Source organism: Callospermophilus lateralis, chromosome X, assembly GCF_048772815.1.
Source record: "Callospermophilus lateralis isolate mCalLat2 chromosome X, mCalLat2.hap1, whole genome shotgun sequence".
In the NCBI taxonomy this organism is placed as follows: Eukaryota; Metazoa; Chordata; class Mammalia; order Rodentia; family Sciuridae; genus Callospermophilus; species Callospermophilus lateralis.
This window is the reverse complement of record NC_135325.1, coordinates 90,672,958-90,745,046: the sequence shown is the minus strand read 5'-3', so window position 1 is coordinate 90,745,046 and position 72,089 is coordinate 90,672,958. Positions and strand designations below refer to the sequence as shown.

Sequence of the window (72,089 nt, the reverse complement as noted above, 5' to 3'; positions counted from 1 at the left end):
TAAATATAATAAAGATCCTCCTTCAAAAGCTGTTAAAGCAGGCATCAAGATCCCTGAGCAATTTATTTTTGGTTTACTTCTGAATAATATACAAATTGCACTATAAAAGTTAAAAAGTTGGTGCCCAGTAAAACATTTTGAAGTGTTTCAGTGCCAGCGACCATATTGCATAGCAGGGAAAAAGCCCATGTGTAACATGAAACAACTGTGATAGCTATCCCATTTTGATTAATATTGTATGTAGCTTATAAATCTACACAGACCCAAACTAATATACTTTGAATCTAAATTCCAGTGGTAAGCTGGAGCTAGTTTACACTATCTTGTGACATTCAATTGTGTGTATTTTTTGCCAACTCCACTTTCATTAAGTTGGTAACTTGAAACTGGCCATGGTGGGAGAAATTAAACTATGGGAATCAGTAAATGCCACAAATCTGGGCTCTCTTGTACCCCGCTCTCCACAATGAAGCCAGTCATTAAACATTTACCAGTGTACTGTATCACTGGTTAACATAATAAGTTCATCCTCTGAGATCAATAGGGAAATTCAACAAAAGAATTTTCAATTCTGGTCATTATATAAAAAAGATATATGTTTCATTCCTAAGTTTTTAGTACAGAACTAAAACTACAGTACAGGCAAGGAGTTTTTCTATATTCACTTTGCATGAATGACAGTTTGACAGGTCAGAGTCTATGTGATTTGAAATTTTTAAGCACGAACTTTTCAAAGTTCAAGGGCAATGGGATTCTACACCTGATTTTAGAATTATAGAGTATAATTTAGGTGTAGGGTATAATTTAGGTATTCCCTGGCCAATAACTATTTTAGCATAGTTATTGGGCTAGGGTTGTGACTCAGTGACAGAATGGGTCCTCCTTGGAAGACTAGAACATAAATCCATAGTAAAAAGAAACTTTATAAAAACCAAAATAAGGAAGGAACTCCCAAAGTAGAAGCAGATCCAATGAAGGAGGAAAAAAAGAACTTGAAATATATTGGAAAACAACATAAACACTAGTTCAAAGGAAGGACAGAGAAATACATTTTCACAAAACCACTGAATATTTGGCCTATATAACAACTAGTGTGTTGTTAACCCACAGGCAGTAGATTTTGAAGAACCAATGTTAACTTGCACCTTAATGAAGCTGAACACAAGTGGCATTTCTATTTATTTCACTATTCCCCCTCCTCTTCAAATTCTTTCTTCTAACAATTAACACACACACACACACACACACACACACACACACACACACATATATATATATATATATATATATATATATATATATATTGTATGGGTATAAACTATGAGTCAACATCTTTTTTTTTTCCTGTAAAGAGCCACATTATAAATAAATAAAAATAGATAGATAAATAAATAAATAAATACTTTAGGCTTAGTAGATCATAAGGTCTCTGTCATAATTACTCAACTCTGTAATTGCAGTATGAAAGCAGTCATAGACAATACATTAATGAATAAGTTGTGATTGCATGCCAATAAAACCTTACAAAAACAGACAGCCTACTTGATTTGGCATGCACAGGCTCTGACTTGCTGACCCATTGTCTAGACTGCAAAATGTGGGAGTATTGACACTGCTTGAGAAATGCTACTATAGAGAGCAATGTTTGGTGAACCAGGGATGGGGATGGGACTGTGTATCAGAATTACTAGTCATTGTATCTCACTTTTGCAGAATCTCTAATTCTAGACTGTTCAAAAGTAGAATTTAGGTATTCCCTGGCCAATAACTATTTTAGCATTATTAAAAGTACTACATATGGCCCATCTCCTGAACACATTACCAGAAATATCCCCTTCTCAAATCCTTCCCACATGATATTATAAAAGCATCACTGAAGAGCAGTTTTAATTGAGAAAATATGAAAGGCCACATGATGAAATCAATTTATTTCTAAGAAAACTATTAGCTGTTAAATTTTAAACAGGAGAGGATGTAGTAGTAGCTCAGTGGTAGAGTGTTTGCCTAGCATGTGTGAGGCCCTGGGTTCAATCCTCAGCACCACATAAAAATAAATAAATAGAATAAAGGTATTGTGTTCATCTACAATTAAAAAAATTTAAAAAGGAAGTAAAACTTGCCCTATAGATAATATTGTTCGGTATATACATTAAGTCTCCCTATCATTTCATTTACGGGAACTGGGGGCACAGTGAAAAGAAGTTAAAAAGAGGAAACATATGTGAATATGCCACAGTGAATTTCACCATCATGTACACCCACAAGACACTAATTTAAAAAAAAAAACATAAATAGCAGAAAGATGGGTAGAGTAGAGGGAAGGGAACAGGAAGAGGTAGGAAGTGGGGGAAGGGGAAGTACTGGGGACTGATTTTGAACAAATTATATTCCATGCTTTCATAATTGTATCAAAATGAATCCTAATGTTATGTATAACTAAAAAGAACCAATACAAATGCAAAAGAGGGAATTAAAAATTGCAGTATTCTTAGAGTTCCAGTGATAAAGTTCCCCAAATGACAGGTGTAGCCACTAAGTGAAAGGCAATGTTTACCAGTGCACAGAGTGAAATCAACTACTTTTCATGACTAAATTTTCATTCATGACTTACATACAGTTACTATGTGTCTGCTAATATTCACTTACTTTTCATGAAGGAGGGCCTAGCACTTCTCTTTATACAGCCCTATATCTGAAGCAGTGATTCCTAAGGGGATGGCAACTGAGAGATGATTAAAATTATCTAGGGAGCTCACACTACCAAAAGTCTGACATTCCACCCAAGAGGTCATCTCTTGTTCTCCCAGAAACTGCCTCAGTAAGCTATTATTACAGATGGAATGTGGTTTATCAGTGCACAGAGGAAGAAAAAAAATGTTTGAAACTGCTGATGGTAAATAGCTGGATAAACAAATGCATGCATGAATGTGAGGCTATGCCAGTGACAAAAGACAGGATGCACACTCATACCCACTGCAGGCAGGAAAAACTTTAGTAACTTCATTAAATAATTCTGATGGATATATTAAATGGCTAGTTAATTTACTCTCATTTTTTTAATTATTGCCACAAAATTTTAGTAAACAGGACTGACAACTTTTATAGCACTCTGGGAAGGCAATTGGGTCATTATAGAAGCATCGATACTTTGGATCCAGTCACATATGCTCTGTTAAGGTAAGCTATTTACCATTCTTCCTTCCAACTCATTTTGATTTGTAAAGCTAAGTTCCCTATTGACAGGGCATCTAGAAGGGGAAATGAGATACATATGTAAAAAAAATTAATACAATGTAGAAGGTGACAAATTTCCCAAAATAAATGTAGAGTATCAGGGACATTCAAAGATGTAGACATCAGGTTGAAGTATAGCATCAGGTAAAACTCCATCCATTTCCAGACATCTTACCTCTTTTCCCAGTCAGAAAAGCAGTTACTGGTACTTTGTGATAAATTAGACACTGAGTTGCAGTAGTTCTGTCATTTAAAAAGGTATCATTTATCCCTTTCAATGTGCACTTTTGATAGTTTCTTTTTAAATGTTTTTATTAGTGTATCATAGTTATGCATTTTATTGAGGTTCATTTTGACATAATTATATATGCATACAATATAATCTGCCCCATTTCAGTCCGCAGCACATCCTCCTTCTCCCTCCCTGATCCCCTTCCTCTTTTGCACTGTCTTCCTTATATATATTTATTGATAGTTTCTTAAATGTAACTTGGCTACATCTTGGACCCTAAGATCCTTCTGTTGGACTGTCATCCCCATCAGACAGTGTAAGTCAGTTTGGGGAAAAGATGATATTCTGTCTTGCTCCACTGAACCATGGCTTCTCTCAGTTGTTTCCATTTATTTAGATCTGATACTGAATCTCTGTAGTGAGGATGATTTAGGACTTTCAAAAAAGTTAAGAAGAATTTGTGTTCCTCAGCAGGCATTTGGGCAGCAGGTGAGCATGTGAGATAGATACACACACACTTCAAGCATGGGTATAACTACACACACACACACACACACACACACACACACACACACCTGACTTGGCAGCTGTGAAGTTGGAGGTGGGGAACTCAGTACCTGCTAAGCTAATTTCTACTTCAAGTGCCTGCGTGTCTGAGGCTGTTTGAAGCCTCCAGCGTGGTTAGAGTTAATTCCCATTAGGTTGGACTCCGCCCCTCTCTCCCAAAGGTAAAGCAAGGTTTTCAGGCATCACTGCAAAGAGCAGCTGGGATTCCCATCCCTGTCTGACAAGCTGTGAAGAGAAGTTGTTGCTCAGATCTGAACCCGGAGAGAGGGAACAAGTCAGTCAGTCTTCATGGTCAGAAGGTAAATATGCAACTTGGGCCAAATGCAATTGAAACAGCTGGATAAGAAACTGCTTTGCTCTCCCCTTGCTCAGCCCTCCTTCCCTCCTTCCTTCTTCAGGCTTCCTGTCCTTTCATCTCAAAGCTCAGAGAAGCTGTTTTCCTCCCAAGGGCAGCCTGGTGTATTTTTACTTCCTCATAGTCTATTGTTTGCACAGAGGCTAAAAGGAACCAGAGCTGGAATCTTATTTCATATTGACAAGCTTTGAGGACCTAAGGGTTAAACGCTAGCTGGTTTCCCCAGGGGAGTTGGTAACCTGAGGAGAGGAAGCTCATGTCTCTGGGAGTGGAGGAAGGGATTTTGTTCTGACTTGTCTATGAGAGTCAAAATGGATCCAGTTCCCCCCGATGTGGTAGGTTGTGGTAGGTTGATCTCTTAGATGTGTTTAATTGGGGTTATGGGACTGAAATGGGGTGATGAGGCTAAACTGAAATGCAAATGTACAGGCCAGTAGGGCTGGAAATAGAAGATAGTATTCATTTAGTAAATATTTAGGAGTTCCTACTATGCGTTGAGCATGATGATTTCCAGATGAACCTGAAGCAGTTTAACTATAAATCCATCCTGCAAATAGTATCAGCCAAATGGTGAGAAACTAAAAGCAGAAAGAACCTAGGAATGAGAAAAAAACACTGATAAAGTGAGTGGTCATGGAGTGAGAGTCTAAGAGGAGTGATGTTCCCCTCTTGGGTGACTTCAAGTCTTCTCTATTACTTATGAGAGAATGGGGTCTTGTCTGGTAATAAGGGAGAGAATTGATATGTTGGGTACACCAAAGACATTATTTCACTTGAACTTATGCCTCATCATCTCCATTTTATAGATGAAACTGAAACTCAGATTTTAATTCATCCACCTCAAGTTCACATCACCTGTAAGGGGCAGAACTCAGGACCTGATCTTAGATCTAATTACAAAAAATCTAGACTCTTTTCCATTAAAACAGTATTCCTCAATTAAAAGTTGCCATAAGAATCAAATGAATATTTCACAAAATGCAAACTCCTATAAGTTCAAATTCAGTGAATCTGGGAGGCATGGGTCATAGGGTGATTCTGATGGAGGGAGTTAGAGCCCCCACTTCGAGAAGCACTCTTTTGTTTTTCATTTATTATTTTTATTTGTTCTTTTTAGGTATACATGAAAGTAGAGTGTATTTTGACACATTATACATACATGGAGTATAACTTATCCTAATTAGGATCCCATTCTTGTGGTTGTACATGATATGGATTTTCACTGGTCATATGTTCATACATGAACATAGGACTGCCACCTTCCAACTCCTCTGAAGTCGTTAGAGAAGCATTCAGTGCACCATCTTCCCACATTGGCCAGATCTACTCAATGGAGATAGCTCTTGATGGTATTTTATTTCCAGCTGAGGCCATAGGGGTAAATGAACTATTGAGGAATAATAGCAGGATGAGAGCTATTAGCCTAAGGGCATTGGTCATGCTTTACTAGTTAGTGCATTGTTTTTTTTTAAATATATTTTTTAGTTGTAGATGGACAGAATATATTTATTTATTTATTTATTTATTTATTTGGTGCTGAGGATTTAACCCAGTGCCTCACATGTGCTATGCAAGTGCACCACCACTAAGTTACAATCCCAGCCCTAGTGCATTGTTGATAGGGCTTCACCATGTCTTGCCAGAGCAGCTGGCAGAGGGACTTTCTAACCAGCTGAGTTTCTGATGTTGAACTGTTAGCCAACCAACTGATCATGAAGGTAGGGACACAGGTAGACTGTCCACCCAGAGTAAAAACTGAGCTGAAGATCTCTAGATGGCAAAGCAAAGGCAAATGGGAGTTTAATGAGCAGCATTTTTGAAGAAAGGGAGAAGATCATGCGAAAATTTGGGAAATCATTCCTGCTCCCACTTTCCATCCTCAAACTCTAGAGAAAGAGAGTAGCCTTGAACCTGATGCAGAGGCTCATTTTATTAGCACTTTTTATGTCCTTCTGGATTTTTGATTGCTTATTTGTTCCCCTCTCTTCATGTACTCTCTGCCTTCCTGCCTTTTAGTGCCTTGCTTACTTAAGAGCATCTCCACCTTGGGATGATGAGAGCAAATAAATAATTATCTAACCCAATACAGCTAGTTTTTCTAGTTTCTATCTCAGACAAAAAGAGGAAGGAAGTGGAAAGAAGGCCTGAAAGGAGGTTCAGCAAGCTTTAAAGCAATGGTCAAAAGTGAGGTCTTCCCTCATATGTGGAAGCTAGAGGAGAAAAATAGGGCAGGGGGAAAAGGGATGACATGAAAGCAGAAGGGATATCATTAGGGTGGAAGGAGATAGTATGGGATGGGAGGATGGGAGGTGCAGAGGTATTGGGGAGTGAAATTAATCAAAGTATATATATACACACACATTTATATACTGAGGATTGAACCCAAGAGTACTGAACCACTGAGCCACATCCCCAGCTTTTTTTATTTTTTAATTTTGAGACAAGTTGCTAAGTTACATAGGGTCTCACTAAGTTGCTAAGGCTGGCTTTGAACTTGCAATCCTCCTGCCCCAGCTTCCAAGTTGCTGGGATTACAGGAGTGTACCACTGCACCCTGGCTCAAATCATGTTTTTATGTATATGCAAATAAACAACTATTAAATCCACCATTCTGTATAGTTGAGATGCACCAATTAAAAAAGAAATGAGGTCTTCTTAGAATCATCCATTTACAAATGGAAAATAAAGCCCTTGAATGACTACATTATGGAATGATTTCAGGCACAGGAGAACTTGGAACAACTCCCATGGTGAAGATATCCAGAGGAGGAAAATCTTCTAAGATACACAGGTGGCAGGAAATGTGGAGAGACATGTTTGGGATATGGTAGTAGATTTAAAAAAATGTGTCTGAAATAGAAAGATCTAGAATGGTTGGGCTGCTTATATGCCCAGCTTGATATGAAGAGTGACATTGGTCAAAGGCATTTCTATGGAGTAGGACTCTTTACATACTAGATACATATGCTTGCCTATCTTGCTCATTTTCTAGAGAAATCTCAATGTCAAGATGTATTTGTAACAGGCAATGCACATGGGGAATGGGAACATGAGAAAGGCCTGCTCGAATTCCTTTACCAACATGAGTGTCAATAAAGTAGCTCCTCACAGACCTGTTCTAAGAGAACAGTTTTGCAGCCATGTTTTCCTCAGCAGCTGTAAGTCAGAGACTCCCTTCCTGACTACTTCCTGTTCTGATTATTTAACTCACAGGCTCTTTTGACTGGACCTTGGCACTCTTAGTAAAGGAGTGCTTTCTTTAACTCAGAATTTACACAATAAGCTCCAGTGGAAACAAGTTTTTTTGTTTGTTTGTTTTTGGTGGGGTCTGGGGAAGAGATGAGGTAGAGGAAGGACTTGGTTTATTTTTCTCCCCTAAGAAAAATATAAGAGCAATGTTGCCAGTTTCGTTGATACTAAATGCCTACATATGAGTTAGCACAAAAGTGACAAAAACGAAAACAAAGACTTGGCCATGGGACACCACAGGAAGAGAAAGAGTGATCATTTTGGGTGAGAAAAGGCTAAAGGTAATCTACCAACAATCAGAGTCTAGGGCCCTAATATGGAGGACAGTGGCCAGTTGTTCTCCATTCTATCTGAGAATCCAACAAAGGCTTTAAGTTGCAACACAAAAGGTTTATAAAGAGATATAACAAGTGATTTATCCACAGTGAGAATTGTTAAGTTACTGTGAAAATTTGTAAATGACCCTTTCTGTAGCTTTCTTTAAAAGTAGTAGAAATGACCATTTGACATTCATGGCTTATGGCTTAGGTGGGTTTCCTACATTCTGTGGGTTGAGGTGACCATTACCTAATAGGCAGTGTTAGAATAGCTAGCATATCTTTAAAGATTAACCAACATTAGACTTTGGGAAGGACAGTGAATGTAGGAGAGACTCCATGCTTCCACTCTACTCATTACAACATTCTGACCACACTAAGTACATCTCATACAACAAACTCTTAGAAATAGGCATATGACTAATTTAGCAAATGGATAAACTAAGGGAGAAAGACAATGTAATACCTAAAGAGAGAGAATCAAATGCAATTCTATCAATGCCCAGTTGGTTACTGGACCACTCAGCAAGAGAATTATGATGAGTTCTTGGCTCCTGAAATACAGTGTGACTGTGAAACTAGATATTTCCGGAAAGGGAAGCAAAGTTATTGCATACAAGAAGCATACACAAGGAATTAGGATAGAATTAAGTGTAGCATTGTTTGTGATTTTTATTGATGTGAATCCAAAGTGACATAACCAGTTTCTGGGAATGAACTTGGACCACTTTGAAGAACTGTCATGAAGAGGATTACTTCATTACAGGTGATGGAACTAAAAGCATTTGATAAAATGCACTTCCCTGTCTAGCACATGTACACTGGAGCACTGTGAATCCAGACCCCATATGTCCTGATGCTTTCCTACGCAACCATGGGAGAAGCCAGGCTGAAGCTTATGTGCTCAGGAAATAATGAGTGATTGAATCTCTGAAATCTATTCCTTGACCTCATAAGGTCAAGTCTATGATTCAGAAAGGTAAACATTCAGATTTTAGAGGTTTTATCTCTCCAATGTGGAATTCCATGGTCATTTTTAACTTCTGGGGAGAAAAACTTAGCAAATTTTTAGGGTCAATGATTCTCATGGATGGTTCTGGCTTACAACATCTCTAGTCCTAAATGGGATGACCATCTCATTCCAGGTTATTTGAAACTTTTCTGATTTTATCACTGAATGTCCCACATCCCAGAACATTCTTCAGTCCCAGGCACACTGGCATGGTCATTCACCCTAATCCTAAATGAAATAAGGACAATGAGGTTTGGGTTTTTTCCCCCTAAAATTGAAAGTACTTAATTTAAATTCTGAAGGGCAATGAGTTTTTTTTTTTTTTTTTTTTTTCAGCTAAACACATTTCAAATGAATTTTGAAATTCATCTTTCCTACATCTTGGCTTCTGAATGCCACTTGTAAAATGAAATCTTTGTGACAGTGGTAGATAGTATAATAGTTTACTTAACAGCCTTATTTGTCACGGATGGGGTCAACCTTATATCAGAATCCTTCTGCTTTTTTCTATCATAGTCTGGGTACCACTCACTGATATATAATCACTTCCTCTGTCTTAGGTTCTCTGTCCCTCGTACTGGTTGTCACATGAGAACTTTTGATTTCAAGGTTAATGTGCATGGGGGACATATGGGGTTACTTCAGACTCCAAGTGCTAAGCTTTAAAAGCTGATACTTTTCTTCTCATGGTATGTCTGGGTAAACTGGCCTTCCTCCTACCTTCCCTATCTTCTTCTCAAATTCTTCCCCATTCTTAAATATTTTTTGAAGTTTTAGATGGGAAGTCATGGAGGCTTTTAATTATAATGCTAGTGGGGTGATAATATAATACTACTGGGGTAATGCTATGGGGGAAGGCTGCAGATGAAGGAGAGGTGGAAAAGTCACCTTGCTTTCTGACCCTCAGTTTACTTTTTTGTTAATTGAGGGATAATACCCACTTTCTTACTATCCTAAGAAGATGGTTCAGCAGAGCACATGTGTTCAAAAGGGATTGTGATGACGCTGCCAGTAACTATTTATCAGCTTTTTTCTCTCCTGTTCTGGCTTGGGTTTATTCATCAGGAAATGAATCCATAACAGAGGGCTTCCTGTGCTTTTCATAATCATACAAACTCCAACATAACTAGCAGGAGCATTACGTCATTGTGGCCAAGGATACCTGCTTTTCTAACAGCAATTACTCAAAACAAGTTCCATTTCTCCCCCTGTTGCCTTCAATCCCTCATCACATCTTTCTCTCATTCCCTCCACTCTCAGGCACAAAGCCTTATTCCCAGGGGCCCAGCTCAGGGCACTTTCTTCCCAAACCCTAACATTCCAAAGTAAGCACCTGCAATTTACGATCTCTGCTCTCTTCCTGCACAAAAGACACAGCACAAAATACATATGTATCAAGAAGGGAATTGTGGTGGGGAGAAAAAAAGAACATTATACTAAGAATTAAATAACTAGGCTCTGGTTTGGCCAGTGTAACTTGCTAGCCTTTTACCCTTGGGTAAATCACTTCCTCTCCATTTCCCCATCTGTAAAGTGATGGGAATGGGGGTTAGCATTGTGTGGTAGCAAAGTGCTGGCTTAGGAATCTGCAGATCAGGTTTCTGTTTCCGGTGTTGCTGCTTGCTAACTGTAACTGGGGAAAATCACTTCTCCCTTTACTGGTCCAAATTCGCCCCATATGTAAAACAAGAAGGTTGGATTAGGTGATTCATTTAGGTCCCTGCCAGTCTGGAAATTGGATGATTCTATGAAAGGGTTTCATTAAACAAACATGAATTGTAATACTTACCCTGTGCCAGGCAGTGTTTGATGATGCTTGTGAGAGGGCTCATGGCTGAGACCTTGAGACTCTGAATATGACTGCTACTTGTTCCTGTTCAGCATCCCAAATTGGCAATGTGGCAACCCCATACTAGTTCCTGTTCATCTCCTTTTTGGGGCCTTATCACCATCTTCCCTCTCCAGCCTCACTACCTGTAACTTTTAGCAATGGTGATGAATTATGGAGATGTTTCTGAAACATACTCCACCATCTGCCTGCTGGAGACATTCACAGTGCTGTCATCAAGCTGCAGTGTGGTCTCCAGCTGCCCTAATACAGAACCTAGCCAGAAAGCAATGGCAGATTAATGGATTGGGAGGAAGTGGTGGATTTTTGATTGAGGGGTCTGTAAAAACCATTTAGGAGCTGGGCTAAGGAGACTAGATCTGGAAAATCTCTCAGCATCTTGAAGCTGAGATGACTTGTTCCGAAAGGGACCTTGAAAGGTCCTTACAACTATGTACGTCTGCTACAAGGCAGGGAATGCATAATTATGATCTGTTTGAGAGACATGAGAAACTTTCTTCACTATAGCTAGCAAATAATGAGGAGGCTTTTATTTGTAGCCAGTCTAGAGTTAAACACCACTGGTTGGAATGTTGCCTTCCATTTTGGTTGTCTGAAAAATGACTAATTGGTACTCTCTCAGTGACTGGAATAGAGTTCAAGACTGGGCTTCTATCATTTTATTCTATCCATTTCAACTTGGCTGATGTATCCCACTGAAAAGCCTACAGTAACACACTGTTAGACATCCTATCTAAGTCAAATTGATACATCTCATATATCCCTTATGGATGGATAGGTGAGCTCTCCTGTCCATCCATAGGGACAGGTCTGTGATTCATCTTCCTTCTTCACTTTCTGAAAACAACTTTGTTCCTCACCTCTCAAGATATTGCCTGTTTCCAGGCCTGCAGATCTGCAAAGCTGTTTAGCTGGAATTCCCAGGGACTCTTGAGGCAGTTTTGTCTTCCTACAGATTCTCTTCCTACCACTAGGTCTAAGCGGTATGCCACAAGTTATAAGATGATGGATCTGGCTACATTGGGTTGGCAGAGCAGTGACTAATTCAGTTCTATGATTATTTCACTGCAGGATAGTGACTACAGAACTCTGAACCAAGCAGAAGGAAAGGAAGATGGAAAGCAGGATCCCAAAAGGACCCAAATTGTCTTTGAGAGGCTAATCTCATGCAGAAGCAAGGGTCAAATGGCACATAAATGAACCCCAGGACTGGTCGTTTAGATGAAAAAATCAGCCCATGCTAACTTTTCCATTTGGTGCTGTGACCCAACTGATCTTCCCATCCCTGCAGAGAAACCTGAGACCATGAGGAGCAGCTTGACCTTGGTTGGGACCCTCTGGGCTTTCCTGTCCCTTGTTACTGCTCTGGCCAGTTCTACTAGTTACTTCCTGCCTTACTGGCTCTTTGGATCCCAGTTGGGGAAGCCAGTGTCATTCAGCACATTCCGGAGATGCAACTACCCTGTTCGGGGAGAGGGGCACAGTCTGATTATGGTTGAAGAATGTGGGCGCTATGCCAGCTTCAGTGCCATACCAAGTCTGGCCTGGCAGATGTGCACAGTGGTAACAGGTGCTGGCTGTGCTCTACTGCTCCTGGTGGCACTGGCTGCTGTCTTGGGCTGCTGCATGGAGGAACTCATCTCCAGAATGATGGGACGTTGCATGGGAGCAGCACAGTTTGTAGGAGGTAAGACTGTGTCCATGGGGTCGAGTAAGTAGGAGAGCCTTAGGATGGGGAATGTGGGGATTATGGCCTTATGTGAAAATCCACCCACATCTCTTCCACTTTGTCTAACTCTAAATTATGAATGGTGACTTTTTTGAAATATGTAGTCTAGGAATTCCTAAAGTGCAACATACATCAGGGTTTTATTCACAGAAAAATTGGCTAGTAGGCAGAGTTGATATTTGTTGCATGGCCTTTATTTTTGCACCTGCAGGGTATCCATTTAAGAATATTATCCAGAAGTTGATCTCAAAGTAAAAGAGAGTACAATAGTGGTCCCTAGAGGCCAAGGGGGGATGGGGAAGTGAAATATATGGAGGTAAGATAAGTTAAAATATAGTTAGTTAGGAGGAATAAGTTCTAGTGTTCTATATCATCATAGGGTGACTATAGTCTACAATTTATTGTGTGTCTTATATAGAACTTGAAGAGAAGAGTTTTAAGGCCCTCAACATAAAGAAATGTTTAAGGAGATGGAAATGCTAATTTCTCTGATTTGATCATTATATATTATTGTATACATGTATCAAATTATTACACTGTACCCCATAAATATATGTAATTATTATGTGTCAAACAAAAACAAAAATAATAACAATGGACTGGGGTTGTAGCTCAGTCTTATAGCACTCTCCTAACAGGTGTAAGACACTGTGTTCAATTCTCAGCACCACAAAACAAAACCTAAATAAAATAAAGATATTGTGTCCATCTATAACTAAACTACTTACCAAACAAACAAAAACAAAAACAAAAAAGCAAAGCAAAAATCCCATTTCATTATGGACTTTACTGATTGGCATAGTTAAATTCAATGAAATAGAATTATTCTCAATGCAAAAAAAATTATAAAGAGAATATTATTCACTTCTGTCTTCCATTGACAGCAACACATGCTCTAGTGTTCTTGTTCTAATATGAACTTGATCCCGAAGAACCCTGCTTTCTGGTAGTTATCTTGGAGGACAGTGATCTGATAAATACATACACATAGGTACTAATTACTAACAGTCCTCATTAAAGAAATACATCTCTAATTAGTTAAATGCTAAGTGCCAGACACAATGTATGTGACTCCTTTATCCTTGTTGGATGGCCATTCACTAATTCTACTCAGGTTTCTCATGGCCTTGATCCACCCTACAATGTCCTTTCACTTATTCAGTTTCCCCTTAATTTTAGTGCAAATAACCTGAGACACTGGGAGTCTGGATGGGCTAGGAAAGAGCAAAATGCCATAATGGCAGACTGCAGGAAGACAATGGGAGGCAGTTAATTTAGACCATTTGAGAAGAAATCCCAAATTAGATAGATAAATATATGTGTGCATATTTGTGCTATTTTTAAACCTAGATGGGGCACTAGGAAAAATCCACTGATAAATTCATTGTTATTTCAGGGTTTTAGAATCATTATCTAATTCATTAACACTATCACCTGTATAAGCACAACAGTATGGATGACTAGAGTCATGAAAGTTGGATTTCACCTCTATTTCTTTTACCACAGTGCTGTATGGCTCTTATGGGCAAATGATGTGACTTTTCCTGTGCTTCATTCCCCTCAAATTTATCCCCTTGAAAATTCAGTTCATATCTGAATTTTGTTCCCTTTCTCCAATGATGTCATTCAGTTAATTGGCCTTCAAGTGAGATGGTAGTGATGAGCTTAGGAATGGATAATGGATTCTCACCTGAGGATAGACTTGCATCCTCTCTCCCACAAGAGGACATCTGGTTGGTTAGGCCTGGAGACTTTTTTTTTTTTTTTTGGTACCAGTGATTGAACTCAGGGACCCTTAACTACTGAGCCACATTTCCAGCCCTATTTTATGTTTTATTTTGGGTCAGGGCTTCACTAAGTTGCTGAGGTTGGCCTCAAACTAACAATCCACTTGCCTCATCCTCCCGAAGTCATTGTAATTATAGGTGTGCACCATAGAGCCTAGGTTGGAGATATTCTTGGTTATTGAAATTTGGGAAGGTAGCTCTTGACATAAGTGGGTAAAGGCAAAGGAACTGCTCACCATCCTATAATTCACAAGAGGAAGACACCTCTATACCTCAACAACTAAAAAGCATCCAGTCCCAAATGCTGATAGTGCCAAGACTGAGAAACCCTGGACTAAGATACCATGGTTTCCTGGCATGCATATGTAAAGCCCCAGATTCTTCTTGTTGCACCACTTGAGGGAATGCTTTCTGGTTCTTTCTTTGAACATACTCTCATTGAAAAAGTCTAAAATCTGAGTTACCGTTTTAGCTACCCTCATCTCTGAATTTTCTTACATTTTAGTCACTGATGGGTTTTCTAGCCACACTGAAAAGTTTAATTAGAATAATTCCTTTCTTTTCCTTAAAAACCATGGTACCAAACTCAGATGCTAACACTGATATAAGCCAATGATTTTATTTCCCTTGGGGAACTCCCTGGGTACCACATGGAGTGCCACTTTGGGAACTGAATTGGTATCACCTTTCACCTATATTCTTGGGTGTGTTATTGTTAATTGAGCACTTCTATGGAAACATTATTTTAGCAATTGACACTTGACTGATAGGAGAGATAGAATCCTTCCCATCAAAATTATAGCCCCAGGGCCCAGCTCAGTGCCTGGCACAGAGCAGGTGTTCAGTTAACTATAGAAAGGATGAATATGCGGCTAAAGAAATATTTACTGTATGTTGGGGTACACAGGACATGTGAGATCTGGGTTAGTTCATATACTTTTTATTTTTCCAGGCTTCCGTGTAGAGCTATTAACCCCCTGAGCTTTCTTGTCTTCTGACAAGAGAGTGACAACTTAGTCCTGCTTGCCTTTCTGAGAGTTTCCAGTTCTCAAAAGAGAAGGAGGAGGGTCTAAGGGCAGGAATCAGAAGAGCAGTAACAACAGCCTTCATCAGACTCCAAGCATTAATAGCTTACTTTCTCTTGGGGACTTGACTGAAACTTTCATGGAAGAACCCTCATAGTTCTCCATATGATGCATTTTAATTGATCTTACCTCCTAGGTCTAGAAACTCAAAGGGAATTATTGAAGCAGGGACTTGGACATTCCTAGAGGATAAGTGGGACAGAAGTTTGACTGAGGGGCAGGTGTCATACAGAAGAAGTCAAAATATGAATTCCATTTTCATGTCAAATGATTCTGCCATTCTATATTTCCCAAAACCCTCATGTGTAGGAACTTGGTCATGGTGTTCACATTTTGATGAGTTTCTTTTACATTCAAGATTAAAGTATCACTTGACAGTAGTCCTACAAAGGGTCAAGAACAAGGCTAGACTACCAGGTTTATCTCAGGCAAGGGAATAATATTGGGGCAGATTGCTAGACTTCTATAGCTACCCTATCTGAAACACTGGCCAATGTTAACAGCCATCCTGCCTCTTTTTTAAAGACTGGTGGCTGTCAAGGTTGTAACAAATGTGAAGGAATGGTGAAGACTGCTTAGATGTACCATATTTTCGAAGGATCTGCTTGGCACATGACCATTACCTAAAAATTAGATCTTGGATCTAATTTTCAGAGATGGGTTTTGCCAGTGGCAGGAAGTCAAACCTGGGCAGCATTTGGAACTCCATGGATAAAAGACACAAGAGAAAGAGCTCTGGGGGTTAAGTTAATGCTTGTTGTTCAGATGAGGGGAATTGATTTTGTTGCTCTGGGCCTGGCTGCTTCTCGGCAGCTAGTGCATTAACCGAAATACATCAGGGGAGGAGCCAATTTGTTGCAGGTCTGGATTATCTCTGCCAGACCCCAAACCACTGAAGAACTGGAGTATCCATTAAGAACTACCTCCTCCCCCTGCCTGACTCTTGTTCCCGGGTCTGGCAGCTGCCCACAGAGATGAGTGGTGGGAAGTGGGAGAGACAGGAAGAAATAAAGAGCTGCTAGCTTGAGTCATACTCAGCAAGGTGACCTGATGGGGCCCTTGGGTTCCATTTGCTCCACCTGCAGCTGATCCAGCTGAACAAGCTTAGGGTCCAGAGTGCCTTCCACTGGGACCTTTGTGCCCTGCTCTGACCGGTGAAGGAAACATCTGGCCAGGAGATTATTTCAACACTGGGGATGCTGAGCTTTCCAACCAGCTGGCTCCCCTGGTCCCTGAGAACATGGTCATTATTCACATTCCCCTGTGTATGCATATGCACGATGCTTGTGAATTATCCTCTATCTTCAGTGAGAGTTAAACCAAGAAGGAATAGGTGAGAAGTAAATATAAGGAACTTCTTGGCAGGAAAAAAGTGTAAGATCTTGGATTGGGTTACTCGAGGGAGGCCAAGAATCTTTCTAGAGCAGAGAATGTATCAAAATCATCAAGAGTGCTTAAAAGAATGTGAACTCCCTAATTTCCATTCTTATATTCACAGCAACAGGTGGAAGGCTGCATGTTTGGAAAAATGTCCCCAGTGACTCTGGTATATGTCCTGTGTTTCCCTTTCCCAACCCAAAGGCAGATCACTACCCTGGATATTTTTTGTTTGTTAAGGGGACAGTATGTTACATACCCAGACAGAGAGGGATGATTTCTGTATGTAAGATCCTAATGCTACATGCTACAGGCTGAAAGAAAGTTGCCACTGGAAACAAATCACTGAAAACTTGATTTTCAAAAATTTGCCATCTTTCTAAAAACTATAATGCTTCAACACATGTATAAATTGTGTAATTATGAAATAAGGCTAATTAGCATGTATATAACCTCAAACATTTATCATTTCTTTGTGAAGGAAACATTCAAAATCCACTTTTCTAGCTGTTTTGAAATATACAATGGTTATAGTTATTATACTCATTGTTAACTATATTCACCCTACTGTGCAACAGAATGCCACTAATCTAATAATAACTTTGCACCCATTTATTATTTGTTAATTTTAAAATTTATCTTCATCAGAATGGTGGCACTTGCCTGTAATTCTAGTGGCTCAGGAGGCTGGGGGCAGGAGGATCATAGGTTCCAAGCCAGCCTCAGAAACTTAACAAGGGCCTAAGCAACTCAGCAAGACCCTGTCTCTAAATAAAATATAAAAATGGGCTGGGGATGTTCCTCAGTGGTTAAGCACCCATGGGTTCAATCCCTAATACAAAAAAAAAAAAAAATCCTCTTTGGAAACCATGTGTTTCCTAGAAAGTTTTCCAAAAATTTACCAGGTATTATGTCATTTATCCTTACTATACTGAGCAAGTGGCTTTCTGTTTTAGAAATGACATTTGAGGAAGACTTACATAGCAAATTGGAACAAAGCAGAAAATATTGTCCTGAGCTTCTGACTCTCAGTTTTAAGCTTTATGCACACTGGTGCTCTTGATTTTTCTTCTTTACTTTCAGGAATAACTTCTATCTCAGTGATTTTTGGAGTGGTTCTTGAACCACTTGTATAAGAATTACCTGTAGAGCCAGTGCAGATTCCTTAGTGTTTTGGCATAGGCTAGAGGCCTGCCAATCTACATTTTACACATCCTGATTTGATTTTGAAAATATATTATGAAACAATTCAGATGTATATATTTGCTTAGCTTAAAAAAATAGAATATTGCCAATAAAGTTGAAGCCTTTTCATACTCTAATCACATTTCCTGGTCCCCATAGCAAAGGTAACTTACTGTCTCATATTTCTTATTTATCATTCCCCAACATGATTTTAGTACACACTAAAATTTAAGAAACTTTGTTCAATTTTGTTTATGGTGTTGCTTCTTTCTGGAATTCTCTTTTCTTACATCTCTGCCTATAAATACTTACCAATCTCTCAAAGGCCAGGTTCCTTGCAGTCACTCTGTGATGCCTCCATTGATTTACTTTTGACATCTCTAGTAGGTATGAACTCTCTGAAAGGGAATATGGAATCAAATGAATAGGAGAGGTTAGTTGGGGAGTTTCCTGGGAAGGAAAAGCTGAGATACAGTTAGAGGGCAGGTTGTAAATTTTCCAGAGTTATATTTATTTATATTGAAGTTGTTATAAGTGCTATAAACTGAGCAAATTAATAAGAAATTAATCCACACTAGGCTTCTGTTCAGAGTAGTAAATTCAAACTACCTAATGAAAATGTTTGGAAAGGAGAATTGGCAGCCATGCAGAATAGGGAATGTGGAGGTAGAAGGAGAGTGTAACAAAATGGCTGTTCACTCAACAGTTGTACTTGTGAATGGGGAGCAGGACAAAGGGGGCTGGTAATACCCAGCAAGGAAGCTAGTACTGTCCAGAGATATGGATCTGATTGGGAATGTGCACTTGGGACAGGGTTATACAACTATTAGGATATGAGGAAATAATCATTCTGGGAGCATAGGGAAGGTTGAGGGCAGCTGGGATATCTGGAGAGAGGCCTCTCAGTTCTGTCTGAGATTTTGTACCCGAGGGTATATATTAGTATTAAAGTTGTTGCAAGGGTGAAGCTAAGTAAGTGTCCAACTCAAGTCTCTGTTTGGTCAGGGCAGAGAGTTCAAACTATAGCCACCATATTTGAGAAGGACATCTGGTACATTTTGTGAGAGGTGATTCTTACAGAGGAGAGCAGGTTAGAAATGGAAACAAGATGGCAGCCCATTAGATATCTGCGCCTGTACAGTAGGAAAAGAAGTTTGTAGCACACTCTATGGAGCTTTTTTTAACCTTTCTGAGAAGCAGATAAGAATAAAAAATGCCTAGCTGAGAAAATGCACTTGGGACAGACTTCTTGAAGTGTTACGGTTGGAGGGGCAATAAAATTGGGCACGAGTAATGACATGTAAGAGAAGAGTGAGCCAAAACTGCAGCTCATATATGGCAGAACTGGATTTAAACTGGTGTTCTCTGCCACCAAAATTCCTGTTCTTAACATTTTTACTGCTGCTTTTCTCAAGTGTTGTTACCAGGACTAGATGCATCAGTATCATACAGTACTTTTTAAAAAAAAATATTTATTTTTCTGTTGTAATTGGACACGATACCTTTATTTTCTTTATATGTGGTGCTGAGGATCAAACCCAGGGCCCTGCACGTTCTAGGCAAGCACTCTACCGCTGAGCCACAACCCCAGCCTCCCCACAGAGTACTTTTAAAATGCATATTACTGGGCCATAGTTACTAAATTAAAAACCTGCATTTGAAGTCCAAGTTTGTCCCTACTGTTCTAGAAGGTGGCAGAACCTGGTACTGGCAAATGACTTCCCTGTTGACAGTAGCAGCACATTTTCATAACCCCAAATTGATGAGTAGAACTGTTGGGGACAAACATAATAGAGGATGAATTATCCTGTGAGTTCATTTTTATTTTTAATGTGTCCCCCAAGGCATCATTTTCCAGCTATGATCAAATGTAATGGATTCAGCTGTCAGTTATAAGTCAAATATCCCCATGAAGTATGTTTACAATCCAATGTGCTCACTTGTCTAAAAGGCAGGATGAGGGGATGGGGGTGGTGTGAGGGCAGATTGGGCAGAGTGGGGAGCTATACACACTGGGGCAGGATGCCTGACAGAGAGTTCTGGTCTTTGGCCAGGTAGCTCTGCAAAATTGCAGGAAAATCACTTCAATGAGACATCTTTTGAACTGAGCCCTGCTCAGCTTTTGGCTTTTTAAAATCTGTTATGAAGACAGAGAAGTGAAGAACAAATTAGCACAGGGAATATAGGCAGAAACTGGGAAAGGAGCCTCAGGGAGAGGCAGCTGTTGAATAATAATAAATCTTTGTTGAGTATTTTATATATAACAGTCACTTTATGTGCACTACTCTCATTGATTGTTGGTACAGCTGTGTAAGATACAGTACTAATATTGTTCCATTAAAAATGAGGTAACTAAGGTACAGAGAGATCAAGTAACTTATCTGAAATCACACAGCCCTTAGGTGGCAGAGCAGGAATTTAAACTTAGGTCTAGGCTGACTCCAGAACCTATTCTCTTAAACCATCATGTTTTGCTGTCTTTTGGGATCTAATACCTGCACAATGCCTCATGTTAAGAGATAATCTTGCCCAAAGGTAGTCATTACTGGACAACCATCTATAAAAAATGGAGCCTTTAAAGGCTGATAATCTCTTTGATCAGTGACAAAAAGTGTTGCCAGTAACTGACTATATGATCTTGGGTAAATCACATTCCCTCTCAGGGCCTCAGCATCTACCTCTGTAAATCTGTAATAGGGAGGGAGTAGAGTAGGTCATTACAAAGTTTCTTTCCTCTCTAAGCTTTTATGACTATATCAGATATCTAGGATGATCTTTTAAACACTATGGAAGTCTCTTCAGATGGCTTGCCCCTTGGGGAATGTAGGTTACGGAAGCTGAATATTCTTTTTTTTTTTTTTTAATAGTTTTTAGTTGTCGACAGACCTTTATTTTATTTATTTATATGTGGTGTTGAGAATCGAGCCCAGTGTCTCACACATGCCAGGCAAGTGCGCTACCACTGAGCCACATCTTGAGCCCCAGGAAGCTGAATATTCTGAAACAAATATATTCATTGAGCACATAATATGTACCAGGTGCCAAGGATATAGAATCGAAGATAAATATGGCTCTTGCCTTCAAGGGATACACACTCTAATGAGGAAAACAGATTACAAGCCACTATGAAGAATATACATTACAGGGTATTTTAGTCAGTAGACTAAGCATAGGGTGTTATGGGAACCATGATGAGGAGAATATATCAGCTAGGGCATTGGGGATGATGAGGGAATGTTTCAGGGAGGGGTTAATTTCTGACCTGATCTCTGTGTGGTGATGCCTGAGGAGCAAAAGGACTAAAGAGGGAGGAAGGTTTCCCCCTGCTGTGCCAAGAAAGGCACTTGGCCAACAGTAGTTCCTGCTTGAGAAGTCAGAGTTCTTGCCAGTCCTGGGGATCTGAAAGTGGAGGTTGGAAAGTAGAGCTGATGTTCTTTTATAAAACTTGTGTTCTTTTCTCCTAGTCTCTGTGGGAAAGCTCAGTCTTTATTTACTCTTCCCACAAAGGGTAGACACTGTGCAGGAAAAGGCTTAGTTTTCTTTTGCAGTTTTGTCTTAACCCATTGTGCATACTCTGGGCTGCCTCCTCATAGCATAGAATTTTAGTTTATCTGTGGTGAAAAACGGGCGTATTGTTTTCCTGCTGCTGGACAAATTCCAAAGCCTAGAAAAATCTTTGAGCCACCAGTTTCATTTCCTGTAAAGCTATGAGACAGGCAAGAAAGCTTACTAATTTTAAGCTTTCCACTGAAGGGAATTTTAAATCTTCATTGGTCATTCTTTGCAATTCTAAAACCTTCCTCACTATCATTTAATTCTCTCCATTTCCCTATTTAAGCCCTCCTCATTTTTATTTTAAGGTCCTCCTCTTCTCCCATGGCTTCACTAAGTAGTGAGAAAAACTGCTTGCCATGTGGCACACTAACTTGGAGAGTACTTTGAGATCTTCTTCCTAAAGAACACATCCTGAGGCAAAGAGGGCTTCTGAGCTTCTTAGCATGTAGATGGAATCTACCTCAGTTTAGAAAGAAGTGCAAAGTGAAGCCAACAATCCATAGAACGGCCTGCCTTTCACTGAGCCACTGATCACCAGAGCTGTGGAACCTATAAGAATGCTATTCAGGCATCATCCACCAAGTGCCTGAACTGTGGCAATTCTGCATCCACATTAATGGCAGGTATCCCTGTTGTGTGTTTTGGTATGGCAACCAGTATATTGGTCTTACAGTTAGACCCTCTTGGTTGCAAATAGTAGAGACTCCTTGATTTGCCTCAATGAAAAGGGAGTTTATTATAACAAGGAAATAAACATTGGAAACCCATCAATAAGGGCTTTTCTTTTCTCTTTTAATGGTTAATAAGAAAAATTTCCCATGGTGTATTTAGTTCATGTCACTTTTCTATTTTAGTCTCCCCCTCTACCCATCAATTTGCTCAGCTGACCCAGAACTGATTTTCCTCCATAACTTTGGATTGAATCTGGCTTTGGCTTACATGATTCTACCTTTTGGTGTTTCTTTTGCCACTATCTGTTTATTAGGTCACCATCCCTATGTTTCTCAGTTAAAATTTTCATAAATAAGAATGTGGTCCAGCTCCTCTCTTCATGCCAGACTATAGTGTCACCCATTACTGACCACCCAATAAATTTGGTAGCATTTTTTCATCAGGTGCACATTCTTGACTCAATTTTCTGTGGCTAAAGGCAGAATAGTGTGATAGATTCCAAAATGTGAAAATGTAGGCAGTAAAAAAGAGCTATGGGTAAGGCAGTTGCCCTTAGAAGACAGTGTTGCCAAGCAGACCCAGATTTGTGTCTCTGGTTAGAAGAATAAGATTTCCACTAAGATACCACAGAGTTTCTCTGTAGTTTCTAAATGGCCTAAATCAAAGGGGAGTAAAGGCAAGAGGCATGATGGAAGGTACTAGAAGCCAAAGAATGGAGGGATGCTTGGCTTGAAGCTGACATAATTTTTTGAGGAAGAGGGAGTGTTGTGCCCCGATCAACAGACAAAATTCTTTTCAGTGTGTACGCTCTTCATAGATCTCAGTTTTATGTTAATTCTGTGTGACACAAATTATGACCCACTTATAGCTAGTAGGGTCATAAATGACACTTAAAAAAGGTTTGATTTTAGGAAATAGTAGTGATCTTTACATTGTTATTTTCTTTAAACCAGACCAACTTAGAACAGGTTGGAGAAGACTTATAAGTTATTTATCAATAGTATTGACTGCAAAATATGTATTGACCTGTCTCAATTTCCAATACTACCCTTCCTTTAGGAGATGTCTCCTGAAACGTCTACTGCACTCTAACATCTATGATATGGCAAATAAATCCTTTTGAGTTGGCAGTATCAGAGGAATTTAGAGTAAAAGGAGAAGGGGAAGCTCTGAATGAGGAGGCAGAATTTGAGCTGAGCTCATTCAGGGGGATAATGGGGTAACAGAAAACCTGTTGTATTTTTTGTACCTGTTTGTATGTTTTTCTTTCCAGGACTCCTGATAAGCTCAGGCTGTGCATTATATCCTTTAGGATGGAACAGCCCGGAGATAATGCAAACATGTGGGAATGTCTCCAATCAATTTCAGTTAGGTAAGGTGGCCTGGGCAGAATGGCAGTGATGATTCATGGGAAATCTGTTTTTCTAAAGTGCTTTACCTCTTGGAGGGACCTCTTCTTGGTAGTGGTATATAACTGACTCTCTCATGCTGTTAGCTTACAGAAGGTGGTGGTTTCACCAGACTTATCTGGCTTTGCTAACTTGCAAGAATTGACTATAAATTCCACTTATTTAATTATTTTCTACACTGTTTATGCATTTTTGCTCAGAGTTCATTGACAAGTTTTGGATAACTTTATTTAAATGGGGATTTAAAAATACTTGGAGACTAATGATCTATCATCTTCTGAATAAACCCTAGTTACTATTAATGTTTCTTTCTAGCACTATTTTCCAAATATAAATCCACAGTATCTCTTACCAATCTCCACTGGCGATATAAGAAGAGGTAATTTATTGTACATGAAGCATAAGGAACCCAGATGGTTCCTAATGGCAAAGGCTATTAAATATTAGAATAGGTGACAGATATAACACTTGATCATTTTATGGTTTGCCAAATCTAAGTATGGCTTAGATTTACAATTATGAATTAGTCATAGATTAGCCTCTCATTGGAACACTTCAAAACATTTCCCCAAACTATCATGATGGAAGAGAGTAGGAGGAGAGATGTCTAGGTTTTCTTGAGTATTGTCAGTTATAGGAAAGGATTTGGGAACAACAAGACCACCCTCTCACACAGAATTTATGCTCTAATACTTCCCTTTCTTTCTATTGCATCAGACTGTTCTAAGTTTTGTCTCACCTGTGTTTGGGAAGGATTGGTTCTCTGTACAAACATTATATGAGGACATTGTTGTACAGAAGATGTGACAAGTTTGGATGCTGGAATGTTCAGTGTTCTTGACACAAGACAGAGATGACTGGTAAATAAAATAATTCTGCCACAGGAGAAGGAATGATGAAATATTTGGGGCAGTGGTTGAAGAAATTGGAAGCAAGCCACTGGTCCTGCTAGTTGGGCTATGGGAACCTGAACATTTAGCCCACTTTTCCTACTTGGTTATTGGACTTATAATTCTACTTATTAAAAATAATATATTTATTGATATATATTTCACATACCATGAAATTTATCCTCTTAAAGTATGTAATCAGTGGTTTTTAGTATATTTCCAAGGTTGTGCAACCATCACCACTATCCAATTCCAGAACATTTTCATCAACACAAAACAAAACCCCTTACCAATTAGCAGTCAGTCCCCATTCCCCTCTGCCCCCATCCTCTGGCAAACACTATCAATATGGATTTATGTATTCTGGACATTTCATTTAAATGAAATCATACAATGTATTTTGTATATCTTTTTTTTCACTTAGTGTAAAGTTTTCAAAATTAATCCATATTGTAGCATGTGTCTCTATTTCTTTTCATGAATGAATAATATTCTATGTATAGCTGGGCACAGTGGCACATGCCTGTAATCCCAGTGACTCAGAAGCATGGAGCAGGAGGATCACAAATTCAAACCCAGCCTCAGAAATTTAGTGAGGCCTTAAGCAACTTAGTAAGACCCTGTCACAAAATAAAAAATAAAAAGGGCTGGGGACATGACTCAGTGGTGAAGCACACCCAAGTTCAATCCCTGACACAAAAAATTTAAAAATTCTGTGGTGTAACTATAACACACTTCATTTAAACATACTTGGGTTTTCCTACATTTTGGCTATTATAAATAGTATTGCTACTAATATCTTTGTGTATATTTTTATGTGGAAATACATTTTCATTTATTAAAAAGTCTATTATTTACCCTCATTGAATAGTGTTGGTATCCTTGTTGAAAACCAATTACCAATAAATATAGAGGTTCATTATCTCACTCTTGGTTCTATTCCAATGATGTCCCTCTATATTCCTATGCCAGTACCACACTGTCTTAATTACCATAGTTTTTTAAGTGCTGAAATTGGAAAGTGTGAGTGATCCTTCTTTTTCAAAATTCTTTTGCTATTTTGGGTCCTTTGGATTTCCATGTGGATTTTTTTTTTGTTAATCTTGTCAATTTCTGCATAAAATCCAGCTGATATTTTGCTAGTGTTCAATCTGTACCTTAGTTTGAAGAGTATTGCTATTTTCTGATTTAAGTTTTCCAATCCATGAACATGAGATAACTTTCCATTTATTTAGGCCATGTTTAGTTCCTTTATATGATATTTTGCAATTTTCAGAACACATTTCCATGTCTTTGGTTAAGTCTATTCCTAAACATTTTATTGGATTTTATTTTTTTTTAATTTTTAATGACAAATAATAATTTCATATATTTATGGAGTACAACGTGATGTTATAAATCAGGTGTGCATCATAAAGTGATTAAATCAGGCTAATTAACAGAATTATTTTCTTAATTTTATTTCCAGATTGCTTTTTTTAGTGAATAGAAATTCAAATTGTTTACCTTACTAAACTCTTTTATTAATTCTAATAATTTTTGGTGTATTCCTTAAGATTGTTTAAATAGAAACTCATATTACTTGAGAATAGAGAAAGTTTACCTTCTTCCTCTCCACTCTGGATGCTTTTTGTTTCTTTTCCTCTCCTGATTGTCCTGGCGAGAACACCTAGGAAAATGCTAAATAATACTAGTGAGAGTAGAAATCTTTGTCTTAACCCTGGTAGTTAGTACTAACTACCCTTAAGCATTGATACCTTCAATCAAGTTTATGACAAAATTGTTCTTTTTCTTTTTCTTCTTCTTCTTTTTTTTATTTGTTTGTTTGGTTTTGGTTTTTGTTTTTGCAGTGCTGGAAATCAAACCCAGGAATTAATGCATGCTAGGCAAGTGCTCTACCACTGGGCTATATCACAGCCTTCTCTTTCTTCTTTTACTTGATTTTTTAGTGTCATTTCTCTCTCTATTACTTTCTCCTTCACTAGTTATAATCTGTTCTGTACAATATGAGCTCCCCTCTCCTCAATGGACTGGATACCATGGTGTTCTGTGAATTCCTAAAAATTGAAAGACTCAATTAGGATTTAGTCTTTGGTGGGCTATCTTTGAATTCTTTTAACTTCCAAAGTGTCTCTCATCCCTCCAGTACCTTCATTTGCTGATTTCCAATTCCATGCCCCTATATTAGCACCTTTCTGATAAATGCTGAAAGGAGTAAAAACCCATGCCATCCTTGATTCTTTTCTGGTAAGCTGCCAAAACATACATGACAGTTTCAATTGTAACAGTTGTTCTCTTGCAAAGTGGAGGTGCCAGAAGAAGCAACAAAACAAGGGATAGAATTAAATAAATTTTTATGGTGCATTAGTAATTCCATACTTCGGAATAACCAAGCTTGGGAATTTCAAGAGTAAAAAATATGGTATTTCTCCCCAGACATTTCTTTAATGTTCTGGGTATTCTGGTAGTGCGTAAGCATCCTTGAAACACCCTAGGTATTGTGTGGTTGGATGACCGAGATAGGGGAAACTTATCCTGAGTGTGTTCCTTTTTCCTTACAAAGCGGCATGTTGAACTGAAAAATCATACGCCTTAGCATCAAGGACCTTAACTGGTATCCAAGTTATACTACCTAAGCTGTTTTATGGGAGTAAAGTTGCTTTTTTTGTGTCTCAGTTTTCTTCTCTGTAAAATGTGATCAGTAATAATATTGGTTTCAGTATCATTGTTAGAATGGAATAATAAAAGTTGTATTATTAACTACCTAAGGCAGTACAATGTTTGGCTCAAAGAAACTGGCAGCCTTTTTTAAAAAAACAAAGAAATGTACAAGGAAATAGATTATCAAATGATAGCATTTACTTTGACTCTACTGTAGACTCCATACACTATTATGTGTTCCTTATTTTGGAAAAGGGAGATGCAAAAAGCCAAAAACACATGGTGCCTTCCAGAGGAACAAAGCTCTTTACCTGACTTGTTTGAAAGAGATGAGGAACTAAGAAGGAGAATAGAGACAGGCATTATCAATCAGTCAGAGGAAGTAAAATAGATTTCTCACCTTGACACTCTGTGTTATGGTTTGAATATGCAGGTGTCCACCCCAAAACTCCTATGTTGATGTAAGAACATTCAGAGGAGAAGAGATTGAATTATAAGAACTGTAGCCTAATCAGTCCATCCTAGTTTGAATAAACTGACAGGGTGGTAGCTGTAGGTAGGTAGGGTGTAGCTGGAGGAAGTGGGTCACTCGGGGTGTGCCCTGGAGGGATGGATCTCCCTTATGGCCTCTTCCTCGGTATCCCTCTCTCTACTTCCTGGCTGCCATGAGGGGAGCAGATTCCCTCCATCATGCTCTTCCCCCATCATGTTTTGCCTCACCTTAGGCCCAGAGAAATGAAGTTGGCCATATATGGACTGAGACCTCTGAAACCATGAGTCAAAAATTAATTTTACATCCTTCAAGTTATTCTTTAATTTAATTTATTTTAGTTGTAGATGGACACAATGCCTTTATTTTATTTTTATGTGGTGCTGAGGATCTAACCCAGTGCCTTCCACATGTGAGGCAAGCACTCTACCACTGAGCTACAACCCCAGCCCCTTCAAGTTGTTCTTCTCAGGTATTTTGATCACATTGACAGAAAAGCTCACTAAACACTCTAATAAGGCTTCCTACATCCTCCAGTTTGAAGGGGTCATATTCATGTTGTCAACTACGCCTCCCTATGTTTCTATTCTAGTTATACTAAACCAATTGTGTTAGTCAGCTTTCCATTGTTGTGACTAATACCTCAGAAAAATAACTTGGAAGAAGAAGCCTTTGTTTTGGACTCATGGTTTGAGAGGTTTCAGTACATGGTCAGCTGGTTCCAATGTTTTTGGCCTGAAGTAAGACAGAAAAAAATCATGGTAGAAGGTCCTGGTGGAGGAAAGCTGCTCAGCTTATAATAGTTGGAAAGAATGGGGAAGGGCCAGGAAGAAGATAAATCCTTCCAGGGCAGCACCCCTGTGACCTACCTCCTCTAAGTAGGCCCTATTGCTTCCAGTTTTCACCACCTCTGAGTAGTCCATTCAAATTATTGCCCATCAAATGGTTTGATCTACTGATGAGGTTACAGGCCTCATGATCTAATTATTTCCTAAAAGCTTCACCTGTGGACAGTGGTGCAATGGAGATCAAGCCTTTAAGTATATGAGTATATTCCAGATCCAAACTGTAACATGCTATGTGTTTAAGTCCTAATACAAATTATTAAAGATATAATTTATATTAAGGTACTAATCTTGATGCCTGCATTGAATTAAAAATAGCTACAAAGTCTTTGACTCTTTCTCACAGAGAGACCAAATCTTCCTCCCATCCCTGTCACCAGATCTGGGCTGGCCTTTAACAATTTTAACTTAATCTAATTAAATCTAATTAGAATTCAGGTTGAGAATCTCTTATCTGAAATTCTAGGAAACAGAAGTGTTTTGAGTTTTTCTTGATTTTGGAATGTTTGCATGTATATAATGAGATATCTCCAGGTTGTAACTCAAGTCTAAAAATGAAATTCATTTATGTTCTATATGCACTTTTTATACTTACCCTGAAAGTAATTTTTTTTACAACATTTTCAATGTGCTTATATTTTGACTGACTTGCCACATAAGGTCAGGGGTAGAATTTTCCACTTGTTGTATCATGTCAGTGGTCAAAAAGTTTGGATTCTGGAACATGTTGGTTTTCAAATTTTTGGATTAGGTTTGCTCAAACTGTTTTAGACTTATTCGAATTAGCTTCTTTAGAGAAGCTAAGTAGAGTATGGCAGTTGTGATGTCAAGCTTGTTCTAGGCCTACCTTCTACAGAACTTGCAGTTTGCATCTTAGTTTCTTAGAGCTCTGAGCCATCATATAAAATGTCTGACCATTCTGTTTGATGCCTCATAGAAAGTTCTACAGACACCTGAAGACAGAGGAGGCTCAGCTGAGTCCACCTTTATAGCCATTCCTGCCAAGGCAACAGACACATGAGTGGAGCTGTCCTGACCCTCCATACCAGCAGTCAGAATACCCCTGAATGACTCCAGTTAATGTCTTAAACTCTATGAATTGCCCAGTTGAGCCCTGGCCAAATTTTGGCCCACAGAATCATTAGACATGATAAAATGATTTTTGTTTTAAGCTGCTATGTTCTGGAGTAGTTTGTTATACAGCAATGAGTAACCAGAAAAACGCCCAAATTTCTTTATATATTTAAGGCTGTTATTTTTATTTTTTCTCTTTTCATATTTTAAGGCTGTTATTTTAATCAAAAGCAGTTCTCATATGTTACAAAATAAAAGAGCACATACATCAAAGTTTAAAATGCAAATTTAGACTTTTTCGTGACCTCAACCCCATTTCCTCAAAGGACCATTACCTTTCTTTTGTATTCTCCAGAATGTTTAATAAATATAAAAATATGAGGTTCCAACAGGGATCATAGTACCCACCTAAATATCTAGCTACGTAGCTATCTATACTGTTATGCACTTTGAGTTTTTCACTTACCTATATCTCTTGAAGAGCTATATATGGATCTTCCTGCTATATTTTAAGTATGCCACATTTTTACACATATGCTTCATGAGGGCAGGGATTTTTGTCTGTTTATTGCTGTCTTCCTAGTGCCTGCTTGAACAGTACCAAGTAGTAGGCACTGAATATTTGTTGAACAACTGTATTATATAAATTTAAACTACTCTTCTCTTTATGCACATTTAGGTTGCTTCCAGTTATCGGCTTTTCCAAAACATATTTCAGTAAAACACCTTATGTATATGTCTTAGCATACTAGTATATCTGGATAAGTCCCTAGAAGTAAAATTATTGGGTTAACAGTTACATATATTTTAAATTTCCAAAGGTTACTATGAATAATTGCCTTCCAAAGAGATTATACCAAGTTATTCTCCAACCACCAGTGTGAGATTGCCCATTGTCCCTCAGACTATTTGATTTGGGGTATAAGCAACATTTTTTATTTTTTTCACTTTGGTATCTTGTTTTAATCTCCATTTCAATAATTATGAAAAAGATTAAGCATCATATCCTTTTCATTGGTCATTTCAAACAATATATTCAATTAAAGTAGTTTAAAAGGTAACTGTCTAATTTACAATTACAATTCTTAAACATTTTTTAACTTTCATCCATTTTTTCTGGGTCTACTTTAATTTTGAATCCTGGGGACACTGAACAGAATGTTTCTGAGATTTGTTTAGCATGCATTATCTTGAAGTCAGAATCCTTCCTACTAACTCATCCACAACTCTCAGACAGGATAACAATCAGAACACCCCACACTGCTTCTTGTTAAGAGGATATTTGGGTATTTGTCATCTTCCTTCATGTACATAAGCAGGAATGCAAAAGGAGGGGCCAGAAAATGAGAGACCTACTTTATTCTCTTCATTCCTTTTTTTTCTGTACCTGAGATAGAAAAGAATAAACATATTAACAATAATAATCAAGATGTTTTTGAGCATTTGCTATATTCCATGCATTATATCACTTAAGCCTTAATGACAGAAAGAGAGGAAATAAGGAACAAAGATCTTGAGAAGGTGGTTATTAACTTGTCCATGGGCACAGGGTTTGAACTTGACAGAATTAAGATTTGAACACAAGTTCAGGAGTCTCCATAGCCTAGCTCTTAACCATTACTTAGGTGCCATGATCCTTATGCATTAATAACTTCTATCATTTATTAATCACTCACTTATAGGAATCATGTTAATTACTTTAAAATTATTGCACAATATTTTTAAAAGATAAAATTAATACAATGAACATTCATGTGCCTATCATTAATTAGGTAGCTACTTAATGTCACTCAGTTGGTAACTTAAGAATTAATACCTTACTAATATGATTGCATCCCTTTGAATTTACTGCCCAAATTATATCTCCCTGCCTTTCCAACAGAGATAATTATTGTCTTGAATTTATAGATCTTTTGTGAATTATACATAATAGTTGGATTCATTATACCATATTCAAACATGCACATAACATAATTTGATCAATCTTATTCCCTAGTCCTCTTTCCCCTCTCTTGCCCCCCCACCCGATTTGCTTGCTCTACTGTAATGATCTCCCTTCTATTTTATACAGGTCTTAAATGTATATACTCAATATGGTGATTATGAACTGAACTTTATATTTATTATCATATTTTATTCTTGAAACAACTTTATGAGTTTGGTTGTATCTACTTGTTTTATCCTGCAAAGAAGAATAAAACCCTCATATACCTGTACTGAAAATACAAATTAATGGTGTCATTTTAAATGAGTTGACTCCATGCTTTTTACTGCTTGGCATATTTAGCTACACATGTCTAAATAGAATGTCTGAATAAAGTGGATCTTAGTTATTATTTGGGATTTTACTGGTTCCTTATTACTCTTCCTCTTAAATATCACAAACCCAAAGCTCCTCCTGCCACCATATTTTTCTATCACAGCGTCTTTTTGGTTTCCTTTGTAGCACTAATCACAATTTGCAGCTCTTTGGTTTGATTATTTGATTGCCCATCTCCCTAAAGCTCTATACTGGCAGAGACTTCATCTATCCTTTCTTAATATTCAAGCAATATTTATTGAATGAATAAATTTGGTCCAACCTCCTCAGTTTAAAGACAAGAAAACGGAGGTCTGGAAAATACTTGTTACAATCACACAGTCTGAGTTTCCTAACTCAGGCAGGTGCTCCTTCTCAGGTAGAAGAGACAGGGACCACAATGGTTAACAAAACGGTGGTTTTTCTCATGCTTCCTAATTACAATGTTGATAAGTGCTGTGAAGGAAAAGATGGAGTTATGTGAGAGAGAATAATAGAGGAGCATCTAACTTAAGTTGGGGGAAAATTGTAAGAAGGTGAGTTGTAAAAGAAACCTAAAGTGTAGATAGCCTTAACCAGAAGTGCAAGAAGAAGAGAGTTCCACACAACGGAGCCAATGTGCTTTCAAGGCCCTAAAGTTGGCAAGCACTTTTTGTGTTGGGGAACTGTAAGGCCAGTGTCACTGGAGAAGAGTGATGTTCTCAGAGGCAGAGGCAGCTGCTAAAATTTACATGGGTTTGTATTTTATCCTAACTACAATGGGAAGCCATTGGATTTTAAGAAGGACAGAGATAGGATATAATTTTTCTTTCAATTAAATTGATCAGAATTCTAAAATCCAAGCATCAGATTTATTTTATTTTTTTTATTTGTCCTTTTTAGGTATACATGACAGAGAGTGTATTTTGACATATCATACATATATGGAATATAAGTTACAATTCTTGTGGGTGTACATGATATAGAGTTTCACTGACTGTGTATTCATATATGAACATAGGAAAGTTATGTCCAATTCATACTCATGTATTTGGGATATAATTTATAATTTACGGAAATTCCTCTGTTAGGATTGTGAAGTAGTGGAAACTATGGGAGTAGTGGAAAGAGTGGAAATAGGAGGCAGAAGGGAGGCTAGAGCTATGGGCTAGGCATAGAGATGATGAAGGTACAGGGGACAGTGGAATTGAGTAAAGTAGACTGATTCAAAATAATGTTGATCCTCCACATCCATGGGTTCCACATCCAAAGATTTTACATTTGTGGGTTTAATGAACCATGGATTGAAAACATTTGGGGGAAAAAAATTCACCTGTCCTGAACATGTACAAACATTTTTCTTGTCATCATTCTTCAAATAATACAACCCTTTACATAGCATTTACATTGTATTAGGTATCATAAGTATCTACAGATGATTTAAAATATACAGGAGGATGTTCACAAGTTGTATGCAAATACTGACATTTTATGTAAGGGATTTGAGCATCTGTGGATTTTGGTACATGTGGGTAGGGGGTTGCTGGAACCAATCCCCTGTGGATACCAAGGGATAACTATATATTGTAAAAGTGTAATCAATTAGAGAAGGTGATAAGCTAATGAGGGTAAGAGAAGAGATATCAAGAAATAAGACTAGAGGAGAAGCAACTGTGGCTGGGAATGGGAAGAGAAAGAAGGAAACCTAGTTTAGATAGGTTTTTTCAGATATCTGTTGGAGGAATCCAAGTGGGGGTCAATCAAGCAGTCAGTCTGGAACTCACTGAGGAGTCCCAAGGAAATTTGGAGTCCTTATTACATAGAGGATACTTTAAAGTTATGGGAATAAATGATTGTGATAATTATAATGTCCATCAGGCATTTTTCAAGTATTTTGAATGTATCATCTCATTTAATCTTCACAGGAACCTAGTAAAACAGTTGCTGTTATCTTTACCTTATGATGAAGATGACTTTATAGAGAGGTCCAGAGGATTTTAGCTAGGGAAATGATTTAAGTGAGAATAGAAGAAAGATCAGTCCAAGTCACAGGAAATTCCCAACATGTGAAAATTGGGCAATGATATCAAACTCCTATATGGTACTCACTATATATACAAGAAGTCATCACATCTTAGCAACAACCTACAAGGGAAGTATCATTAGCCTCTGTCTTAGTTCCTTTTGTATTGTGATAACAAAATACCTGGCATTGGGTAATGTATAAAGTAGAGATTTACTTGGTTATAATTCTGGTGGCTGGAAAGTTTAAACAGCATAGTGTCAGTGTCTGTATCACAACATGATGGAGAAAGTAGAAAGAATTGGTTATGTTATGTGGGGTCATGCATGTAAACAGAAAGCAAGAGTTGGAGGGAATCAGACTTGCTCTTTTATAACAACTTGCTCTTTTGGGAGCTAATCCATTATTGGGAGACCTGAGACTATCCTGTGAAACAGCACCAGTCCATTCCTCAGAGTGGAGCCTCATGACCTAATGACCTTCCACAAAGCCTCACTTTATTGAAGATTCTACCACCTCAACACTGTCACACTGGGGATAAGCTTCTAGCATATGAACCCTTTGGAGAACAAACCATATTCAAATCACAGCAGTCTCATTTTACAGAAAGTAAAATCAAAGTCAAGAGAGTTTAAGTCATTTGTCTAAGCTCATTCAGCTGGTGGAATGGTAGAGCTGAGGTTCTAATCCTAAAAGTCTGACTGAGGCAGCACCATTTCACAGAAGTCTCAGCATTGTTGGAAATGTTTTGTGACTTGCTGGCCAATGTGTTGCTAGCCACATGTTGTTGTGGAACAATAGAAATGTAGATGATGGCTGAGGGATTGAATTATGAATTTTAACTTGGTTAAATAAATATATAATTTATTTAACTTAATTTTTTAAAAAAAATTAAATGTAAGAGCCCTGGTGTGACTAGTGACTACCATAGTAGACAGCATGACTTGAGAGTCTGTGCCCTTAGCTTCCCTGCTCCTCTGTAGAGGTGTCCACTAAGGACACTCAGGAGATTCTGGAGAGACATAAAAAGAAAATCATTTTCAGCTAAGTGGGTGCAACTGGAGAGTATCATGCTAAGGGAAATAAGCCAAACCCCAAAACCAAAGGCTGAATGTTTTCTCTGATAAGTGGATGCTGAGCTATAATATGTGTGTTTGTGTGTGTGGGGAGAAATGGAGGAGCTTTGGGTTGTGCAGAGGGGAGTAACGGGAGGGATAGGGCAGTAGGGATGGGAAGGATGGTGGAATGAGATGGACATTATTACCCTATACCCGTATGATTTCCTGGTGTCACTGCACCATCTTCAGTCAGAGGAAGGAGAAGTAGTGCTCCTTTGTGTACAGTGTGTCAAAATGTAGTCTACTATCATGTGTGTCTAATTAGAACAAATGAAAAGAAAAAGATGTGAGGTCACAGAAGCTGAGAAAGAAAGTATGTCAAAGAGGGTGTAGTCAATTATGTTTATGCTACTACAAGTTGCTAGATGAGGATAGAGAAGTGCCCCTTGGAGTTGTCCACACAAAGGTGACCTAGAAGAGTCATTTTACATGTTTCCATAATGGAGATAATGTGAGATGAGGAAAATGAAGGTAGCAGGTCTAGACAATTCTTTCAAAAAGTTTTGCTGTCTGGTTGAGGGTGTAGCTGAGTGTTAGACCAGTTGTCTAGCATGCATGAGGCCTTGGGTTTGATTCTCAGCACCAAAAAGGGAAAAGAAAGAAAGAAAGAAATATTTTCACTGTGAAGGAATGCAGAAAAACAGTGAGATGAAGAGGAGTTTTTACTAAAATGGCCAAATGTTTGAATACTAATGGGAGTGATCCTGTAGTAGAGATGGATATAAAATCAAGATCCTTGAGCAACAGGAGGTATAAGGTAAAGGAAGTTTTCTTTTGTTACAAAGAAATGTGAGAACTCCAAGTAAGAGCCTTGAACAGAGAACTCAACTGAATTTGTTATATACATATTCAGCTTTGATGATACTTTTAAAAAATCCTTTTAAGTTAATAAACTATGAGAGAATTCCTTTATATCAAATGACCTGTGGACAGGGGACAACCAAATAGGCCTCATTGAGAATACAAAGGAGTAAATAGTTGTAATGAGACATATCTGTTTTCAAGCAAGCTTATACAACCATTGTGTTATCAATAGCACTTCTTAGGTAAGGTCTGTATCATGTATTAAAGAACCATATTTACAAAGTGTTCTCATAAATATAATCTAGTGTGTTTCTCAAAAAATCATGCATGGTTGATGGTAAAATTCTGTTCTTATGAGTAAACTGAGACATGGAGAGACAAAGTAATTGATGTAAGGTCACACATCAAATTAAAGGCAGGACTGTGAATGGAGCCAATCTCCTATTTCACTGTCCCATATGGGCTGCAGTGACTGCTTTTCCCCTTCGTTGGTGAGGGTGTATCTTAAGTCATTTGAGAATTTTTTTAAAAGATACACTTTGGTTTTAAGAAACAAGTGTCTGAAATTCCATAGAAATACCTAGCTTTGCATCCTGTCTCCCCAAGCCCATCTTCACCCTCAGTTCCCTGTCAATTTTTTAGTGCAAAAGTGGAGTAAAACTAAATATATTGGTGGCTAAACTTGATGGCATTCTGGAAGAGGTTTCCAGTGAAATAGGTATATATGGGAAATTTTAAAGTGCTTCTATATTTGACTTGTACTAATAAAGGTGTCTTAATTGTCCTGCCAAACCTGATAGCAGAGGAAAGAGGAAAATGTTTGTGTTTTATATATTCTAAAATAATATTCAGTCTACCTGGGACCTCTTTCTGATCTTCTGGAATGTCTACTTCTTATGTATGTACTCCTTATCTGTCCTCCTTCCTGAGAGAAAGAGATCATGTGCGTTTCGGGGGTGGGAGGATGAATGATTGGAGGAGGGATGGGGAAAACAAAGTTCTGAAGACAAAACCTTACAACTGCAAAAGGAATCCCAAAACTCCTTGCCTACCAAAAGTTTGAGAGCACAGATTTATTCTCATGTGTTCTAGCCTTATAACTGTCCCAGTACTTCAAGGTACCTGCCCTGAAATTACTTAACTGACTTTCTCTCTCACTCACCAGGTATTCAGTTAACAGTTTATGAAATTGACAGCTTTTCTTCTTTTCTCCATTAAAGAGGAGACTAACAATCAAATATTTAAAACAAAAAATTAACAAACATTAATCACAAGCTTGCCCTAAAACCTACAATGGGAGGCACCATCCATATCTATCAGTGGCTTCCATTATAGCTATTGAGGCCCAATAAGGAGTAGTGAGTTTCCCAAGGTCACACAACTAGTGATCTGAGACTAGCTTCCTGATGCTTATGAACACTATGTGTGCTGCTCCATGTCAATCTGATATTTGTTTGTTTAGTGAATAACCCATTCATTAAGAAGGAGAAAGACAGCTGGGCACGGTAGCGCATGCCTGTGATCCCAGCAGCTCCGAGGCTGAGGCAGGAGGATTGCAGGTTCAAAACTACACTTAGCAATTTAGTGAGACTGTAAGCAACCTAGTGAGATCCTGATTCCACAAAAAGAAAAAAAGAAGGAAAAAGTCAGGCAAGGGCTCCCAGCCATAGCCCTGTCAAGTAAAATGCTTTCCCCATACCTTGATTTTCTCAAGCAAATGAAAGATCAAAGCTGATTAAGTCCAATGTGAAATTGATGCATTTAACTCCACCTCCTAGCCATCCTTCAGCAAGCCTCTAATTGTCATCAAAAGTAGTGGAAGCCAGGGGGGAAAAAAAAACCTCTTGGAGGAGGGCTAGGTATAGATTGCATTATGGTAGGAGTGGGCTTTAGCATGACTATATCCTCAGATCAGTGACTTGGGTCAAATTATTCAGCACTGTGAGCTTGTTACCACCTCATAGGGTTGTTGAGAAGATTAAATGAGATAATGAATCAAACACACCCAGTACAGTGTTTGGTATATAATAACCAGTCAATAGTTGCTGTCTGTTATCATTATTGTTCTCCTGATAACCAGTTTTCTAAATGAAAACATCTCAGTACTTTCATTTTCAGAAAAAGGACCTATTGCAGCAAGAAGCCACTCTAAATTGCATGAAGGATAAAAACACAGATTAATAGTAGAAAGACCTGTGTTCAAAATTTGTGCCCTGCCACTTACTACTTGTGTAAACCTTGGTATGCTCTTTAACCTCTATGTCTCCCTTGCTGAGGATCAGTAATATTATTTCTCCCCATGGGATTATTGAGATGATTAAGGGAAGTAATAGATACATACAAAGCACAATAGGCTGCATTAAGGGTAACTTGTTATCAGCAGGTAGTCAGGCCAGTTGTCCAGACCCTCTTTGAAGGGTTGCCCCAGGCTTAGTATCTGAGAGGGAAGGAGGGATCTGGGAGGAACCCACGCAACTTGGCAAAGGCTTGCAATAGAGGCTACCCAAAGGCCATGTGTGTGTGCTCCCTGTGTTTCCTCTCCCTGAGGCTTTTTTCTTTTGCTCTCCCATCATTTCCTTTCACTCTTGCCAGTTCAAAGCCTTTTGCAGTGACTCTAGATTTGGCCTTTGTGGGTTCAGTTTCCAGGCATTTCCTGTTACCTTTCCTTTTTTGTCAGTTTCCTTCTTTATGGACAGAATGTTTTCTTGTGTTCACCAGAGCACAGTGAGGCAAGCCTAATATATTTTCATGTCCACAGAGGGGCAGCAAAGTGTGCTAGAAACAGGCCTGGCCAGGGTAACAGGACACCTGGGTTTTAATTTTCCTAAGCTTGTTTGGGCACATCACTTTTTCAGGCATCTTTGTTTTCCCTGTTTTTACAGCAGAAAGCATTGGACCAGGTGGATGAGTAACCAGAGGCATAGATATCTTACCCAGCTCCCTGTTGTGAGCTGCCTACCCTTTAGGGCAAAGCTTTCAATTTAGTTTCATATTTATCTGTTTTGTTCTTATAAAGCAGAAAAGTAGATTTCAAGTGCTTTTTTTAACATGCATGTTTACATATAGGCACATGAGAGCACATATACACTAGGAAATGGATATGTTAATTTGACTGTAGTAGTCACTTCACTATAGAAATATCAAAACATTATGTTATACACATCAGATATATACCATGTATATGAACTGATCTGCCTAAGATAGCTTCTTAAAGGAAAGGATATGTTAAGAATCATACATCCAATAGGAGTCAAGGTTTGCCCAAGGGGATTGTCCAAAGCAATTCATTTTTTGTGTTAGCATCTACTAGAACACTCTGATAGTTCTGGAAAATTCATGGCTCAAGGGTTGCTTGATTTTTTTAGTCTCCATCCAGAGGAGAAGCTGGGATAAGCTAGAGGAGGCAGGAAGGAATCTGTGAGTCAGGGAGCAAACTAAATTGACCATACCTCTGGCATACTCTTGGCACTCTTAGACGGAATAGTCAACTTGTAGGATGGTTCTGTTGCTCTCTTACTGTTTGGATACAGACATTTATTTCACTTTTATACCTACTTCCCTATGACTAATGTGAAGATGGTATTACCTACCTCCAGAAACTGTTTTGGGTAGGAAATAATGGAAAAGCATACATAAAAGGACTCCATGAAGTCAGTGTTCTACATGTGTAAGGGGTAAGAGATTTGCAAGTTAATCTGTTAGATTTTCTCACAGATCATCTTCTCTATTCAAAATAGTGAGTTAGTTAAAGTAATGAGACTGTATACCTCCCAGGGGACATGAAGCTATTTTCATTTTGAATAGAAAAAATAATAATAATGTTATGCACATTTCTCTCTTTCCTGAAATAGTCTGCATGAGAAAAGGGTGTTGATCGCTAAGATACCTTACAGCTTGGTGACTCCAGAGGGAGACAAGGCTCTTACAAAATCCTCAAAGGCAGGTCCTCTGCTTTACTTGGCTTTATTTCCCCAGTGTCTACAGAAGGCCCAGTAAGCTCACTAATTGAAATAATGAATACACAACTGTGAAGTGGTTGTCTATACATCAGATCACCACACGATGGCGGTAAAGTCAGGCAAATTTATTTGGTTCACTGCTGGTTTCTCAGTCCTGCTTCTGACTCTCATGTGAATCACAATTTCTTTGCTTCCATGTCTTCCACTGGAGTTCCTTCTGTAAACCTTCCTTACTGTTGGTTTCCTTTCCTTCCTTCACCATTTATTGTGAGTTAACTTCTCCTTTCTCCTATAGGATGAAATTGTATCTTAAGCATTTGTTTAAAAGCAGAAAAATATTTTTTATTTTCATATTTTTATTGGCACATTATAATGATATATAATAGTGGGGTTTGTTATTACATTTGTGTACATGCACACACTGTAACACAATTAAATTTGATCAAAATCATTATCCAGTGTTATCCCTTTCCCTTCGCTCTCTCTTCCCCTGTATCTTTCCTCTACTTTCCTGATCTCTCTTTTATTTTCATGAGATCTTCCCGAACTTTCTTTTCCTTTTTTCCTCTCTAACTTCTACATAGAAGAGAAAACATGTGAGTCTTGACTTTTTGGGTTTGGATTATTTCACTTTACATAATGCTCTCAAGGAGCAGAACCTATTTTAATGGGGATGCTAATACTGTAGTACAGGGGTCTGGAGGTGAGGATTGACCTGCACCCAATAAGCACAAAGAGTAACTGCTATTACTATGGTTGTTATGATAGATCAGACTAATCCAGAAAGTTTATTAACACATCTGATGGGTTTCAAGACAGGGGCAAGGAGGAAAATCAGGGACAATTATAATCCTAGCAGCAATTCCCTGCTTAGAGTTATAGGAGTAAATATAATGTTATGTCTGTGTGCTGTATCATAATTTTTTTCAGGCCATTGTCATCAAGCCCCATCCAGGTGAATAGTGACAAATGGTGAGAAACATTTAAAAGCTATTTCCCAAGGGAAAGTCCATAGCACTGAGTAAAGTACCATGTAGAGTCTATTAGAATAGTCTATATATGTTGATTCCCTGTGGCTTTTTCTCTAAAAGCTCAACTAGTATGGGCTGCACATAAGAATCATTTGGGCCCTTTTCCCACAAATATGAATCCTGCCCATATGGAGCAAATGCTAGGAATCTCTCTCTCTCTCTCTCTCTCTCTCTCTCTCTCTCTCTCTGTGTGTGTGTGTGTGTGTGTGTGTGTGTGTGTGTGTATTTGGTACCAGAGATTGAACCCAGGGGCTCTTAATCGCTGAACCACATCCCCAGGCCTTTTTAAAAAATTTTGAAACAGGACCTAACTAAGTTGTAAAGGCTGGCTTCCAATTTGTAATCCTCTGGCCTCAGCCTCCCGAGTCTCTGGGATTACAGGCCTGCTCCACCACACCCAGTGAGGAATCTGTATCTTAAGGCTCTCCCACACATTTTTAGGAACTGATAGACCAGTTGACAGTGTGTAGCTGAGAGAAAGAGAAGCTGAGAACTATTCATTGTTCTAGTTCTTTGCTAAGTGTTTTATATGTGTCATCTTATTTGATCCTCTGAACTATTAAGTAGCATCAGTTCCATTTTACTTATGGAAGAGCTGGAACTAAGAAAGATTAAATGACTTGCCCCAAGGTTTAGTTTATAAGTGGCAGGACATGGTTTCAAATACAGTTCCCTGGAAGTCTTATCCCAGACTTTTCTCTTGGTACCACACTGACTTCTGAAGCTCATAGAGGCCTAGGTCAAAGCTTTATACTCTCTCACTCAGTGGGGACCTTGGTTGGACACTTCATCTGGCAGTTCAGTTCTTTCCTGTAGATAATCTTCTTGCTTCTAGTTGGGACTTAAATGAATTAAACAAATGAAAGAGGACTGAGATAATGGTTGGGAAAAGTACCTTGCAAATTGCAAGGTACTATATTCATAGATGGTATTATTTGTGGTATGTCTTATTAATCAGAGACCTGGGATCCAGGATAAGTTGCTATGATGTATATCTGATGGCTGAGGGAGAATGGATAGAAATAGTTAATGCTTAATGCTGGAATTCCTGCGATAGGGCTAAGTCAATGGCTGGAATGAGGGAGCACTCACTCTTGAGTCTTGAAGTAGGTCAGCTTGCTGAGTCTGGCCTTCCAGCATTCTTAAGAGTTTAAGGATTATGTCAAAATGAATAACAGTCACTCAATTAGCATATTCTGGTTATTCACTGTATACAAGATGCTGAATGAGGCACTGTAAAAATGCAAAGAATTCAAGGATATAATCTTCAAGGAGCTTGTAGTTTATTTGAGGAGACATTTTTATAGCTATCTAACAAATTCAACCATAAAGATGTCAATCCAAATTTACTTCTTCATCAAAAGGAGTGAATACTGTTGAAATGGTATGACACACAAGAAAGACTCTAGACTCTTTTTCCCCTTACTATAAGTTCTTATCTGGATTACTGGAAATAGTCCTTGACTTACTTTCTCTTCATATTCCCCCAAATGTTGTACATCACCCCCTTTACCTAACTCCCATTCCATCCAATTTCTTTGCTAGGGACTGCATATACCTGTAATCCCAGCAACTGGGGAGGCTGAGGCAGGAAGATCACAAGTTCAAGGCCAGCCTCAGCAACTTAGTGAAGCCTTAAGCAACTTAGTGAGACACTGTCCCAAAATAAAAACTAAAAAGGGCTGGACATGTGGCTCAGTGGTTAAGTGCCCCTGGGTTCAATCTCCAGTGCCAAAACTAAAAAGTGCTTACTACACTGCTTGACACGTAGAAGCATTTGATTGATATTAGCTACTCTGTTCCAGTTCAAGTGGTGCTGAGAAAGTTCAAGTAGATTTAAACAGGGAGCTATCGGGCAGATGTTAGAGGAGAGGGACCAATTTCTTAGAAGTCAAGTGTCCTAGAGAGCTCATGCTGAATCAAAGAAGTCCAGTATATAGTTAGCTGATGTTTTTTAAAAATATTTTGTAAGAGGCTGGGGATGTGGCTCAAGCAGTAGCGTGCTCGCCTGGCATGAGTGCGGCCCGGGTTCGATCCTCAGCACCACATACAAACAAAGATGTTGTGTCCACCGAGAACTAAAAAATAAATATTAAAAAATTGTCTCTCTCTCACTCTCTCTTTAAAAAAAATATTTTGTTAATTGTCAATGGATCCTTACTTTATTTATTTATATGTGGTGCTGAGAATTGAACCCAGTGGCTCCTACATGCTTGGCAAGTGCTCTACCACTGAGCTGCAACTCCAGCCCTAGCTGTTTTTTAAAATCTGTCTCCTTGGGGAGAGTGTCATACCTGAATTAGCTTCTCAAAATAGCTTTTTATAATCCCAACAACTGGGGAGGCTGAGGCAGGAGGATCACAAAAAGCTAACTCAAAATAGCTTTTTGAGAAGCTAATTCAGGTATGACTGATGGGATGTAGAAAGGTCAACACAGGGTAACATGCAAGTTTTTCCATGGGTAGGTGGGGTCAATCTGGAGAAAGACCAAGAAGTATAATTTAAACTGTCCTGAGACATTTTAAAGTACCTAAAACAGGATAGCTATACAGGAGATGAAATAAAGAGGAAATATAGGCAAAACCTGAGGGGAACTCAGAAGCAAATACTCAATACTCAATAGTGACAGGGAAGATTTCAATAGAAGGACTCAGTTTACTTGGCAGAACTGTGCATGAGAGATAAACTCAGAAAAATAAAGGTATCTCTGTCATGAGGACTTGACCTTTCACTCTTCACACATCTGACTTCTAGAAAGTGCCATTGTCTTCTATTACCCTACAGAGCATTGGGTGGGACCAAGATGAAGTTAGGAACCCAGAATGTCCTACTTCTGTAACAGATCTGACAGGGTTAAAGCACCAGTGCCTCCTAGCAATAACGTGTTTACCTGAAAAACTGAAATTTTCAGATTTTTTTTTCCTTCATCTCTGCCAAGGGATCCTGGCAGGCTTCTGGAATATTCACTAGGTTCTGGGCCTCCAATCTGGGCTGCTGGTGACACTCACACCCAGGCTGGGGTGTGAGAAGAGAGCTGTTCTCATAGCTTTGGCTGTCTTTTTACTGGGGACTGTGGTGGGGGTGGTAGGGTGTTTGGCAATTGCTTTTGAATTCGTTGGCTTTGCTTTATCTTTGAAGATTATTCATCTGTTTGCTGGAACCTAGTAGAGAAAGTTCTCTGCTCATTTAGCTTGGCTGCATTAAAAATGTTTTTATGTTGCTGCCTATGGAGACCCTAAAGTCTAAAGTCATCTCTGAACAGAAGGGACCACCAGCTTCTCCCAAAACCCTGCTGCTTCTATTGTCATAAAATTCAGATCCCTGTGGCAAAAAATATGCCAAATCAGCAAATAGTAATCCCCTCTCTCCCTCATCCCCCACCATACATTCCAAGTAGCAGTTTAGGAGATGTATTGTAGCCTAGTTTTATAAATTTAAATGGTGCCACAGTGAGAGGAAGATCAGTTAGCTTACCTGAGCTGAATTTATATTGCACAAAATAATATTCCCACTAGGAAGAGGTCTGGTTCCCCCCACTTCTCAGTTCCCATATATCATGATCTTAGTGTGCTGTGTTAGCATTTTATCCCCAAGAAAAATCAACTTATAGGAAGAAAGATTAATTTTGGCTCACATTTTCAGAGGTTTCAGTCCATTGTCAGTTGGCTCCATTATTTTGGGCCTGTGGTAAGAAAGAGCATCATGGTGGAAGGACATGAGAGATGTAAGCTTCCCAACTTACTGCAGCAGGGGAGCAGAGAGAGAGAGAGAGAGGATCAGGAGGAAAAGATATAATATCCAAGGGCATGTCCCCAAGGACTCACTCCCAACTAGATTCTTCCTCTTACAGTTTCTAACACCTCCCCCAAATCTATTCAGCTATGAATTACTTAATGGATTAATCCACTGATGAGGTCAGAGCCCTCATGATCAAATTACTTTCCAGAATCCCCACCTCTGAACATTGTTGTTTTGGGAATCAAGCAATCAATGCATGAATTCTGGGAGGGATACTTCATATCCAAACCACAACAACTTCTAATATTCTTTCGTGTACCCCATTGACCCTCCATTAGTCTCCTTTTGTTCTTTGATCTCTACTTCTTCCCTTTACTCTCTACTCCATTAAATTCTAAAGTATTCCTTGGTATGTCATTGTAGCTGAGGGTCTTACTTTAAGAGCCAGTATAGACAGCCTGGTTTGATATGGAGAAAGCTGTGAAGGCTACCACAGATGGCTCCCAAAAAACATCTCTGCATATCTGGAAGGTGAGGTTGAGAATGATATGTAGGTTTTCATAGGTTCTCTTATACTCTTAGGGTCACTCCTTGCCTTGTATTGCCTTTATAAGGTCAGAGCACATTTTGCCAACTTTCTAGTTATTGGAGTACATGAGATGCCAAAAATATGTTAATGTTAACATGATTTTTTTGCATGATACATGAAACTTATTCCCCCTGACTCCAAGAATTCCTAGAACTTGGATCTCACCCTTGCAGAGAAATATAGACACCTTTCTACACCCTAGAACCATTCATATTCTCCAAACAGCTTTATTATTTCTCCAACTCTGAAGCTCCAAGTTCCTTTATAATTTTTATCCCTCCCCCTCTCAGCAGCCTGTGTCCTAATGCACCAATATTCAGAGATTCTTACCACTGATCCTTGATTGCAAGCATGGTTTTCTAAGAGTTGTAGGTCTTAGAACTTGACTGTTGGCAACACCTGTGTCCAATGGGCCTTCACATATCTGACAGTTTCATTATATCACATCTAGTCCCAGTCAGTATGGGTGGTGTTAGTTGTCATTTTTTGCTGCTGTATTTCTGCCTCCCTAACTCTTCCTCCAACTTTTCAGGGGTTTCAGGTTCCATCATATGATTATCTAAAAGAGAAGTTTCAAGAAACTCAGAAGATAGACTTATCTCATTCTTTCATATTCAACATTGCTTCCCTCTTCTTCCAAGGAGGACCCCTTGCTTTTGATTAGTTCTCCAGCATTATTGGCTTCTAACCTGGTATTCTGAATGAAGGGGGAGTCTGTCTGTCAGACTCTGTGCTTTCAGCTCTGATGCCCACATCAATGCTAGGTCCAACCACAAGCATTAGTTTGGGGCTAACTTATCAGGACAAATTGACAGCTGGCTAGAGAATGGGCCCTTAAAGTTTACAGGACTGGGGTTATATGCAAAGTGGTCAGTTGAAGTGACAACCAGTGACAATTTTTCTCTAAACAGTAGAGTTATAATAATATAACCTAATGCTGAATCAAAGGAAACAGAGTCAAACTCCAAACCAATTTGATTTGCAACTTGGAAGAAAAGCAACATGTCTTGATTTAAATGTCAGGCCCACTGCTGAGTGATGATTTAATAACTTTTATGAGGAATCCTGTCACAGCAAATTCAACACTGGAATAGAGTGACTCACAGATAGGGTGTTAGAAACGATATAGAAGCACACGGAAAGGAACAGGCTTATCTCAGGACTCATCCAGAAACTTTGCATAAAGCTAATTTGCAGTTAGAATCTTTTCTCCCTGTCTTGTCACCCAGTCATTCGCTTCACAGATATCCAGACGTGGATGTAGAGAAAACCACAGTCTGATGTCAGCTCACTGCAGTATTTTCTGAGGACACAGGCCCTTGAACAAGTCTAGAGTGGAAGTTCAGAGACTGTGCCTTCAATCCAAAGGCAAGGTAGTAATGAGTCTGGCTGTTTCTCAAGGTATTTCAAGAATTCATCTGGTCCTACTGCCCTGTCTTTGGGCACATATTTAATTACCACCACCGCCCCCTCCCCCTCCCATTTTCAGAGTGAGTGAGTTTAGACTCAGTGGTGTTAAAAAGAGTCCATATCCTGATTCCCAGGAAACCAGAACTTCCTCCTCAGTACTATGTAGATCTCTCTCCTTGAACTTCTATAGTTTTTCAGGAAAGCTCAAGGCCAATCAGGCTTCAGTCCTGGTCTGCTTCCCAGGTCAGGAAGGAACCATGCATGGCCATTCTTAACTGAGGACATTCCATTCCGTTGGACTAATCTTTCAGTGGTCAAGGTTCATTTTGAAGGGAATTTAATGTGTAAATATCTGGTGTTTGCCTAGAGGAGAGTTGCTCAACCTGCACAATATTGACATTTTTGGCTGTATCTTTCTTTGTTGTAGGGAACGGTTTTATGTATTGTTGGATGTGCAGCAGTGTTCTTGGCTTCTGGTTAACTCTCTGTTTTCCAATCTTTTACACAGGGCTTTCAGGTTTAACCTTCCCAAATTATGCCTCTAACAGGGTAGTTCTCAATGGGAAGAAACATTCTCCTCCCCCAGGGACATTTGGCAATGTTGTCAATACTTTTTCTTTTCTTTATTAAATTGTCATCTTTTTAAAAAAAGTTATTTGTTTATTCACTTATTTGTGGTGTGGGGGATGGAACCCAGGGCCAGGGCCTCATGCAAACTTAGGTAAGCACTCTATTATTGTACTACACCCCCAACCACTTTATCATTTTCCAGAAGGGGAAGAGATACTTTTCTGTGGGTATCCAGCAGGTAGAATCCAGGGTACCACATTGCACAGGGTAACTCCTTCCCATAAGTCCCCCTCCCCGCCTCAACAAAGAATTCTCCAGTCTGAGCCAGGTGTGATGGCTCACACCTATAATCCCAGCAGCTCAGGAGGCTGAGACAGGAGGATCATGAGTTCAAAGCCAGACTCAGCAGCTTAGCTAGACCCCAAGCAACTCAGTGAGACTATGTTTAAATAAAATACTTAAAAAGGGCTGGAGATGTGGCTCAGTGTCTGAAATGTCAATAGTGTCAAAGTGGAGAAAACTTGCTCTATCAAATCATCTCTTGGTCAGGAACATTCTATTGTTTCCTGTTACTTGTGAGAAATATGGCAAATTTATGAACCTCTCTGATGTAGACATGGTTTATTATTTGCCAACCATTGCTTCTTTACTAAAACAATTCTGAATGATATGCTGCTTCTGAAACCTGTCATCTGCTTTCTTACTCATATAACTTCCTTCACACTAACCACTCCCTCTGTCTGAGATGCCCACTTCCCACTTTTAAAGCTAAGTTTAAATGTTGTCTCCTCTATAAAGCCTTATCTGAGCCTGAATTCTCCTATCTACAAATAAGTTCTCTTTTTCTCAATATTCTTATAATCTTTTCTCATATGTATCTTAAAGCACTTATATTTATAGTACAGTGGAAAAGTTGAATTGGAATGGGCTTTTAGAATTTCTTCAGTAAAATTTCTCCCATTTAAAGAAAACGAAACAGGCCCAGAAATGTGATGTTGAAGGCATTGTACTTTCCCATAAAACGTAGACTATAATAATTTGTGTCCTTGACTTTGTTCTGACATTATTGAAATGGATAGCATTGAGATTTGAGCTTTGACAAAAGTCAAAGCTTCAAATGAAGCCTGGCCTTCAAAACTAAACTCTGACACTTTTAAGTAATAAGTTTCCTTTTTGACACTTACAAGTTTCCTTTCTGAAACTCACATCCCACCAACATATATGGAAATAATTATGACACTCGTGAGAATCAAATGAGATTGTGTGTTCAAAATTCTTGGCACATAGCAGTCCCTCAATAACTATTTCTCAGAAGAATATAAAGATCAACAATACTTTGCTGGCATTTCCTAAAACACCATTAGAGGCAAAGAGTAGCAGTTCTTTGCCACTGCTCCTGTATTTTTCATCTTTCCATAAATAGATTCCTCTGTGGGCCATGAGATGAGTGTCCAAGCTTTCTGTGGAGTAGCTAAATACTGACAAGTGGAAAGACAGCTCTTTAAACATTTGATTTTACTTTTTTCCCCGTTTTTGCAAAGCCAATGATGTCACTTATCTGTTCCCTTAAGCAGATAACAGGTAGTATAATGAGGAGAGAGTGGGACAAAAAAAATATTTCTTCTATTTCTTGTTAGCTTCCACAATGGAAGCATGCTGGGGCTTAGGTGCTATTGAGAGGCCTAACAGGTGTGTCTGTGAGAGAAAATTCAGTATGCACTTGGGGTAGCAATGGGAGCACTTTGGTGTTGGCTCATAGTGTAGTGGTAGCTGATTTAGTTTACTGAGGCCTTTTTTATCCAGCTTTTTACTTAAGAATTGTCCACTCTGTCATTTTCTTCCTGCCAAGGGCTTTGGGGTAATGGCATGCTATGGCACTCATTCCTTTCATTTAGAAAAATAAGTCTTTTCCTGGTCCCATGATGCATGTACCTACTAGAAATGCCCCTGCTACTCTAATGAGGGGATGACCTTAAAGGCAAGTGAGAAACAAAATGTGATTCCCAGTGCCTTGTCTAGACTACATTGGGAATGTGTTGAGGAGAGGAAGTTGCTTGACAATGAGCTTATCTCAGAGGTAGCTCCTGCCTACTCTGTAAAATAAGAATGGGTTTGGGTGGGAGGGGCTATAGGGAAGCCCAAGAAGGTCTATATAAATTGATTTAGGAGCTTCCTCTGTAGAGCGTACAGATCAAAGGTCCAGTAGGAGAAAAATGTTTGTTGGGAGGATGAGAAAACCAGTAGGGGGCAAACCACTGGATTGGGAGTAAAGGGCTTTTCTCTGGATCCCTGCTTTTACCTCTTCTGCTTCTGAGAAATTTCCTAGAGCTATTCTTAAGCCTCATATTCCAGTCTGTAAAGGGAATACAATAAAGTCTACAGTCTTCCTCCCAATGATGACAGAAATTAAGGGTTTGTAAATCTCCAGAGTTTTCACTCTTTGAATCCCATAGCCATTTTACAAAAACATGTACTTTGAGTGTGTGTGTGTGTGTGTGTGTGTGTGTGTGTGTGTGTGTGTTTGTGTGTGTGTTTAGGGAGAGATGCAGTAAGAAGGAGGATGCAGATCTATTGGCTGATGACTTCAATATGGTATTCTTCAGTCTACTCTTCCCAGAGTCTACCTTGTTCATATTGAGGCCACTTTGGAGATAGTTAGATTCCTTTCTCAAAGGAGGCTGCTCTTTTAAATCTGTCCTTTCTCTGGGGTATTTTCATTGTTTTCATAGTTATTGAATTTTCACCATGATTTTGAGTGGGGCCACAGGAATTTAGGGAAGTTGTATGACTATCCAGGTCTATTGGTAAAGTACTATCTCCTCAGAAAGACTAACCCTTTACACTTTCATAGGAGAGGTTAACGGACATTTTATAGTACAGAAATGAGGATAATGATCCTATAAGAGCCTCTGATGAAGGAATTTTACTTAGGGAAGTCAGAAAAGGTTTCACAGAGAAATTAATGATTGTTCTGAGCTCTTAAGAATAATTGACTAGGGGCTGGGGTTTGTAGTTCAGTGGTAGAGCACTTACCCAGCATGTGTGAGGCACTGGGTTCGATCCTCAGCACCACTTACAAACAAATGAACAAAATAAAGGTATTATGTCCATCTACAACTAAATTTTTTTTTAAAAAAAGAATGACTAAGCAAAGAGAGTGATGGGAAGTATAGGTATACATGTGGACATTCAGTAAGCATTTTACAGATGAAAGATAATGTGAATAGGCCTTATGGTAGAAAGGTCCATGGCACATTCTAGAAACAAATAGAATGCTACTTAACTGGTTTCACAACTTTAATTCAAAATTTAAACCAGAGTTTTGGGTATTTAAAGTCTAATATGTAAGAGTATCCAGCTTCAAAGTACTGTTAGGCTAGTTTGCACATATTAAATTATACCCACTGGGGGAAAGCACATGAAACATTATCAAGAAAAGAAACAATCTGGAATGGGGAAATAACAGATGAAAATATGTGAAATCTGAATATTCCTCCTAATGTTTTGCTTCACAGCTATGTATGAGGTATATGGACAGATTCCTAGATAGCTCCTTGGTTGAGGTGACTTGAACACACTGAAATAAATCAGGGAAGGCTTCCAGCAAATGCCAATTACTAAACAGTGTTCTATAAAAGATATGGATTAGTGAATAAGGAGAGAAGGTGTTTCTGGCAGAAGAGACAGTATGAGTGGTGACTTGGTGTGGTACAAAGACTATTTCTGAGGTGGGAGATTTGTGATAAATTAGATCGACATGAATGGAAAAGCAAAACAGCCTAGCCTCACTTGGGGCCATCTCAGAGTCTTTCTATGACAAATCAACTAGTCAATTAAAATGAGAAAAATTAAGGTTCACTGGGTACAATGAGAACAGAAATAATTGCTTATTTGGTTGAACTTAACCTTTAAAAATAAATTGTCATAAATCTCAGTCTTGCCATCCTCAACTGAGTGTAGTCAGATGCAGCTTTCTGCGAGACTGTGAGAAGGTTGCTGCCTACTTCTCTTCTTAGGACCTCTCTGAAATTTTATAATTGGGCACCTACCAAATTTCTGGAGTACTGTTCGCTTATGCACTTTATTTTAGCAGTTAGTTACTCTGATACCTCATAAAATAATAGCTTCAATATTTTCTGAGCTTCAACATTTTTTTGTAAGATTGCTGAAAAAAAAAACACAAATCCTTCAAACAAAGGAATCTACCTCTGATAAGATGGCAGCTGGTGAGGTGGATGTATGTGAGCAGATGCCCTTTCCCATTACTCTTCAAATCAAAACTCTCTCTTAGAAACTTGGCTTTGGTTCCAATGTATACCTCCCTTCCCAAGTGTTTAAAGGCTAAATTAGGTGACAGGCATGTAGAAAGAAACAAGGGATTTGATTTTGTCTGTCAAATCTCTTGATTACTCAGCATATGGCTCTTTGAAAGCAGCCCACGTGCAAAGGTATATCACTGAGGTTAAAAGTGTGGAGTTTTTGCTGGGTGTGGCAGCACATGGTTGTAATCATAGCTACTCAAGAGACTTTGGTAGGAGAATTGCAAGTTCATGGCAACCTAGCAGGACCGTCTAAAAATGAAAAATAAAAAGGACTGGAGATGTGGTAGAGTACCCCAGAGCTCAATCCCCAGTACTCCTCACAAAGGTATGAAAACATGGAGTCATCATGCACCGTGGCTCATATCCTGACTGCCACTTTCTAGTTGAGAGATTTTTTTACAGTTAGCTGAATATGTGCCTTGCTTGCCTCATCTTTTGTAAAGCACAAATAATAAGAGTTCCTATATCATACATTCACTGTGATGGTCAAGGAGATATATGTGTAAACAGCTTAGCATAATGTTTGGCATTTGATCAAGTTGTTGTGGTCATCATTGTCATTAGCAGCATTGCCACACTGTCATCACTAAACCACCCCCAGTTTAACCCTCTAACAGGAAAATAAAATCTTGCAGTCTCTTGCTAAAGAAGAAAAAGCAAAGAAGGAAAAGAGGAAACCCAGTTGCATTCACTATTTCCTGTTCTCACCCCAACCATATTCCAAAGAGAATCTATGAAGACTATACTCGCAAGGATCATTTCTATAGTTTGTTACCAAGGAGAATGCATGAGAAGAAGACAACCCAAGCCTTATATCTCTGTCTCTGTTTCCACAGGTACCTGTCGCCTTGGCTGGGCCTATTACTGTGCTGGAGGTGGAGCAGCTGCAGCCATGTTGATTTGCACCTGGCTCTCTTGCTTTGCTGGAAGAAACCCCAAGCCAGTCATGTTGGTGGAAAGCATCATGAGGAACACCAATTCTTATGCTATGGAGCTTGACCATTGCCTAAAACCTTGAGCTTTGAAATAGGACTGATTGGAGAGGGTGGCAAAGGGAAGGGAAGGGAACTCTGAAAAGAAGTACTAAGACTAAGCCAGTTGGCACCCATCTGCCAGTAGTATAGGCTAGTGTTTGCATTTTTTTAACCCACCTGACATTCATTTTCTTTTTTTCCATAAGCCAGTTGGCCGGTAGCTATTTAAAAAACTCATCTAGAGCAATGATTTTCTCAAATATTAATCCAACCAAGGTATTTTATAGACCTCCAAGTCCCAAAGTTTTCCTTTAAGCAAAATAAGGAGAAGCTCTCCACCTGAAAGGTAATTGCACAATCAAGCAGTCCTTCAGAATTCTGTAACTCCTGTCTTCCACTTACCTTAAAGCTTAAAGGCTGAGTAAGAATAGTTGTTCAGTGAGGGACCAGGAGATGGTTCATATCACTCCATTTATATGGCCCTTTCCTTGATATTTTTGCCACTACTGTTAAACATCTCTGGAGCAATGCTGCCCAAATTGTTTTGACTTTCTCACATCTATACCTTCTGTATTTTTTCCTTTCTAGTTGTGGGGAAGCTTGGTGGGAAGGCACTTGCAGTGGTGAAAACATTAATCAATGATGTTTGCATATAGTCTTGGACCCCTCCTGCATATATGCATTAGAATATTCATAGGAATTCATTTTGTGTTCTATTTAAGTGATTGGCATTATAATATAGTGGCAAGTATTCCCCAATCCCTTATAGATACAGAAATGATGTTCATCAAATGTTCTGAGAAGAGACTAACATTCGTTGGGCACTCAATAAATATGATTTCAGAATGATGATGACAAGGATGTTTCTGCTGGATCCTTATTGAAATTTCTATCAGAGTTCATTATAATTGACTAGGAAATCCACAGTAGCATTTGGCCCCTGTAATCACTCCTAGCGTGATACAAGTTTCTCCGCCTATTTCAATGACTGCTCATCAAATGATCTCTCCTCCATCTGGGGTGAGTTAGACATGAAAGAACACAGCCCTGATGTCACCTAGGGCTGTTGTATTTTTAGCCCTGGCCTCTATCCCATCTGTGCTGAAGGCTGACTGATGGTGTAGAAGAACTTGGTGTCTCCTGGGGGCAAAATTAGTCTCACCCTCTCCCCCAACCCCAGTTAATTCAGGCCAGCTCTATCATTCCATAACTACAGTTTTAAGGACTGGGGAGGGCCTGTGACTCAAGAGGCCAGCTCATCTGTTTCTATTCTTAATCATTCCAGCTTGATTTGGGTACAGCCCTACCTCAAGGGAGAGGAATGGAAAAACTGGCTTCCTGAGTTATATTCCATCCCCCAAGGAGTCAGCATTCTTATATTGACCTTGTGTAAGTTAGCAGATTCAAATACAGTGTACTCGGGCACAATTCATTCATTCACTTATTCATGGAGTCAGGAAATATTTCTTGAGAATTTCACTATATGCAAAAGTACAGAGGCTAAAAAGATGAAGACACAGATTCTCACCTTAAAACGTACAGTAGTGAACTAGAAAAGTGGAGAAGGGGAGGCTAAAGAATCTCAGGGGGGCCACAAAACCAGCTTGAGCATTGGGGGATTCATGAGAAAGATTTCTAGAAAAGACAATACTTAGGATGAGTCTGGGAGATAAATACGGAGAGTTAGTGAGCAAAGGTAAAAAGTGCACTGGACAAGGAGCAGTGTAAGCAAAGGCATGAGGACACTATGAAGATGATGATCAGGTATGAAAGGGGAGGTGACAGAAGCTGAAGCTTAAAAGGGACTCGGTAGCCAGATTCTGTAGAACCTTCTACTCCCAGGACAAAGAGTATAGATTTTATCCTAAAAGGCCATTCAAAGAGAAGTGATATGATCATGTTTGTGCTTTTCCAAAGACCAGTTTGGCTACAGTGATGAGAATTAAAGAGAATAGGGAGAGACTGGAGATATTTTCATAATCTAGGTATAAATGGATCAAATTCTGGACTCAGGTATTAACTGTGGGGCTGGAGTAGATGGATGAATTTGAAAGAAAATACAGGCTGAGAATCCTTAATATGAAAGTATAAAATCCAAAATGATCCAAAATCTAAAGCTATGTCAGTGTCATGTCCATACTTGGAAGGTTTCAGAATACTTCAGTTTTTGGATTTTTGGATAAACGATGTTCAACCTGCAATATCTGCAAATATTGCAAAATCTGAAGAAAAAACAACTTTGAATTCTGAAACATTTTTGGTCTCAAGCATTTTGGATAAGGGATACTCAGCCTACCTTTAGGAAGTTAATTCCACAGGATTTAATATCTAAAGGACAAACACAAATGAGGGCAAGTGAAGATTTTGGGATAACATTTCTGGTACATGGTACCTTATACCAAGATGAGGAATACAAGAGGAATAGTGCAAAGGAGGAAAGTGGTTATTGAATTCATGTCAAGTATTATCTCCCACATAGAAGTGAACTAAATAAGGTAAGGCAAGTTGAACATACCTCACTGGAAGGGAAACAACATGATTAGGTGTATAGCATCTCCTTTCTCTAAGAAACATGACGAAGAATTGCTGAAATAAATTGGAACTGAGTCAAGATGAATTTTTATATCATAGACACAATAATGCAACTTTGATTTATGAGAGGAGAGTATGTGGTGAATATGTGAAATGTTTGGGAAAGGGTAGATCACTTTCTTTAGATAAGGTAATTTGGCCAGGCGATCTTTCTTCTCAGACTACGGAAGCTTCTGGAATTCTAAGGGAAAGAATTTGTTGAAGTGAGTGCATACATCAGACTCCTGGCAAGAAACAGATGGTATATTCAAGGAGTTTAGCTGAGATGAGTTTAATGCAGGAACCATTTATGGTAATGTGCTTGGGGTTAAGAGAACCTACCAGTAATGGTTAGGCTTAGAAAGACTATGAATAGTTGTGGGGAACCACTCTGAATGACCCACGCCTTCCAGTCCTGAAGCAAGAGGCTCTGATCAATCACTACATTTAGTGGTGATTTGGGTGTTGTCCCAGCCCAGGAAGTAGAAGGCGTGCCTTCAGGTGTAGGCATGTCACCCGTGGGGTTGAGCTACACTCACCTATTCTTTTGTAATCCTACCCCTTTGCCCTGTTTGGGATAAAATGTTCCATGGAAGCTTCCTTTGTGTGTCCCCTTCTCTTCCTCTACCTTTGGGTACAGCCTTCCTAGTTGTCAGTCAATCTGCTGACAGCAGACATCAGAAGGCTAGATTCAATTCCCTGAAACCTGACCCCTTGCCTCATTTGAATGGCTTCTCCCTAATAAAAAAGGTTTAGCACGTGCTCTCTCTCTCTGTCTTTCTGCGGACCCTTAAGGTCAGAGGAGCCATCACAGGACCCAAAGGAAAAGGTATCTCTGTCTCTTGTGTGATTATTTCATGCAGCCCAGTTCACTTGGAGTGACCCTAAGTGTTTTAGTCGTGAGAAACGTGACAAATAGTGGATAAAGAAAATGTGGTATAAATGCGCAATGGAATATTAGCCATAAAAAGATTGATTTTATAACATTTGTGGTAAATGGATGTATCTGGAGACTATCATGCTAAATGAACTAAGCCAGTCCCCAAAAGTCAAAGATTGAATGTTCTCTTTAGTATGCAGATGCTGACACAGAATAAGAGAGGAGGAGAAGAATAGAAGTTCATTGGATTAGACAAAGGGGACTGAAGGAAAGGGAAGGGGAGTGGGAATGGGAAAGACACTAGAATGAATTGGACGTAGCTTTCCTATGTTCATATATGAATACATGACCAGGGAAACTCCACATCATATACAACCACAAGAATGGGATCCTGATTAGAGTAAGTTATACTCCATGTACGTATGTCAAGAAACACTCTACTGTCATGTTTATCGAAAAAGAATAAAAAAATAAAACTAAAAAAGACTATAAAGAGTGGGGAACCATCATCTTCTCTATGATGGCAGGAGCAAGAGGAAGAAACAATATTACTGAAACCATCAAGAGCTGTAGCTGTGTGAGAAGGGCTGCCTGATACACGTTGTGGCTTTGGGTAGCAAAATATAGTCTCTACCCAAATGCCACACAGTAGTGAAGGAGAGAGGGAAATAAATACTCAGATTTCACTCTTTTCCTTTTTTTCTGATCTTCTGCATGTGTCCACCATTAGCCAGACCCAGGCAGATGCTAGCTGGCACAAAGCATTTTGCTATAGTCCATTGAGGTCAGTCTCTTTTAGCACAGAGCTTGGTAGGAAAACGCAGAGAATGGAGCTTGGGGAGATGAGGGAAAATGGAAAATAACAGCTCAAGTGTTCTTATCCCTCCTTACTACCATTGCCTTAAGTAGGGCTTTCCAAGAAGTATAGCTTTTGATGCCCTCCTTCGCTCAGATACCTAAACACACTAGGAAACACTTATACTCTAGAGGGAAGACTAAGAAGGAGGGGTTTGATTTGAAAGAACCATTTAAAATGACTGTTACCTCACAGATAGAAGGTAGTTTGAATATTATCTCTTTCATAGGGAAAAGGGACCAGATTTAAAAGGGATTTGTTTCCTTGAAGAAACCAAGCCTGCAGGGGCTCATATTCAAAGAGGAACCAAGACCCATGTTCAGTTTGAATTTAAATTCCTCACTGCCTGTGTCTGGTTTCTTTCCTGCCAAGCCTTGTTTTGGCATAAATGTCTGGCTAGCCTAGTTTTTTATCCCCTGTGGCCCAGACCAGACTCTTGGAAGGTAAATCTGCTTCTTCTGGCTGCTGCTGTTCAGAGAGGAAGGAGAGCCCATGGATCAGGTAGAAGGTTGAATGAGTAAAGTGAGGGCCTCAGACACTCTGTCCTTTGTCCCAGGTCTGGCTGGCTGACATGCTCCCCACCTGTGTGTGCAGGCTGAGTGCCTAACCATGGGTCCTTTATAACTCTGGCACCACTTCCATCTTGGAGAAGGAATGATAGGTGGGAGGCTATTCCTTTGGCCTAACTCAGAGTTGATTGAATATTTCTTGAGAGCTCATTTAGCAGGACACTTCTTTCAGAAAAAAAAAAAAATACTGGAAGGGTAACAACTTCCCAGGTGGCATGACTTTGTATCTAGAAGGTTGACTTTTCTATACCTTGGTGGCAAGTGTTCAGTCAGTCAGATCTGTTTTGGGTGATGCCCTCTAATGTCTCCCTTGCTATCTTCCTCCAGGTGAATAGCTGCCTACATTCACTTACAACTGCTGGTGACTTCATGGCAGTGGATTCCCACTTTGTGGGAAGATGTGCCCCAAAGAAAAGTAGAAAGTCTCTGGTTTCTGGGAAATGAAGCTCTGGATTTTGTAAGAGTGGGTGTCAATACGTAGTTTTGGCTAGAAGAGATGAGGGAACAAAGGAAGCTTCTGGAAAGCAGAGGCTTTATAAATTATCAAATAAGCTGCATTAGGAGGGAGGGTAAAGCCACTTCAGAAAAATGTAAGAACACTATATTAGTCAGCTTCTTATCACTATAATGAAATATCTGAAGCAGGCTGTATGTGAAGAGAAGAGGTTCTGGAGTGTCAAGTGTATGGTGCCTGCATTGGTTCAGATCTGGTGAGTGTCCTCTCAGCTGTATTACATCACAATAGATGGCAATGGTGGCAGTACATTTGGGAGCAAAGGATTACATCTTGATATGGGAAGCCAGAGAAAGACTCAGGGATTAGGCTCCTAATCAATAAATGAGCCAAGGACATGAACAGACACTTCTCAGAAGAGGATATTCAATCAATCAACAAATATATAAAAAATGTTCTCTGGCAATTAGAGAATTGCAAATCAAAACTACTCTAAGATTTCATCTCACTCCAGTCAGAATGGCAGCTATTATGAAGACAAACAACAGTAAGTGTTGGTGAACAATGTGTCTCCTCAGACTTACATTGCTGATGGAACTGCAAATTGGTGCAGCCAATATCTAAAGCAGTATGGAGATTCCTTGGAAAACTGAAAATGGAACCACCATTTGACCCAGCTATCCCTCTCCTCAGACTATACCCAAAGGACTTAAAGACAGCATACTACAGTAATAACGTCACATCAATGTTTATAGCAGCACAATTCACAATAGCTAAACTGTGGAGCCAACCTAGATGTCCTTCAGTAGATGAATGGATAAAAAATGTGGCATATATACACAATGGAATATTACTCAGCAATAAAAGAGAATAAAATCATGGCATTTACAGGCATATGGATGAAGCTGGAGAAGATAATGTTAAGTGAAGTTAGCCAATTCCAAAAAAACCAAATGCTGAATGTTTTCTCTGATATAAGGTGACTGACTCATAGTGGGGGAAGGAGGGGGTGCATGGGAGGAATAGAGGAACTCTAGATAGGGAAGAGGGGTGGGAAGGGAAGGGAGGGGGCAGGGGGGTGGGTTTCTGTAATTACTAGAGAACAATTTTTATATATTTGTTGATTGATTGAATATCCTCTTCTGAGAAGCAAGGATGATGGAATGTGATGGATATCATTATCTAAAGTACATGTATGAAGACATGAATTGATGTGAACCTACTTTATATACAAACAGATATGAAAAATTGTGTTCTATATGTGTCATAAGAATTGTGATGCATTCTGCTGTCATGTATTTAAAAATAAAAGCAATTAAAAAATAATAGTGAATCCATTTTATTAAAGATGAAAGGTATCCCACTTGGTGACTTGAGGGGAAAGGTGTGCTATTTCTAGAATTCACAATCTTCAAGCAGACCTAGTAAAGCATTCTTGGTAGACAGAAGGTAAGACCCTTTCATAGAATCATCACAGTCCTATGTCCTTGGCTTAAAAGCATTTTCTGAGCTGCAGGGGGCCTGGAGTTGAAGAATATTTAATACTGGCCTCTTCATTAGATATAGAGAGATATATTTTCAGCTTCAATTTCCTTTTTGTCTACTTATGAGATTATGCTCTCCCAGGGTTGATCTCTTCTCTAAATGCATCAAACCCCCACTGATTCCTCAAAGCTAATAGCGAATAAACAGTTTCTATGTATGCACACAAATGATTTCAATTTTCATTATACAGAGCTGCATATATGCTAGGAGACAGAAGTAGGGGGAGACAAAATGCTTGGTTTTGAGAGCAGCACTTTTTCCCTCTAGTGAAAGGAGGCCTTCAAGGACAGTACTTGGGAGAGGGGCTCATTGAGGCCAGGTGGCATCCATATAGGCAGCACTTGGACCATTGGCTCCCTTTCAGGTAGTGCCTGTGCTTCCTGAAGAGATGGTGGCAACCAAAGATGGGAAACAAAGTTCAAAAGGAATAAGAAATGGTAAATATGGAAGTAAATATCAGAATCATTCCACAGAAACAATGCTTCTTCCCATTGTGGCCTGTTAGTCTTCTATTTGGGGTCCAACAGAGTTTCTTTATGAAATATCTCTTTATATCTCAGATGATAAAACATTGTCCTTCGAGGTGACAAGCAAAGTGAAGACAGTCCCAGCTTTGAAGACAGACAGATCAATGTTTGAATCCCAGCTCAAACATTTCTTAGCTGTGTGTCCTCAGGAATTTACTCAATTTCTCTGAGTTTACTAAAATTTCTAAGCCATCTCCTGTCAAAATCTCCAGCAGCTCCAGAAGGTATTCATTTATTCAGTGGCCATACTCCTTTTATTTTTCACTGATTACTAGCCTAACTCTAATATAGTGATTATTAATCCTGCTTCACATTAAACCTGGACACCTTTCAGAAAATTTGGATGCTTTTGTCCCCTTTTGGTCAGAGTTAGAATCTCTGGAGGCCACTAGGCCATACCATCCCCATATTCAATATTGTTATCATCTGCTGAATGCCTAGTAATCTTTCATTCATTGAGAAAGAAATGGATCATTCTCTTCTCTTCTATTATGATCATTCTGGAAACTTAAACACTGATGTGAAACATTCTTCAAACTTTGACTTCCTTACTACCAATGATATTTTTCTTCCACTCAACTTATATTGATTGCTTTCATTTTTGATGTCACAGATAAAAATGATGTCAAGTCTCCCATGCCTTTCCAACACTCTTACTCTTTCAGCTTTTCTTCTTTTTTTTTTTCATGCTCCCCTAAAACTTTATTAAGCAAGTATATGTCCAAGGTAATTCCCTTGTCTGCAACTGGGGTCAGTTTGGTGAAGAATGATCAGAAGGAAAGATTGCCCCACAGTTCTTGTCTTCACTGTCGACTAATCCCAAAATCTAAGGACAAGATGTCCATGGGATGTGCCAGATCAACAAGTTCTTCTGGGTCTAAGATGACAGTATCTGGGGGCATCCCAGAACAGTTGTATAATCCAATGCAGCCATGAAGGAAGATCCCATTAGGCCAAACCTGCTGCTCTGGACTGACCTGGTGGCCCAGCTTAAGCACCAAAGTTAGTTGCTTTCCATTCTTGAAAGTTAGCTGAGGTGCCAGATTGAGGTTGAAGCAGCTTTTCCCCTAGAGTCTTCACTGATCTCCACAGGAAAAAAAATAGAAGTTCCACAAGTACCAAGTGCTTCCTGAGACTGCAGCCCTGCAAGGCCTCAGGGGCAAGGGAAGGTGGGCAGGAAAGGAGTGCACTAACCCTGTGACCCACACTGAGGCAGCTTGGAGTGTAAACAAAGCCTGGTGCCAATAACAGAAGCCAGGATGCAGCCTGGTGTGAGGTTTTCAGAAAAAGAAAATGACTACTTTCAGCACCAGAGTGGGCTTGCTTGGGTCTGCACAGCAGTCCCTCACACTGGCCCTTTCAGAAAGGAACAAGTTATTTGATGACTTGGGTCCATAAGATGTTCCCCCAAATTACTGATAGTGGATAGAATTCAGGTGACCCTCCTGAATTCCAGAACATTTCAGCCCCCTTAAACTTCATACCAGAAACCCAGAGATTAACTGTATCAACTAGAACAATGACCTAAAGTTTCAATAAAATAAAGGATTATCCTTCAAAAATATTAGTATTACCAGATTTCTGACTCATAAATTTGTTCATATCTACTTGTCAGACCTGAGCCAGTTGCTAGTAACACAAGACCTATCTATAAACTAAAGTATATGTCCATGATTTTAAAAATCCTTAAAGTTCACTTTTGCAGGTAAGACTCAACTGAAGATTGTGTGAAAGTGAACATAAAATCTATTATCAGAATCTGATTTACCACCACATTGAGACATCTCTCAGGGTAGAGAGACTCGGTTTGGGGTATTTTGAATTTTTAAACACAGACTATTATTTCCTATACATGAATGAACATTCTTTTGCTAGAATTGGTGTCCAGGTTCAATATCAATAAGTAAAGAAATACTGGAATTTGAATTTGGTGGTAGCAGTGGCAGTGTCCAGTTAACTGCAGAGCTGCTCCCCCTTAGCTGGAACAGGGAGGTCTTCCCCAGCCCTTGTTTTGGGACTGCAGCCTCTGCCAAAGCATCATGGTTCCAGCTAGGAAGGTACAGGTAGGCAGGTGGCCAAAATCAACTCAATTCAGAGCCAGAAGCTTGCCTCTTTTCTTAAGGATTTTGACCATAAGTGCAAATGTGTTCCAGGGAAATTCAGTCAGACAGGCAGGACCTCCTCCAAGAGAAGGCTAATCTGTATACAGCAAAATCCTGTGGCTCCCCAAGCACATGGACACAAATGAGAAGTCAACCTTGACAATATGGAATTTCAGTAGCCACCGTTGAGACCATGAACAGCTTTCTTCCTGTCAAGCTTATTGTTTGAGTGTGAAGTTCCATTACACAGAGTGGTATTTCTCTTGTGGAATTCAGGAAAGGGGGGACACTGTTCCCACATCAGTTAAATAAAGCTTGCTGTTTGTGCCTCCCCCAAAACAAACAAGGAATATAACCCTCTTCCCAGGGAAGAATTCTGAGCCAGAGGAAGAAATAGTAGCATTCTGAGCCTCTAACATCAGGAGGTTGCACCTGATCAGAGGAAAGCTCCCATAAAGTATCCTCACTTTAGAGACTTTTGGTTCAAACTTCACATGCTGTGAACCATAATCAGAGCCATCAATCTAGCACTTCCTCTCCTCTGCAGCAACTTACCCAGTATGTCAGGGGTGCATCTACTCACCCTGGAAAACTGAACAACCATTCCCCTGTTCCCCAACCCCCCCTCTACCCTGAGGTCCCCACCTTCAGGTACTCCAACCCTGAGTCTCCTCCCATAGCTTACCAATGAGTGAGCACTGGCCCTGAGTCCCCTCACAGAATGTGGCTCAATAGGCTCCTTTAATTCAGGAGGGCTAGGCCCACATAGTCTTGTTATCTGGACTTTGGTGGTTATGGCCACAGGTGGCCAGCTTTCCAGGCCTCAGGGAATGTCACCTCTGGCCTCTAGTCAGTTTTCCTCTCAACCTTTTTCTCTTCAGTTACATCTAGCTCAGTCAGGACGCAAAAGCAAAGTTTCTGGGTGATTCTGGTGATGGTAGCCAGGACATTCCGAAGAAAGAGAGGCCTCCGGGATTCTGGAAGGTAAACACCCACGAAGTAGACAGGGACCCTGGAGAGGGCAATCCCAATGCCAATGAGAGAATTGATGGTGTCACTGAAGAGAGGCACAATCACCAGAAACAAGGAGCATATGCAGAACATGATGGGAAAAAATAGGCTCAGCTTGAGTGGCCGGGGCCGATCGGGCTCCTTCCAGCGAAGGTAGAGCTGTCCAACAACAGACAGGCCCACAAAGAACCAGTAGCTGAAGCTGAAGTAGTTGATGAGCAGGAAAACATCCTCCACGGTGAGGCAGATGAGTGTCATGGTACAATTGAACAACAAAGCTGGGATGGGTGTAAAACGCTCAATGTGAATCATAGACAGAAGATCTGGGAGGTGGTCCTCACGTGAGCCCACGAAGAACAACCTTGATGAAGCAAGGATAGATGCATTGAGGCCCCCAAAGCAGGACAGGGCAACAGCAATAGGGATGGTCCAGCTGAACATGCCAAATGTCTGGTCAGCAAATGTCACAGCCACTGCATCACTGTTAAGGACATCCAAAATGTTCAGCACTGTGTAATAGGCCACGTTGGTCAGGATGTAGATAAACGTCACAATTGGCATAGAAATCCCAATGGCCAAGGGCAAATTTCTTTCTGGGTTTTTGATTTCTTCTGTTACAAAATTAAGGGTGTCCCAACCTGAGTAAGAGAAGAGGGCAGAGTAGAGGGCAAGAGAGAGGTTTCCCATGTCCCAGGAGGAACCCTCAAAGGCATCCTGAAAGTGCTCAGAGTGTCCCTGGCACAGTTTAACAATGCCCATGACAATGATGGCAATGAGGGCTAGGACCTTGGCGTAAGTGAACGTGTCCTGTACTCGTGTGCCCCACTTGACATAGGCACAGTTCACAAATGTCAGCAGACATATGCAAGCAGCAGCAAGAAGACGGCAGGCCAGGTACGGGGGATCACAGGTCGGGAAGGAGGGCTGGATGATGTGGTTGGCGAAGGTGATGGCGATGATGGCCTGACTGGTGGGCTCAATGATTAGCAGTGAGGCCCATAGGTGAATGAAGGCAATAAAGCCCCCTAAGGCCTCTAGAATATAAGCATAGCTGGCCCCTGACTTGGTGATGGTGGTCCCCAGTTCTGCATAGCAAAGGGCGCCCACAACAGAGAAGAGCCCACCAATGGCCCACACGACCAGTGACAACCCATAGGAGGCAGTGTATACCAGCACCCCCTTGGGTGAGACAAAGATCCCTGAGCTAATCATGTTGCCCACCACCAGGCTGACCCCATTCAGCAGAGAGATCTCCTTCTTCAGCTGCATGGTTTCTGAGGGAACTTGAGGTGGCAAGCTGACATCTTCTTCCACCCTGGGCTGGCTGGCCTCAGGGATGAGATGGTAGCTGGGTACAGGGTTCACAATCTCTCTGGCTTCCATGGTAAATGGTTCCCGCACAACTGTGTTTACACTGCCTCTCACAAAAATCACATTTTTATAAACTGATTCATCAGGTAAACTACTGAGAAGAAAATGAAGTCTCTACAGCAAGTGCAAATTCCATTTATGTGTTGTGGCCAGTCTATCTCTCTCGGTGGCCAGGCGCCGCCAGGATGCTCGTTTGCCCAGCCGCATGGCCGCAGCAGCCGCTCAGGCCCCGCCCCCGCTCCCGCCACCCAGCTTTTCTTCTTTAAATCCACACTCTGCCTACTCTTTGATCCTATACTCCTTGCCCATTCCAGAGTCATATATTTGTAATTGCCCTTTGCATAAATGTTCCTCTTTTTGTCTCTTCACTCACCCTTCCATGTATTTGTTCAACTAAGTCCTAAAACAGATAAAATTTAATAATTTGCCTGCTTTGTGTTTGCTCCATGTCCCCAGCCATTGATGAAGAAAAGAAATAACTATCTTCTTCTTGCTCCTTTTCTGTTTCCATCTACTCCATTGGTGAGTTCTGCTGACCTCATAGCTTATCTATACCTTGTTATCTATACCCTTGCTACTCTAAGTGTGGGATATGCTCCCAAACTATCAGCATCTGGTGGGAATTCATTAGAAATTTAGACTCTTGGACGCTACCCCAGACTTACTGAATCTGAATTTGCATTTTAACAAGCCCTCCCTTGGAGTCCTCATGATTAGTTTGCATTAAAGTTTGAGATGCACTGATCTATACCAATGGATCTTGGCTCCAATTGCAAATCAGAATCAGCCGGATGGGCTGGGGTTGTGGCTCAGAGGTAGAGTCCTTGCCTGGCATGGGTGAGGCACTGGGTTCTATCCTCAGCATCACATAAAGGTAAAATAAAGATATTGTGTCCACCTATAACCAAAAGGTAAATGTTTTTAAAAATCAGCTGGAGAGTTAAATGACTACTAATTAGAGATTTAACTGACCTAGACTAAGACTTGGACATGTGCCACTTTTTATGCTACCATGTGGTCTTAAAAATCTATCTATCTATTTATTTATTTGAGACAGAGTTTAACTGTGTTATAGCCTGGGTTAGTCTTAAACTCCTGAGTTCAAGTGATCTTCCCTCTCAGCCTCCCAAGTATTTGGGACAACAAGCGCATACCACCATGCTGAACACCATGGCTATGAATGAAAACCACTGATTAAAATACTGTGTTCATATATGAATACATGACCAGTGAAACTCCATATCATGTACAACCCAAGAATGGGATCCTCATTAGAATAAGTTATACTCCATGTATGTATAAAGTCAAAATGCACTCTACTGTCATGTATATCTAAAAAGAACAAATAAAATACTGATAATTCCCAAATTAATATCTCCAGTACAAACTTTTCTGAACTCTACACTCATATGTCCAACTACCTACTCCACATCTATACTTGGGTGTTTGTGGGCTTGACAAATGTACATATCCACAACCATGATCCCAAACTTCTTCTAAACCTATTCTTAGAGTTACCCCTCAGTAAATGGCAGGATATTTACTTGGTCTCACTGCCTCCTCCTACACACCTCCCTGGGAGGCTTCTGTTGGGCTCCTGTGACTCTGATAAATTTCTTTTTTTTTTTTGGAGGGAGCTGGGAGCTTGGGATCAAATCCAGGGCCTTGTACATGCCAAGCATGTAGTCTATCATTGACCTATACCCTAGCCCCTGTACAATCTCATACATTTGAAATGTTCCAAGGTGCATTGCTCCTCTTCATATACAGAATGTCCCCCAGGGGAGCTCATCTACATGCTGATGAGGCTCTGCTTTAAACAGTCAGTTTCCTCAAATTTAACTTGTGCCAAAGGGAGTTATTAGTTTTCTCTTCCCCTCCTTCAAGTAGTTGCTCTTGCCAAAAGCTGGGAGTAATTTCTGATGCCTTTCATTCCCTTGACTACTACCTCCAAACCATGTGCAAGTCCTATCAATCCTACTTTCAAGATATATTCTTTATCTGCCTACTTCTCTTATCTCTATTGCTACCACCCTAAGACATTAATGATAAAATAAATTCTTAGGAAACTGGGACTCAAAGGAAGCAATCTATTCTGATAAAGGGTATCTCTCAAGCCTTCAGCAAATATCATATTAAATAATAAACTTTTAGAAGCATTTTAATTTAAATCAGAAAAAAAAGGCCAGGGAAAATATTACAGTCCACAATGGCAACTGAAAACATGAGATACCTAAGACTAAATCTTTCAAAATATGCAGAGGAAGTTTTAAAAATTATTGAAGAATGTGAGAAAAGACCAAAAAGGAGAGAGAAATAAGTTTGATGAATAGGAAAACTTGATATCTTAAAGTTTCTCAGTTTTCTCTAAATGACTTTATAAATTCAACAGTTCCAACAAATAACCTCTTTTTTTAGTGTTAGCTTTACATGCTAATCTTCACATTTGTATTCAGATATCAAGACATTGTAAAGCTTTACTGATTAACAAGTATGATGTTGACACAGGCATAAACAAATGGATGAATGGAACAGAATAGAAAATTTAGAAACAGACCTATGATTATAAGGAAAAAAGATACTAGATGAAAATTGCATTATAAACCAGTGAGAGAAGGATAGACAAATCAACAAAAGGTACTAGGAATACACTATCCATTTGGAAAATAAAATAAAATTATAACCTTATCACAGTCCATTTATAAAAATCTCAATTCCAGATGGATTAATGACCTAAATGTGAAAAAGTTCCTAAATTGAAAAGATAATATATTTATAATTTCAGGATAGAAAATAAATTATAAAAAGACACAAATGCATAGCCTATAAATCAAAGAATGATATGTTTGATTATGTTAAAATTCCAAAGTCTGATTGATTTTTCTGCCCCCCTTGAGTTGGGAGGAGTCATGTGACTACTTCCAGCCAGTAGGTTATGAGCAGCAATGATGTGTGCTGCTTCCAAGATGGAGGATTAGTGTTTGCCAGTGAGAGCCCTTTCAAAGCTCTCTCTTCCTTCCCACCACGTTAACAGGCAATATTCTGTTGAAGGAGTGAGGCTGAGATGGAGAAGCACTTCCGTCTAGCCAGTGACACATATTGCTATGGTTTTAAAAATCTCATCAATGAACACTATTATAATCAAAATAAAAGGGCAAGTTTCAGACTGGGAGAAGATATTGTTAACAAAGGATTGGTATATCATATTAAATAATAAACTTTTAGAAGCATTTTAATTTAAATCAGAAAAAAAGGCCAGGGAAAATATTACAGTCCACAATGGCAAGTATATATATATATATATATATATATATATATATATATATATATATATATATATCAGAATATTTAAAGAACTATAAATCAATAAGGAAAGTATAAACAACTTAATAAAATACAGGCCAAGAATATGATCAATTAATTTACCTGATAGGATGCTCAATTGCCTACAACTCAGGAAAATACAAATTAAAGCAACAGTAATTCAATACAGCCATACCATTCTCTATCCATCAGTTTGATAAAAATGTAAAAGTCAAATTATACCTGGAACACTAGAATAAATGCTTATTGTTATAGTATCTATATTTAATATTTAGCAAAAATGAAGAATGCAATTTTTAAAAATGTGTATAAAAGTTTATATATATATATATATATATATATATATATATATATATATATATATAAATGTTCTTTGTATATATAATATGTGTTTATAGTACAAATAAGAACAACAAACAGCAAACCCAGGAGAATGGAGAGTGTTTAGTTTTGAAGGAGGGAAATTATAGCTGTAATAGGGAGAAAAGCAACTATCCTCCCTGCTGGTTGGACTTAATTTGTATAATCCCTTTGGAGAAAAATTGGTCAATAATACCTAGTAAAGTTGAAGATATAGGTGTATACTTTCAATCTGGTAATTTCATATCCTTGAATATGCTATGGAGAAACTATAATACAACAGCATGAAAAGATGTATACAGTGATGACTGTCAATGTCACTGGTGTCTGGAATAGAAAACATAAAATATGTATCTGTAGGGAAGTACAAAAATAAATTTGATACACTATTCAGTGGAAGTTAAAATGAATAGCTTGGAGCTACATGTGTGAATGTATCTAAAAACCATAATGTTGAATAAGTAGCACAACTTTCAGAATGACTTCAGGGTACACCTTTCACATAGATTTTGAAAACATACAAAATAATCCTATATATTTACTATAGATTAGATTCAGAAAGTATTCACCCCTTCTCTAATCACCTCTATTGGAGGAATACAATTCCCTGGTCCACTGATGGCTTGGCCATGAGGTTTGCTTTGTCCATTGGAATACATGGGTAGAACTGAGTGTGAGAGGCCTGAGCCAAGGACTTAAGAGGCAGCATATCTTCAGTTTGTTCTTCTGGGAGCTTCTGACCTCCACAGTGCATGTTCCCTGAAGCAGTCTCTTCAATCTCAGTCACAGAATGAAAATATACAGAGAAATGTTATTCTAGCTGAAGCATAGACCTGGAACACTAGAATAAATGCTTATTGTTATATGTTCTATATTTGATATTTAGCAAAAACTGAAGAATGCAATTTACAATATATATATATATATATATATATATATATATATATATATATATATATATAAGTTTATATATGTACACATACATATATATAATGTTCTTTGTATATATAATATATGTTTGTAGTATAAATAAGAATAGCAAACAGCAAACCCAGGAAAGTGGAGAGTTTTTAGTTTTGAAGGAGGGAAAAAATCCTATCCTTTTTTTTCTATTTTAATTATCTTCACACCCTGTGTTTACTAATTGTTTCCCTCTCCATCCCACTAAAATATAAATTCTACAGAAGCCAATGAAGTGTTTATTTTGTTGATTGTTATGGCCCAAGTCTGGTGCACTGTCTGTCACACAGTAGGCCCTCAGTGAACATGCTTTGAAAGAATGAGATTGATTACTTGTTTGTAGGTAGGAACAGTGCTTAATGGTTTTGCAGAGCTATGCTGAGGATTAACGCAGAGTAGACCAGAGAGCATGAATGCTGTTGACCCTGGCCTTTAGGCATTCAATTATGTCAGTCTCTTTCTTTTTCTATTCTAGATATGAAGTCTTCCTGTTGAGATTTTCTCAATAAAGTATAGAGCATTTAAAGTGTAGGTTCCATTGTTTACTGGCTGTGCAATCTTAATTATTCAATATCTCTATGTTTCAATCTCCTGATCTGTAGACTGGGACAATGATATCTACCTCATAGGTTGATTGAGAATAGTAAATAATATAATTATATGAAGCATTAATCACAGGGCTTGACACAATAAATATTGAATAAATGCTGCCACTACTACTACTACTCCAAAATGGTTGCCAGTGTAGTATAAGTTCAAGAGTATTTGGAAGGCTGTCTTAGAAAATAGTGTTTTCCATACCAGCTTAACTTTTCCATCTCCAATTTCACAATTATGGAGTTATTTTAGTAATGTCTTGTCTACTCCAGTGGCCTCTTATTAAATTCATTAGAAATGTGTTGCCAAGGGGCTGGGGATGTGGCTCAAGCAGTAGCGCGCTCGTCTGGCATGCATGAGGCCCGGGTTTGATCCTCAACACCACATACAAACAAAGATGTTGTACCCGCCGAAAACTAAAAAATAAATATCAAAAAAAATTCTCTCTCTCTCTCTCTCTCTCTCTCTCTCTCTCTCTCACTCTCTTTTTTTAAAAAAAAAGAAATGTGTTGCCAACATTTTAGTATGATTAATTTTATGTTTTTTGTTTGCCTCAATTCCTGGACATATGGACACCATGAGGGTTCTGGGCACAGATTTGGGAAGAGAAGAAATGAATTCCAAAGGCAATGCTAGGCTATTTGTTCCTTCCACTTAAGGATGGCTTGGTTCCAGAATTTTTCTAGTCATCACTCTTGGTCTCAAGAGGAGTAAACTCTACTTTCTGCTACCTCTGATGTAGGTGAGAGATCTGAAAGCTGTGAAAAGTACTTTCTGGTAGGAGTTTCAAGTGTTCCACTTTCCTAGGACTATCGCTGTTTTATGACCCCTCATCTTTCTCCCTTGATGACAACCTGTGAAGAGAAACCAAGTTCAAACTCACTATTTAGGTACTATTAGAAAGACTTGTTTCTGTGCCAGAGAATATTATCCTTAGCTCTGTTGCTTATAAGGGTGTATTATTTATTCCACACCTCACTTTAGGGACGTGTACTTAGGCCTCCTTGAAGCAAACTGGGGAATAATTACAATTCATGTTCAAACAAGTACAAAGATTTGTGAAAAATGTTCAAGCCTGCTAGCCCTTAAAATGGCAATATTCTTAGCATATACTTTAAATATGAAATTCACTTTGTTTTAATAGTATGTTTAATTTGTTCTTAATAAACGTATAGAATTGTTTAACCTTGACCACAATCCAGTCTTAGAATATTTATGGTTGTCTTCTGAATGTATTACTTGTACCAATACACAGTATTCTTGTTGGAAATCCTAGAAAACATCTAATTTTAGCTGAATAGTTTTGTGAATACAGATCTTTCAACAAAACGATATAAAGTGAATTTCTATATAAGAAATGCCATCTTATCATCAAACTTTTCATGCCATTAGAAATGCATTTCATGACATACATGGTAGAAATAGGGGAATCATGCAAAAGATTGAATTGGATATTTTCATAAGAAGAGGATTACAATTGGGTTAGTTATAGCTAACTGCCACAAAAAGAAAAAAACTAATTAAAAATTTATATATCTCAATACAATGAAAGTTTATTTCAACAAGTCCAATGAAGCTTGAAGGGGTTCTCCACTAAATAGTTACTTGGGGATTCAAGCTCCCTCCATTTTGTGATACTACCATCCTAAGATCACAAGAGGGAAAGAGAAAGGTAGAGGGGCACCAACTCTTAACCTCCTGAGTTGTACACATCACATTCATTGGTCAGAGCTAGCTACATGACCTAATTGTGATGAGGTTTGGAAAATGCAGGTTAATACCAGATAATTTAGTGAGCACTTCTCAGCTACAATGGTCAAGCCTCTGGTGCTTTATCCTTCTCCTTCTGCCCCTTCCTGAAGCCCTAACAATGGCTCCAACATCTTAAAATCTTTTTTGGGGGAGTGGGTATTGGGGATTGAACTCAGGGGCACTTGACCACTTAGCCACATCCCCCATCCCTATTTTGTAGTTTATTTAGAGACAGGGTCTCACTGAGTTGCTTAGTGCCAAGCTTTTGCTGAGGTTGGCTTTGAGCTCAGAATCCTCCTGTCTTAGCCTCCTGAGGTGCTGGGATTACAGGCGTGTGTCACTGCACCTGGTTTACAATCTTATGATTCCACAGTTTTCTCTTCTAGAAATTAGATTTGCTCTTGGTCATTTAAAATGTGCAGTTACTCTTTTGCAAGGAACTATTTAGTGAGCTTCTCCTTGGTATTTATCCAAAACAACTAAAATCAGCATATTATAGTGATATAAACACATCAATGTTTATAGCAGGACAATTTACAATAACCAAGTTATGCAACCAGTCCAGATGTACATCAGTAGATGAATGGATAATGTGGCACATATACACAATGGAGTTTTTACTGAACCATAAAGCTGTATGAAATTATGTCATATGCTGGTAAGTGGTGGAACTGAAGAACATCATGCAACTGAAATAAGCCAGACTCAGAAAGTCAAGGGTCTATTGTTTTCTGTCACATGAAGCTAGAGAGAAAAAGAAAAACAGGAGTATCCCATGAAAATAGAAGGGAGATTGGTAAAGTAGAGGAAAGGGGTTGAG

The 72,089-nt window shown here is 39.1% G+C and overlaps 1 protein-coding gene and 1 pseudogene across 1 annotated transcript; one reads left to right on the top strand and one right to left on the bottom strand.

The window, feature by feature from the left end:
• Positions 1-12,120: 12,120 nt before the first annotated feature.
• Positions 12,121-52,434, top strand: Lhfpl1 (LHFPL tetraspan subfamily member 1). The gene is made up of 3 exons (XM_077107511.1): positions 12,121-12,502; positions 23,479-23,577; positions 52,253-52,434. Exons 1-3 carry the CDS (start codon positions 12,121-12,123, stop codon positions 52,432-52,434), a joined length of 663 nt encoding a protein of 220 aa, XP_076963626.1.
• A 10,103-nt stretch (positions 52,435-62,537) lies between these two features.
• Positions 62,538-64,288, bottom strand: LOC143639037 (Y+L amino acid transporter 2 pseudogene; annotated as a pseudogene).
• Positions 64,289-72,089: the final 7,801 nt, after the last annotated feature.

Excerpts from the sequence above, each read along its gene's own strand:
- Lhfpl1 (XM_077107511.1), top strand. The coding sequence starts at position 12,121 with ATGAGGAGCAGCTTGACCTTGGTTGGGACCCTCTGGGCTTTCCTGTCC. Across the intron at positions 12,503-23,478 it reads AGCAGCACAGTTTGTAGGAG|GACTCCTGATAAGCTCAGGC; the intron begins GTAAGACTGTGT and ends TTTTCTTTCCAG. Across the intron at positions 23,578-52,252 it reads CTCCAATCAATTTCAGTTAG|GTACCTGTCGCCTTGGCTGG; the intron begins GTAAGGTGGCCT and ends CTGTTTCCACAG.